This window comes from Microtus oregoni, unplaced genomic scaffold (assembly GCF_018167655.1).
Source record: "Microtus oregoni isolate MIOR12 unplaced genomic scaffold, Mior012 000121F_ref0000216, whole genome shotgun sequence".
Classification (NCBI taxonomy): domain Eukaryota; kingdom Metazoa; phylum Chordata; class Mammalia; order Rodentia; family Cricetidae; genus Microtus; species Microtus oregoni.
The window spans coordinates 1,901,362-1,973,450 of record NW_024544753.1 but is presented as its reverse complement, the minus strand read 5'-3'; the positions used below and the strand labels follow the sequence as shown (position 1 = coordinate 1,973,450).

General features: G+C 40.6%; 1 protein-coding gene across 1 annotated transcript; it reads left to right on the top strand.

The window, feature by feature from the left end:
* Nucleotides 1–28,839: 28,839 nt before the first annotated feature.
* On the top strand, nt 28,840–58,399 carry LOC121444396 (Krueppel-like factor 8). Its single transcript, XM_041646211.1, has 6 exons — nt 28,840–28,875; nt 37,236–37,309; nt 48,121–48,686; nt 50,460–50,591; nt 51,957–52,096; nt 58,218–58,399. The coding sequence occupies exons 2-6, from the start codon at nt 37,238–37,240 to the stop codon at nt 58,397–58,399; spliced, it is 1,092 nt and encodes a 363-aa protein (XP_041502145.1). The 5' UTR covers nt 28,840–28,875; nt 37,236–37,237.
* Nucleotides 58,400–72,089: the final 13,690 nt, after the last annotated feature.

Below are 72,089 nucleotides of genomic sequence, written 5' to 3'. Positions count from 1 at the left end.
ACAAAGAGATAGTGTGATCATGAAGAAATGAATTAGTAGGAAATAGTTGTCCAAATGATATCTCATATGGTTCTTTCAGTACAATGTCTAAGGACTGGTGAATCTAGGGAACGTGGGGCAGTGGGGGAGGGGGTAAAGCAGGAGAAGAGAAGGGAGGGGAAACTGTGGTGATATATAAAATGAAAAAAAAACTTTTATTTTAAAAAAATCATACTAAACCGGGCAGTAGTGGTACAATCCTTTAATCCCTGCACTCGGGATGCAGAGGCAGGTGGATCTCTGTGAGTTTGAAACCAGCCTGGTCTACAGAGCTAGTTCCAGGATAGGCTCGAAAGCTACACAGACAATCGCTGTCTCTAAGAACCAAAAAAAAAAAAATCATCTTGATCATTTCAACCCTGGTCATACTTTTCTGATGGGCGAGGAAGTATAGGTGGACAGAATGAATCACTTTTTTTATGTGCATTGGTGTTGGGTCCCCTGTAACTGGAGTTAAGTGAGCTACCATGTGGCTACTAGGAAATAAACCCGAAAAAGAACTCTTAACTGCTGAGCCATCTCTCCAGGCCCCACTTTTTTTTTTCTGCCAGTGCCAATTGAAGATCTGGTCCTCAGGGATCATTTGTGCTTGGGAGGAGCCTCTCTGACTCCTCTAATCTCTCTGTTGTCAGTTAATCCATCTGTGTGAGGCCGTGCCTGACCGGTGTTTCATTTGGATGTGTGGAGGAATTTTTCTCCTTGTTGACTCTCTTCTTTACAGACAGGATGCTGATTAGCGGCCATTCAGTGATATCTCCTCTGAGCAAGGAAACAGGTAACTTCCCACAATTATAGGACACTTTGAGACATGCCCCATAGTTCTGTGGGACACAGTTGATCTTGAAGGCCTGGGGAGGGGAGCGATCTCCCCTTCAATGTGCCTGACCACATTGTCATAGGCTTCCAAGTATGGTTATTGAACACCTGGAGGGTCAGTTGCACCACTTTCTGTAAAGTTCAGGTGAAGCCTGAACAGAAATTAAACATGTTAAAAATAAACTTTCATTAGATTCACATAAGGTAATCCATTGTGTAGGGGTTTTGTTTGTTTGTTTTCTAGCAATATCTGTATGATCTAGTGGGTAAAAGAAAAGTTGGACATAGGGGACTTTAGAGGACATTTCCTCCTATTTGTAGAACAGCTTTAGCTATTGGATGATATTAGAATTTAGTGTTGCCACTGGGGGCCACTTTCATTATTCCCAGAAGAGCGTTTAAGCCATGCTTGGGTCAAGAAAAAGACTAAGGCCCTCTTTCTAAGTACCTCAGGGTCTAACCTGCTCCAGTTGTGCAGGAGGCAAGTCTGTGGGGGAACTTGAAGGACTCTTGGAGGATTTTGTCCCCATCTGTAAAGTGCAAACAAGATTGGGAGAGACTGATGGAGGTTCAATTAAGCCTCCGCCAGTCTCTCAACCCAGCATCCAGAGAGAGAGGAGAGTGACCGGCCAGATTCTGACACCCCAGGACCACTTCCCAGTGTCCTTCTTACCCAGGACTGCAGTTCTGGTCCCTGTCGGTTTTCACTGACAACCCAGATATCATTGTTAGATTATTTTAGTTTTCTCCTAACCTCATTGAAGGTCAGATCAAGGTTGGAAAGCCCTGTCCTGTAAGAGACACACACTAGCTCCCTCCAAGCCTCGTCCTTGGGACAGATCAAGGTAGGGCTCTCACTAGCTCTTCTGTAACCTTATCCTTGGGACAGATCAAGGTTAGGGTGCCAGGGCTTCTGAGAGAGAGATTGAGGTTCCCTCTCCCAGGACTTAAATAGTGGCCTGTTTTCTGTGATATAGATTTACATACCTTTAACTCCTGCAGAGGAACCCCAGAGCATTTCAAGTAGTTGCCTGAACAATACAAAAGGGATTTTTTGCTCTGCCATAGGGTCTTCCAGACCTCATGTCCATTTTCTTTCTTTAAAGCTGTAAATTCATATTATTATTGTTATTATTATTATTAATAACTTAATCCAGATAGGAAGCAAACATGATAAGTGATTTTCTTTTTATTTAAAGAGTATCATCTAAATTAGAAGAGGTTTCTCACAATCCACTATATGTAAATTGTGTTTAAGTCCCTGTAATCTGGAGGAGAGTAAACAGAAAACAACAGAATAGCAACAAAGCTAAAAACTCAGAAGGTCACCTTATTCGCTTGTTTCTTTTCTTAACCTGTTATTTAACTGAAAGGCTCACATTTAATATAAAACAAAACTGAACATTAAAATAAAGTAAAACAAACCATCTTGGAGGCCTGGTTTTGCCTCTTTAGTCTGATTTAAAAGAGAGAGAGAGAGAGAGAGAGAGAGAGAGAGAGAGAGAGAGAGAGAGAGAGGGAGAGGGAGGGGGGCAATGGTAATCAGGCAGCTCAGTAGGACTGTCTTGTAAGTTATTTTGTGGGGGTGTTCAAGACAAGGTTTCTCTGTAGCTTTGCAGCCTGTCCTGGATTTAGCTCTTGTAGACCAGGCTGGCCTCGAACTCACAGAGATTTGCCTGCCTCTGCCTCCCGTGTGCTGGAATTAAAGGTGTGTGCCACCACCACCACCACCCAGCTTTGTCTTGGAAGTTTTATGGGTGCCCCATGTTTGGTCTATGGTAGATTGTCACATTAGCTAAGATTGTGGTGAAGTTGCATGGCATTTGTCTTTTTAAAAATAGAACATTAGCAAAGATGGCAGCCAAGTCACATGGCTGCTTCCATCTTGATGTTGTCAGCAAAGCCACATAGTTGTTTTCTGCTCAAGATGAGCCCAGGTCCCTGATAAGGTGAACTCATAATCTCCCACAGGGGTGGGATCCGCACATCTCACAGATTAAATGTGGACTTTTACACCCTTTTCTTTAGAAAGATCCTTTAGTTAGGTGAGGGTGGATGTAGGAGATGTACTATGTACTCAGCAAGTAGGCCCTCAAAAGCAAAAACAGAGGAAGGAATTCCACAGTCTCAGCTCAGGGTAGCTACCATCAGTGGGAGAGCTCTCAGCTAGCTTCTAGAGGGAGAGGGAAGACATTTAACCACCATCTAATTTTAGTTCGAAATAGTAGTGGGTTTCTCTCTCTGTGTTTGTCTCTGTCTGTCTCTGTCTCTCTGTCTCTGTCTGTCTCTCTCTCTCTGTCTCTCTCTCTCTCTGTCTCTCTCTCTGTCTCTCTGTCTCTCTCTCTCTCTCTCTCTCTCTCTCTCTCTCTCTCTCTCTGTGTTGGAGAAGAGAAAAGTAAGGGTAGGAGACACAGGCGCTTTGCAAAATCCAAAGGTCTGTTTGTCTCCAGGTTAAGCGGAACCTTCCAAATCTCTCTCCAAATCTCTCCCTCAGGCATCCAGATGGCCCTGGGCAGAGTGAGACTGTATTGCTCTGGAGCCAGGGCTTAGGTTAGCAGGGTAGTGTTAGTGTCTGTTCACAGGTCCCTCCCTAGTCGCCAAACAGTTTAACAGACTTCCTAGGGCACACAGACATCGAGTTAGAAGGTCGAAGGGGACCTTCCTGGTTAAAGAAAAGAAAATCACCAGTCTCTATCCGGGCTGGGGGAAGGGTGCTACAGCTAATGGGACAGACACAGCTTCCTGTCCTTGAAAGGCTTGGCCTTTCTTACTCACCTTGAAGAAGTCCTGAGACAGGTCCCCAAAGTTATACAGACCAAGGGCCTTGGTTGGGTTTGTTTTCTCTGCCTTTTAAAGAATTAAGAAACAAAACAAAACAAAACAAAACAAGAAGAGTCTCAAGCAAGGCAGGTGGTAGTGGAGGATCTGGAACACTGAAAACGGGCGCAGGTAGAGTCAGCAGTTTGAAGAAAGGCATTTAATTGAGGGCGAGAAAGCATACACAAACCGCAGACACAGGGAAAAAGACCTTCTGCAGAGCAGAGGGGCACCTCAAGAAGGGGAGAAAAACCCCAAGTCTTTTCTAGAAATTTCTCTGATGCTCTATCTGTTATCAGAAAGCAGATCAAGGGCATCTCCTTCAGAATGTGACCCTCATTCCCTTTGTTGCTGTTTCCCTGGGTTAATGGAATAAGGGATTTGAAAAGCCTCCCTGCTCGCCTTTAAAACACTGATCAAATGTTGTTGCTTTTCTCCTTGAAACATCTTTCAGTAGGTTTCTACTTCATACATCTCAATTAAAGCTAGGTCTCTATGCCTGCTAAGGTTTTGGGAGCTCTGACTCCATGACCTCAGTGCTGTTCTTCCATCCCTGTGTTCTTTGTACTTTAGCCACATTTTGTTCTTCCTGTTTATCTTGGAAAACTTTAGACATACTTTCCCCTCAAGCATTACCTGTTCCATGTCCTTAAAAAGGTTCCTGCAACTCTTCCTGCGGATTGCCCCATTCTTTCCTTCAAATGTTTGGTCAAATGTAAATTCCCTTAAATGGTGCTTTCTTCATTGCAGTAATTTCCTGTTTGAAGAAGTTTTACTGGTGAAGTTTTGGGGTCTCTTATGTATCCTAGCATATTATCTGTAGATAGTGATAACTTGATTTCACCTTTTCTTGTTTGTATCCCTTTAATTTCTCTCTTGTTCTTACTGCTTCAGCACTATATTGAAATGCGTGGGGATGGTGGAACAGGCCTGACTCATTTAATAGTATTGCTTCCAGTTTCTCCACACTTAGAGTGAGGAGTTTTCTTTATCTTTTTCTTTTTTTAATTTATTTTTTTCCATTCAAAAATATACACTTCCTCCCCTCCTCCCATTCCCCTCCTGCTCCCCCACTCACCCTCCTTCCTCCCTCTCCCTCCTCAAGAGAGGGCAGGGAACCCTGCCCTGTGAGAAGTCCCCCCCCCCAGGCCTAGGAAGCTTTGCATCCAAATAGACTAGGGTCCCAAAAAGCCAGTACAAGCAGTAGAAACAAGTCCCCAGTGCCTTTATCAATGGCTTCTCAGTCAGCCCCCATTGTCAGCCACATTCAGAGAGTCCAGTTTGATCATATGCTCATTCAGTCCCAGTCCAGGTGGATTTGGTGAGCTCCCATTAGATCAGGCACGCTGTCTCAGTGGGTGGACCAACCCCTCACGGTCCAGATTTCCTTGCTCCTGCTCTTCAACTGGACCTTGGGAGTTCAGTCCTTGCTCTGATGAGGGTCTCTGTCTCTATCTTCATCCATCGCCAGATGAAGATTCTATGGTGATATTCAAGATAATCATCAGTGTGACAGTGGGGCAAGGACCGTTCAGGCATCCTCTACTCTGCTGCCCAAGGACCTAGCTGGGGACATCTCCGTGGACACCTGGGATCCCCTCTAGAGCCAAGTCTCTTGCCAACCCTAAAGTGTCTCCCTTAATGTAGATATCTTCTTCCCTGGTCCTATATCTTCCCTTCCTCCATCTCCACCCTCCCACTCCCCCAAGCACTCGTTCCCTTTTCCCTTCAAGAGAGGAGTTTTCTAACATAATTTTGTATAGTTTTTTTTTTCAAAATAGTCCCTTATAATATTCTGAAAATCAGACGAGCAGCATCAGTAGACCCTTGGGCCAACAAACGAAAGGAAAGAAAGAGGAGACCCAAATTAATGGAATCAGAAACAATCAGGAAAACATTACAGCAGACATCAAAGAATTCAGAATACAAAGGCATTTTGAATCTCTTGCATGGGACCTGGATTCAGTTTCTAGCATCTACATCCATAACTCCACTTCCAGTGGATCTGCTGCCTTCTTCTGACTTCCATGTGAGCCCAGCACACATGAGGTATACATGTGCACATACAGGCAAAACAGTCATATGCATAAAATAGTCTTAAAAGCCTGCATATGAAAAATCCATACCAATATCATACCTAAAGGGAAAAAACTGACATTTCTGCTAAAATCAGAAACAAAAGTTCCATTTTCACTTTTATGCAAGTATAGTACTTGAAATTTTAGACAAATCATCAAATTATTCCTGATGTAGGTAACTTACAAAATCCTATGTCTCAATACAAAGACTCAAAGCACTCAGAATTGGGGTCTGAAAAAATGGTGAAGAGCACTGGTTGCACCCATGTGATGGCTTACAGCTGTCTGTAACTCCAGTTCTGAGGTTCTGACACCCTCTAAAGGGATACTGTATGCACACGGTGCTCATACACAGTTAAAACACAAAACACACAACATAATAAAAGTTTTTAAAAACTTTTTAAAAAACCTCTTAGAACTAATAAATTCATGAGAAATTTCTGTATACATAACTCGTATGCAAAATTGAACTACAGGACAAAGAAATAAAAAACAATTTATATATATATATGTATAAAATACTTTGAAATAAACAACTAAGGAGATAAGAAGACCTCTATACTGACAATTATAAACTATTGAGGAAAGGCAAAGAAGAGACTAGAAAACAGAAAGACTTTGCATGTTGTGAGTCCACAGAAGTAATGTGTATTTTTGAAGCCTGTCCTGGAACTAGCTCTTGTAGAACAGGCTGACCTCAAAACCACTGAGATCTGCCTGCCTCTGCCTCGCAAGTGCTGGGATTAAAGGCGTGTGCCACCACTGCCCAGCTGAATTAACATTGTTAAAATGACTATCCTATCAAAAGTGATTCAGTAGATACAATGTACTACCAATTAAAATACTTGGCATTTTTAATAGTGCTGTAAGGATATCCTAAAGTGCCCATGGATCCCCAAATACCCTAATAGCCAACCTAACCACCAGCAAAAAATGATCTTGATGGAGACAATACAATATATGGTTTCAGAATACATTTTAAAGACATACTATCAAAGGAAGTATGGTATTAGTCTAAAAATGGATTAATGGATGAATGGAATAGAATAGAGGACCCAGAAAAATACTCACACATTTACATCAACTGATTTTTGATAAAGGTGCCAAAACATACATTTCAGAAAGATAGCTTCTACAACATATGGTTCTGATAAAGCTGGCTATTTGCATGTACAACTCAAAATGGATCAAAGACATTAATTTAAAATGCAAAATACTGAAACAAGTGGAGATAAACATAGCAGCAATACTTCAAGATATTGACACAGGCTATACTTTGCTGAACAAGAGTTTATTGGCTGAAGAAATAAGAACAAGTGTTGGCAAATGGTGCTTCTGTACAGGAAAAGAAACAGCAGAGCAAAATTATAGTCTACAGCACGAGAGGAAAATCTTATAAACTATTTATCTGCTAGAAGAATAAGGATAAAATGCATAAGAAACCCGAAATGTTAACCAAAGAATAAATAATTGAATCAATATCCAGGTAATGAACTGAACAGGAATTTTTAATACTAATGGGCAATAACTACATGAGAAAATGTTGAAACTTGTTAGCCATTAGGGGACTGCAAATCAGAACTACGTTAATATTCCATTTCCTCAATAGGTGTGGGTATGATGAAATAAGAAAACTGTAGCAAGAAAAAAAGTCAGAGATAGTGCTGAAAATGCAGGGGCAGAGGGCTATGAGCCTTACACGATCTTGGTGGTAATTTAGATTAATGTAGCCACTATAGAATACACTGTGAAGACCCTTAAAAATCTAAAACTGGAACGTCCATAAGATTCAACTCTTACAAATAACATTTAGAGTAACAGAAGTCAGCTGGCTTGCTGATCATGGTCATTGTCCCACTGTTAAAAATCACCCCCAAAGAAGAATGACTGTTTCCGTCCCCCAGTAGCTATCAACTGCCAGTACCTCTTTGGCTTGGAGTGTGGCCCCTTGTGAGTCCCTCCCCCTCTCTATGGTGGAATTTTAGCTGGTATGATCTTGAATAGGTCCTGGGCAGGTAACCAGAGCTGCTGTGGTTTCCTAAGCAACAGTATTGTTCAGAAGACAGCATCTCAGCAACCTCCAACATTCCTTTTTTTCTAGATTACTTACATTCTCTCTGCCACCTCTCTTTTCGTGTTCCCCTCTGCCTCGTCTTTGTGATGTTCCCCAAGACAGGGCAGTGAGAGAAGGGAGTTGATAAAGATGTCCTACTTAACACAGAGTGCTCACACTCACTCTTCGCATAGTTTTCATCAGTTTTCGTCTCTACCTTGACCCAGGTCTGTGGGTATAAATGAATGGCCCCATACCCATGAACACATAGGAAGCACTAACTGGGCTTAGTGGGTTATTTAAAAGAGAGAAGGATGGGAAGTTAGTAGGTATGGTTTTTGTTAAGCTGGAAGAACACAACATAAGATCTATTCTCAAATAATGAGATGAGATTTAGATGGGGAGGAGAAAGGAAGGTTGGGCAGAGGAGGAAGTGGGGGAAGAATAACTAACACTAAGAATGTTTGAAATGGCCATATGGAAACCTTCTCAGGACTTTAGGTAGAATATCCTACACAGGAAATAATGCTCTTCCCACAAGCTATAGGTTGCCAAACAAAAGATCCCAGCTCCTGGTGTGGGGCATGTCCCCTTGAGCAGTTAGGGCAGCCCAAGAGACCCCCAAAATATTAAAAAAACTGTTGCCATTGTTCCTGGTTGCCCACCAGAACTTAATGGTAAGACCCCATTGCTGAACATACCACACATTTTAGTCACAGGAGTTGGAGAAATCAAACATACCTGGAAGCTTCTACCTTGCTGGCTGGAAGGTTCTTGTCAGAGTACAGAGGGTAAGTGCCTGTATACTGCCTAGCTGTAAGTGGGATTGCATTTGGACAGGACTGCTACACTCATGAACTCACAGCAACTGTGGTTATCACACAAGACCTATGGAAGATCAAGCCAGTCAACAATCGGCATGGATTGGGCTCCAAGCCCCACCCCTAGAGCTGTTGACTGGTATGGCTTCTCAGAGAGAAACAGTCCATTTTCATTAAGGATTTGGCCCCGTAAGGTTGATCATGTTCCAGTGGATACCCCTACACCTGTGAGATCATGGAGAGCACAAATTGGTTTTAGTAGAATATTAAAAAAAATGAGGACACATAGTTGGATGGGTACTAAGGAGGTAGATTTGGGAGGAGTTGGGGGAGAGAAGTTTATATGATTAAAATATAATATATGAAATTCTCAAAGAATTAATGAAAACTTTTCAAAAAAGAGCATGAAGTTGTAAGGGCACAGGCGGAAGGATGTGGGTGGAGTTGGTGGAGTGAGTTAGGAGGTGACTGCAATACAAATACTTTGTATGCATGTATAAAATTCACAAAGAATAAACCAAAAATATAATTTTTTAAGGAAATGACCTATACCCAGCAAATTTTAAGTATACAATATGGCATTGTGTAGGCAGTATGTTATATTAGCTATCCAGAACTTACCTGGCAATAACAGAAATGCTTTATTTTTCAACTAATACTTAAACATAAAGAGCTGTACATCTTTTTGAGTAATATATAAGGTTTGATACATTTATGTGTTGCATGATGTTTAAATCAGGCTAATCATGTTTATTTCAAAGACATGATAATTTTTTTTAGGGTGTAAACTTTCAAAATTCTCTTTTCTGGCCTTTGAAAAGTGCAGTTTATCCTCATTATCTCCAGTCACCTCCCTGTAGCTTTTTGCTTCTCTCCAACTTTTAATTGATTATCCAGTGTCAGCTTTCTTCCGTTCCTGAACACTAGGCTCCCTGAGTTCTTGTAGCTGCCATTCTACCCTTCTGTAATAACTTCCACATATGAGTGAGCCCAAGTGCTGCTTCCATTTCTATGCTTGACACTTCTCAGCAGGATAGCCACTTCCACCCTTCTTACTACAAGTTACAAATTCCACCCTCTTCTAAAACCGTATTGTGTATGTGGACCACAGTTTCTGAGCCATCCTTCAGTTGTCCCCATTAGGTTATTTCCATTTCTTGGCTGTTCTGTACAGTGCAGTAAAGAACAAGGAGTGTAGACCCACTAGTTTCATTTCCTTTCTATATATTGCCATATTTTAATTTTGAGAGAAATACCAATTCTGTTTTCTATAATGGCTGCACTAACTTATATTTCCACCCACAACATGTTCCCTTGTAGCCACATCATCATCAACATTTGTTATATTTAGTCTTTTGTGTACTTGTTTTTGTGTGTGTGCATGTGTGCACATGTGCACTGTGTTCATGAATGTGAACTCCAGAGTTCAATACCAGATGTCTTTCTTGATTGCACCCTACTTTAATTTTTGAGACAAAACCTCTCACTGCACCTGAAGTTGATTGATTTAGCTAGGCTGGTTGGCCAAAGAGCTGCAGAGATAATTAATTAGTTAATTGTGTGTGTCTGTGTGTCACAACATGCATGTGGAAGTTAGAGGACCTTTGTGGAACTCAGTGGGTGCTAAGGATTGAATTGGGGTCTTTGTACCTTCTCACCTTCTGGCCTCTCATGGCTTTGAATTGTGGTTACCTAAGGATGGAGTATGTTGACCATTTTTTTTTATTCTATTCTGTAGTTTTATTCTATTCTGTAGTTCTATTCTGTACTGAGTGTTTGCTGTCATGGTGTAGACTTCCTTTCAATCAGCCTACTCTGTCCCATTGGTCTGTGTGTGTGTCAGCACTTTTGATTAATACAGTTTCGAGGTATATTTTAAAGTCAGGTAGCATAGTACCTCCTCCTCTGTTCATCTTAGTCAAAATAGCTTTGTCTGAAGATATTTGGAGGTTCAATATGCATTTTAGAATGTCTTTTAGCTTTTTGAAATATGGTAATTAGAATTTTGATGGGAATTGCATTGAATTGTACATTGCTTTGCAATATGAATGTTTATCAATATTGTTTCTTCCAGTCAATTACAGCAGAATATCTTGCAATGTCTTGGAGAGCTATTTAATCTTTCATCAATATTTTATAATTTTGTTATAGAGTTTTTTGATCTCTTCAATTAAATTTATTCCTAGCTAGTATATTATTTTAGTTATTGATTTGTTTTATGGAATTTCTTTTTATAGTATGAAATACTACTGCTATTTGTATATTAAATTCCCTCTCTCCACTTCTGTATTATTTTAAGACATTTTATTCATTATTATTGTTGTTGGGGTGCCTCACTTGCTATGACATATGTGTGGAATTCAGAAGACAACTTTGTAGAGTTGATTCTCCCCTTGGATCCTAGAAGATCATAGTCTTGATTGCTGTGTTTGTGTGAGAAGGGGCTTTACCTAGTATCTGGCTGGCTCTCTCTCACTAATTCTAATAGGTTAGTAGTGTTTTCTTGATCTGTAAGATCCCATCATATATAAACACTGGCAGTTTTCCTTCTTTTCTAACCTGACGTCCTTTATTTCTTTCTCTTCCCTACTCATTCTACCTAGAGTGCCTAACGCCATGGTCGATGAAGTGGTAAAAGCATATGCACTTGTCTTGCTTGGTTCAGGTGTATCAGAAAGTTTCCCTCCACTCCTCACTCGGCAAATGTTAGGCCTTCCTAAAAGTGGCCTTTATTATGCTCAGCCGTGTTTGCATTCTGATCATGAAGGAATGCTGAGCTTCATCAAATGCTTTTTTCTGTTTGAATTGAGGTGACTATGTTTTTTTTTAATCCTTCCGTTTGTTGGTAATGATGCATCACATATATTTACTCATGTATATTCTACCACCATCCCATTCCTGTGATCATAGGGAATAATCATTTTGTGTGTTGATTTCATTTACAAGTATTTTGTTGAAGATTTGTTTTTTTTTGTTGTTGTTGAAGATTTGAGTGTTCATGTTCATCAAGAATAACTTAAGAAATTTGCATATCACTGCATTGCTTAACCCTCATCAGAGAACCTTCTTCTTGCAGTAGATGGGAATTAACACAGAGACCCACAACTAGATAATCTGAAGAGAGTGAGAGACTTTGGAACACTCAGCCCTAAGTGGATGTCTGTATGACACCACACTCTTCTTTTCTAGATTCAAAGTTCTGTGTGGACGAGGAGGTGGCACTATTGCCACAGGTGCTAGAGAACTCTGGGAAACACTGTCTTCCAGACACAGCAGGACCGATGCACATCTGAGCTCACAGAGCCTGTAAGAGCATGCCCAAGATGTGCACAAATTCAAGCCAGACAAAAATCCCAGTATAGACAAGAGGAAGTGAGCACAAAGTCCTGCTCCTAACCAAGAAACTATTTCCAATTACTACCTGTTGAGAGAGAGAAAATTGGTTTTCTCCACTGGAGTGATAATTGAATATATCAACCACACTCCAGGACAGACCTCATGCTCAGTAGCAGTTGACCAACACAAAGCAGACTGCATGTTTTTTGTTTTTTTGTGTGTGTATGTGCTTTTGTCTTTGTTGTTTTGGTTTGGTGTTTGCTGTCTTCTTGGTTTTGTTTTGTTTTAAGTGACAGAGAGAGAATGTGAAGCTTGGTGGGTAGGGAGCTGTGAAAGATCTGGAAGGACTTGGAAGAAGAGAAAGAATATGATCAAATATATCATATGAAAATATTTTTAAATATCCCACAGTACTCAGGAGGCAGAGGCACAGAGATCTCTGAGTTTGAGGCCAGCCTGGTGTTCAGAGGAATGTCCAGGTCTATACAGAGAAACCCTATCTCAGAAAAAAGGAAATAATAAAACTGTGAAAAAGAAGATTATAATATTTCTTATATTTGTATCTGATTTTGGTAGAAAGCTAGTATTAACCTTGTAGAATATGTTTGGACAAATTCTTTTATTTAAGGGGAATCTCTTTAAGGAAAATTTATATTATTTCATCCATAAATGTTTGCTAAAACTTACTAATGTCACTCTCTGGTTTTGAGCTTCTCTGAAATGGGAACCTTTTTATTACTGATAAACTTTTATTACCTGTCACTAGCTTGTTTATGTTTTCTAGTTTCCTCTAATGTAGTTTTGGTAATGTTTATGTTTTTGTGATATTTTTCCATTTCTAAGTTACCAAAATTTGGACATATAGTAGTTCATAATAATTTCTAATAAGACTTTTTGCAACCCTTATTCTTTGTTGTATTCTCTTATATTGAGTCTTTCCTCTTTTCCTCCAGTTTAAGGATTGTCAAGTTTTTTTAATAATTTATTTTTATTTGCATTGGTGTTTTGCCTGTGTATATGTCTGAATAAAAGTGTCACAGAGAGTTGTGAGTTGCCATGTGGGTGCTGGGACTGAACCTGGCTCCTCTGGAAGAATAGCCAGTGCTCTTAGCTGCTGAGTCATCTCTCCAGCCCTGTTAAATTTTATTTTATTTTGTTTTTTCTTAAGCAGTTCTTTGTTTCTTTGGTCTAAAAACAGACATGGGTTTGATTATTTTATCTATCTTTTTCTTCAAAAACCTGCTCTTTTTAAAATTCTGTCTCCATTGGTTTTTCAAAAGAAAGTTATTTTATACATACTTGTATACTTTTTAAATCTTTTCATGTTATTCATTTTTGGGTTTGCTATTATGGGATCTGAAAATGGTTGGTATGATATCAATTTTAAAAAATACTTGTTGGTACATGTTTTGTGTGCTATCACATGATCTATCACAGAGCATGTTCCATGTGCTGATGAGGCAAATATGGATTTCCTAGTGGTGGAATGGACTATATTTTTTCACTTTTTAAAAAGAGAAGGTATTGCTATGTGTTCTGGGCTAGCCTGTATGGCATAGGGATCATAATCTTCTTGCCTCCGCCTTCCAAGTGCTCAGATTACAGGTATTTATCACTGTTTCTGGCTTTGGGATGTTCCTTAGATGTTTACTATCTCCATTTAGTGAAGGGGAAATTTAATTTTTAGAGGTTGTATTTTTTATTATTACCATGGGGGGTTTAAGGAGGAATGCATCATGGCATTTATATGGAGGTCAGAGGAGAACTTTGTGTTTTTTTTTCTCCCATGTTGTGGGTCCTCGGGTTTGAACTCAGGTTGCCAGGCTGGCTTGTCAAATTCCGTTACCTGATGAATGATCTCACCAGCCCCAAGTGTGTAATTTAACTCTTGTTTCTTCATTGATTTTCTGTCTAAATGCTTTTCCCACTGATGAGCATGGGTGTTAAAGTCCTGAGCTACTTTATGTTACACTCTGTCTTCATTTAGCTTTATTAATACTTGTTTTATACTGTTATTTGTTCGTATACTTGGATATTATATATTATTCATAGCTGTTGTTTGCTCCTTCTGAATTGACATCTCTATTATTAGGTTGGTTTCTCTTCTGACTGCATTTGATTTCTAATGCCATTTTGTCCCCCAGTAGTTGGCTCCTCCTAATCTCTCTTGGTTTCCATTCACACTGACTATCTCATCCCATTCCTTTTTTCTGGATCTTTTCATGTTCTTAGATGCAAAGTGAATGAAGTGGATTTTTTTTCTTTTCTTTTCTTTTCTTTCTTTCTTTCTTTTTTCTTTTTCTTTCTTTCTTTCTTTTTTTTTGTAAAGCCAAAGAAGACTTTGTTAAGAAAACGTTTTTTGTTTGTATTTTTCTTTTTGAAACAAGGTCTCAGTATGTAGTTCTGGCTAGCCAAGAACTCACTGTATAGAACAGGAAGATCTTGAACTTGCAGAGCTCCATCTGCCTCTGCCTCCTAATTGCTAGGAAGAAAGGCATGTGTCTCATGCCCAACAAAAAAGTTTTTAATATAAGCTTAAATATAAGCTGAGAAGGAGACGTGGAGGGAATGTGAGTTAAGGAAACAATGAGGTTTCTTCAGTGACTGTGGATTTGGCAAAGTTGCACTTAACTGTCTTGATACTAGCTGTATACACAGTTTTCATAGGTTTTGGAGTTATATCACTCAAATTACGTAGAAGATTAAGTGAAAACATTTTGGTATGCCCATATATACCTGAAGATCTTTTCTTTGGTAAATAACATGATTTATGAGCTATAATATATAAGCCAAATGACAGATAAGATAAAAATATAGATTAAAATGGATTTAAAGTATTATGATAGGTCACAGAGAGATCAGGACATGGTTTGACTATAAATAAGATTCATTATTGTATTTTTGAGATTTTCTTGATTCTCAGCCAACAGGGTTGAAGGAATTCTTTTCTCTGGCCATGTCCCCTTGATTTTTACTGCCATTCTGTTTTGTCCCCAGTTTCTCCCTCTAAGACTTTGCCTAACAGTAAGAGTTGATAATGATCAAAGTCCCATTGTTCAAGTTTCTTACTTCTGAAAATGGATAGAGACAGGACCTGCCTATCCACAGTTTTAAAGTCTTTGTCTTATCTGAGGGAGATAGACGAGTTGGAGTTTGGAGCTCTGAGAATCACCGTTTAACTGAAAAAGTGAATTTCTTTTCAGTAGGTTTGTGTGTGTGTGTGTGTGTGTGTGTGTGTGTGTGTGTGTGTGTGTAGGCAGAGTTTTCTCTGTAGCTTTGGAGTCTGTTGTGGAACTTACTCTGTAGACCAGGCTGGCCTTGAACTCACAGAGATCCGCCTGCAAGGCCCAGCTTTTTTTTTTTTTTGAGTAGTTTTTAACTTGTTTCAGTTACAATGTCTTTTATTTGCAACTCTGATCTATTTCCCTTGCAGGCAACCATTGCCTTGATTCAACAACTATGAAATTTGTCTTCCAGTTTTTTTGTACTGCCTTTCTCCTCTTATACTCTTCCTTAGTGATTAAGTGACTTACCCTACGCTATGATTTGAATCTGTTATTTTTTTATTCTAAGTTTTGACCCTGTAGTTACTAGGAGGTTCAGAATCATCTTTAATTATAAAAAGTTAATTTCCGTTAGTCTTGTTCTAGTAGTTTGCAGATATTCTTGTTCCTGTGTGTCTGTGGGGAGTTCTGTGTGTCTGTGGGGAATCCTGTGACTGTGGGGATTCCTGTGTGTCTGTGGGGATTCCTGTGTATCGGTGGGGAGTCCTGTGTGTCTGTGGGGAGTCCTGTGTGTCTGTGGGGAGTCCTGTGTCTGTGGGGATTCCTGTGTCTGTGGGGAGTCCTGTGTCTGTGGGGAGTCCTGTGTGTCTGTGGGGAGTTCTGTGTGTCTGTGGGGATTCCTGTGTCTGTGGGGAGTCCTGTGTGTCTGTGGGGAGTCCTGTGTGTCTGTGGGGAGTTCTGTGTGTCTGTGGGGAGTCCTGTGTGTCTGTGGGGAGTCCTGTGTGTCTGTGGGGAGTTCTGTGTGTCTGTGGGGATTCCTGTGTCTGTGGGGAGTCCTGTGTGTCTGTGGGGAGTCCTGTGAGTCTGTGGGGAGTCCTGTGTGTCTGTGGGGAGTCCTGTGTCTGTGGGGATTCCTGTGTCTGTGGGGAGTCCTATGTTTGTGGGGGAATGCTGTGTCTGTGGGGGAGTCCTGTGGAGAGTGCCGTGTCTGTCGGGCATCCTGGTCTGTCGGGAGTCCTGTGTCTGTGGGGAGTCCTGGGTCGTGAGGAGTACTTTCTGAAGGATCTTGTTCATATCCCACCTTGCTCTGTATTCTCTAATTCATACAGCATATACCATGTATGAAACTTTCTTGTTGGATAGATTCTTGAGAGGAAGTTTTTATTGATGTTTCTTACCTAGCTCTGCTAGACTACGTGTCTAAAACTGATAATTTATACCTGTCTCCACCATGTCAGCCCCCAAATACTGACATGGAAACTTATTATAAATTATAAAAACTCGGCTGATAGCTTAGGTTTGTTTTTAACTAACTCTAATAACCTAACCCACTTTTATTAATTTATGTACTGCCATGTGACTATTTGCTTCTTACTTAATTAATCTCCAACATGTCATGCTTCCTCCATGTCTCCTCACAGATCTGCCTTTTTCTTCCCAGTGTTCTCTCTGCACCAAAAAATCCTGCCTAGCTATTGGCCGTTTAGCTTTTTATTAAACCAGTCACAGTGACATATCTTCGTACAGTGTAAAGGAATATTCCACAACTATCATGGCCGTCAGATATGTGCTGCACATTTGGGGAACATAACTCATTGAAAAGTTTATACTCTTTTATGTTTTGTCTTGGTTGCACACTTAAGGACAAGGGACCATATCTTGGTATTGATTTCATATGTGCTATGCATTTTATATCGGATTTCCCCTTGAATTTCTGTGATATGTGTTAAGATAATCCATTGTTTATCTTTTTATTATCAGATCCTAAATTCTAAGGTAATTGTTTCAGTTCCATATAATCAAAATTGTACCATTCAGTACTCTGCCATGCCGTTCTCATTTTCTCCTTTAAAAGGCTCAAGACCCATGAGTTGAAGTGGATGATTTTGTGGGTAAGGATTTACTATGACCTGCAGTAGACAACTGGCACTTGCTTCTAAAATTTTAGTGAATTTTCTGAACAGATGAAAATATGGCCTTGGGTAAGAAAATAACAATGGAAATATAAATAGATATTGTTTTCAGCAGAATGTTGGAAAAAGGAGATAGTACAAGGAGTAACAAGAAATGAGTTCCACACTGAAGAAGGGTTAAGTGATCGATAGTACCAAGATTCTAGGCCCCTGGTGACATGTGAGGTCACTTGTTGCAGATCAGTACAGTGCAGATATGATTGGAAGAATCCCAGCAACTCATTGATTCAGAGATGAGACTGCCGAGCAACCATTCCAGTACTGGACATAGTGAGAGGCAGAAGCAAACTCCGTCATATACCAAAGCAGAAAGAAAAATCTGTGCCATGGCTATATCTGCGCTAGTGGCAAGTGGAGAAGAACTCGGCGGTTGAAGGAATCTGATTTAGAACTCTAGGGATCTGGCGTGCTAGACGCTTTGCTACTACTGCAAGTTAGTGAGTGGTTTGGCCAGAGTGGTTGGCGTCTAAGACACACTAAGTTGTAAGGGAAAAGTTACTGTTGTAATTTAAAAACGTTTGGTGACAAAACTCTTCAGTAAATTGGCTGTTTGCAAAATGCAAGGCTACAGTGTATCTATAAAGTCAGTGTCTCCTCTTAGTCCTTCTTCCTTGTTGTAAGTGCATTCCCAGTCTATCTGAAGAACATATGTGAAGATCAAGAGAACCCACTAGTTTAGTGATAGAGAAGTTAAAACGTACAGCATAAAAGTTGACCTCACTTGTTTAGCACATAATTATAATTGCTGGCCGGGCGGTGGTGACGCACACCTTTAATCCCAGCACTCAGGAGGCAGAGGCAGGCGGATCTCTGGGAGTTCGAGACCAGCCTGGTCTACAGAGCTAGTTCCAGGACAGGTACCAAAGCTACAGAGAAACCCTGTCTCGAAAAACAAAAAAAAAAAATATAATTGCTGTTTTGCTTCTTAGGAACCAGTCCTAGGAAAGTTGAAAGTAAAAGGTTTCTTTATTTGTACTGTAAATGTTAGGTTAGCCTGTTCCAGTTGGTCGCTCTGGGAAAAGGGTTTGAAGATTTGATTACGCTTTCACCCTGAGACAGTAAAATGTGGGATTATCAAATGAAGGTCACACTCTACGAAGAAGCAGACAGAGCCGTAGCCACCAAGGAACAAAATACCCAAGCAACACAGATAGTAGCAAATATTAGCACCTAGAATTACAATCTTCCCCAACCTAGATGCCTAGATGCCAGCATAAAAGCCACAGTTAATAACAGCCAGGGCAATATGTCTCCAGTAGAGCCCAGTCCTACCACAGCAGGCCCTGAGTATTGCAACATAGCTGAAGCCCAAGAAAGACCTTAAAACAGCCTTTATGCATGTGATAGAGATTCTTAAAGAAGAAATAAATAAATCCCTCAAAGAAATCTATGAAAATGTTAGCAAACAGTGCAAGGAAATGAAAAACAATTCAAGACCCAAAAGTGTAAATAGAATAAAACAATTCAAGACCCAAAAGTGTATCTATCACTTTGCACAAAAACAAACATAAAATTGATCAAAGAGCTAAACTTAAAATTGTAAACTCTCTAGAAGAAAATATAAGTAGTCATCTATGTGATATATAGATAAAGGAAAGAACTTTTTTAATAGGACTGCATTCGCCCAAGTATTAAGGCCAACGCTTGATAGTGGTACTTCATAAAACCGAAAAGCTTCTGCATAGCTAAAGAGTCAGTCAAGTACAGAGGAAACCCACAGCATGGGAGTGAATCTTTGAAAAGTTATACATCTCACAGAGTATTAATATCTAGACTTTGTAAAGAATTCAAGAAACAAATTGTCAAAACAAACAAACAAACAAAGAAACCCAAATGACCTATTAAAAAAAATGGGCCTGGGACCTGAACGGTGAGCTCTGAAAAGAAGGAAAAACTGACTAAGAGTGTTTTAAAAAGTGTTTATGGTCTTTAGATGTTATGGTCTGAATAGAAATGGCCCCCATAGCCTCAAATCTTTGAATGCCTCGTCATTAAGGAGTGGTACTACTTGAGAGAGATTAAGAGGTGTGGCCCTGTTAGAGGAAGCTTGTCCAAGGGGGAGTGGGTGGTCTTTAAGTTTTCAGAAACCCAAGCTAGTCCCGGTAGGTGGTTCTCTTTCTTCCTGCTGCCTGCAGATCCAGATGTAGAACTCCCAACTTCTCCAGCACCAAGACGTCTGCTTGTATGCTGCCGTGTGTCCCACTATGACCATGGACTAAACCTCAGAGACTAAGCAAGTCCCAATTAAGTTATTCCATTTTATGAGTTGCTGTGATCTTGCTGTCTCTTCACAGCAGCAGAACGGTGACTAAGACACTAGCTATTAAGGAAGTGAAAATTGAAATACCTCTGAGATTTCATCTTGTTCCAGTCACAAAGGCAAAGATCAGCAACGGAAAAAGCAGACAGTACACGCTGGAGGGAATGTGGAGAAAGGGGAACCTTCCGTCACTGTTGGTAGGATTGCAGTCTGTCTGTCCGCTCTGGAAATCAGCATAGAACATTACCAAAAAGAGATATCCTACCCCTTGGCAATGCCCAAAAGGTTTGACATCATCCTCCACAGATACTTGCTGAAAAGTTCCTGTACCCCAATAAGCCTCTCTGCTGACACAATAATCCGAATCAAAACAAATCAAACTAAATTAGAAAAAAGCCTAGGTTTAATGGAAACAAATGCTCCTGGATGGTTTTCCAGCCCCCCCCCCCCAGAAGAGGAGATGGGAAAGGAAGACCGATTTGTTCTGGGAGGGGATTTAAATACCCTGTGGGAGTGGTTTTGAGTATCTCTGGGGAGGGATCATTCTTTGGGGGGCTTTCTCAGGGGTGGAATCTGGACTGAGGATCAATTTCCCGGGGAGGGGGCTTGGGATGGAACTTGCACCTGAACGTTCCAAGCATCTTTGAATATGGATGCCAAGAGCTGAGGTGAAGCTTCTCTCCAAACACTTGCTCAACCATGTTTATGCCTGTAGCTAGGGAATGGAAATAACCTCTATGTCCTCCAGCAACGATAAATGTGGTACATATTCACTATGAAATACCATTCAGCTGTAATGAAAGATGAAATCATGAACTTTGCAGGTAAAAAGATTGTATTGAAGGGACTAACCCAGACCCAGAAAGACAAACATCACACCCTATCATATGAGGGTCCTAGTTCCAAATCTTCAGATGTGTGGACATATGCTGGAATAATTGCTGAAATCAGGAAAAGAAAAATCGATGTTGCTGGAGTGGGGACTTTGGGGGGAGCAATAGAGAGGGGAAAAGCAAGATCCAAGTGATTTAATGATGGAAATGAGCAAAAGAGGAAGGAGGGTCTAATTAGGGAGAATAGAGAGAAATAAATACAGAAGGAAGGAGGAGGGTTAAAAATCAGAAAGGATGTCTGAGGAAGTCATATGGAATCATACTACCTAAAAATTACACATGCACATAAACATACCATACAGTTCTAACTATATACTTTAAATGAAATTTTCCCATCTGGTTTGACAGTGTTCCCCCAAGAGTCAAAAACCATTTAACATAAACCTCAACAGCAGACTTTCTTTTCAGGGTCATTCAAGAGACTCCCCAAACATTATGTACTATTCCATTTTCCTTGCTTGAGCCATAGAGGTGGAAGGTAAGCCCCTATTGCTGAAAACACCATCTACTTAAGACAGAGTCCAGGAGCCTCTAAACTGGAGCAGACCCAAAAGGCCTGTTCCTGAGGACTAGTTTTTGTGATACCAGAAGGTGCCATTCAGTATTCTAAAGGAAGGAAGCAACTAACAGCCCTACCAAACTATAACACTGATGAGCCACATCATAGCCCTAAGGGTGCAGTAGTGGTATTCATCCCAGTGGCGGGCACTAACAAAAGGGAAATTGTGCCTGCTGCAAGTGAAGTCATGGATTTTGGAGGAGAAGCCACAACTGCCACTTTACAAAGCCAGTACAATCCCTAGCTGAATTACAGTCTAAGGATTTGTCCTTTTATCCTGTTTTAGTTACTTTTCTACTGCCATGCTAAGACACCATGGCCTAGGCAACTTACAGAAGAAAACATTTAGTGGGGCCTTACAGTTTCAGAGGATGTGTCTATGGGACTTAAGAGCATAGCAGTAGGCGGACAGGCGTGGCATTGGAGCAGTAACTGAGAGCCTACATTTGATACACAAGCATAAGACCGAGAGAGCTAGCTGGGAATGGTGTGGGCTTCTGAAACTTCAAAGCCCATCCCCAGGAGCCCACCTCCTCCAGGCCACACTTTTATTCCTTCCCAAATTCTAGGGACTAAGCATTCAAATAGAAGAGGCTAAGGGGTCATTCTCTTTCAAACTATCACATTCCAGTCTCTGACCCCCATAGGCTTGTGGCCATATCATAATGCAAAATGCATTTAGAACAACTTCAAAGGTTCCCATAGTCTTTTACCGTCTCAACACAAGTTTAAAAAAAATCCAAAGTCAAAGTCTCTAAGCAATCTTTTAATTGTAACCTCCTATAAAATAAAAAAAGCAAATTGTGTGCCTTCAACTTACAATGGCACCACATATACATTACCATTCCAAAAGGGAGAGAATGGGAGTAGAGTCAGGAAATACTGGACCAAAGCCTAACTAAAACCCAGCAGGGCAAACTCCAAATCCTGTAACTCTTATGTCTGCTACCAAAGGACTTGGATGGTTCTTCTCTTCAAGTTTTGCTGACTGCTACACACTTCCCTCTTGGGGCTGCTTCCATTTTGCATATGCTGCTCTCCTTTGCATATATCCCAGGTTTCTGGAAAGGACTTGGATGGTTCTTCTCTTCAAGTTTTGCTGACTGCTACACACTTCCCTCTTGGGGCTGCTTCCATTTTGCATATGCTGCTCTCCTTTGCATATATCCCAGGTTTCTGGCATCTCCAGCATCCCGGATTCTCAACACAATCCAGGCTTTACTTCTGTAATGGCCTTACCTGACCTCAGAATTGCCAGGGAGGCTTTCCTTAATCTTAGAGGAAGATTCCAAAATGTTTATATTCTCATAGCCTTCATGACTCTTAAGCCAAAATCAGGTGGCTCATGCTGCAAGTTCTGCTGCCTGCTTGGGCTGGACTCTGGCCGCCTCTTTGAACCACATTTGCACAACCTTTGATTCCTTGCTTGGTTGGAACAGATAATTCCTCGGCCTTTTGTTTTCCCAGATTGCTGGATTAGCTGGGTGGGGTCTCACCCTGAGAGCACCACTCCCTTTCTTCCATTTCTCTCTCTATTTCAGCACAAACCCCGGCTTCAGCATTAAATTTCCTAGTGTTCTTTTTCTCCTCAAACTGCACATTTTTTCAATTTCTTTTTAGAAACCTGCATAAGGATGTGAGCTCTCAGTTACTGTTCCAGGGCTCATATATTTGACGGTTTAGTCCCCACTTGGTAGAACTATTTGGGAAGGATTAGGAAGTATGCCCTTGTTGGAGGAGATGTGTCCTGGTGGGTGAGCTTTTGAGGTTTCAAAACTTCACGTCACTTCCAGTTAGCTTTCTGCCCCTTGCTTGAGGATCAGCTGTAAGTCCTCAGCTACTGTCCAGTACCACGCCTACTGCCTGATGCCATGATCCCAGCCATGATGTTAAGGACTCGAAGCTGTGCTCGGAAACTGTAAGGCCCGATAAACTCTTCCTTCTGTGAGTTGCTTTGGTCATGGTGTCTGCTTAGCAATAGAAAAATAAATCAGGATATCACTCAGATAAGTGTAGTCTTAACCCCTCAGTCAAAGAAACTTCTCTTTATAATAGATGAGGACCAGTACAGAAAACTACAACCAATCAAAATGTGGAGGTGTGGAGCTGCGTCCCAAATGAACCAACTACAGTTGAACTGCTACACCTAAGGCTCAGGGATTATTGCAGAAAATGGGGCAGAACGATTTTTTAAGTAAATTATATCTTTATTCAGTTCCAACTTCATTATACAAAAAATAATCCAATACGTAGGAAGAGAGAGTAATTCAGACACGAAATAAATTGACAGCCTGTGTGCCACTTTCTTTTTTTTTATTTTTTTGCCACTTTCTTTTTTATTATTTTATTTTATTACTTTTAAAAAAATACCAGTTCAAATTCCCACTCCCTCCCTTCCTCCCACTCCCTCTACTTCCTCCCACCCCACCCCCACCAATCCTAAGAGAGGGCAAGGCAAGGAGGGGGCACAATGATTTTAAGAGAGAGGAACGGGGTGCTTGCTGTGAGTTTGCGTCTCTTCCAAATGTCAGAAGTTATGCCCATAAAGTCTCACCAGCGTGACTATTTAAACATGAACTGAACAAGGGCAACAGCAGTAGACATGTTAAAGTGGATAGGTAAAAGTCCATGAGGTGCCAAGCCAATAGGCAATGCTTGAGGGTGGAAGAAATCATCTTCCCCAGAGAAGAGCACACCAATTGGATATCTCATACCAATTGCCAGCCCTGAAAACATACATATAAGAACATTATACAGATTGAGTAGGTTGTACTTATACATTTAGGAACACACACACACACACACACACACACACACACACGTACATATATGTATATTACAGCAATTAATGAAAAATTAGGCCATGCAATTAAAATGGAGCAAGAAGGGGTATATAGGAAGACTCGGAGAAAGGAAAGGGAAGGGAGAAAGGATGTTATTATATTATAATTGCAAAAGATAAAAGAAACAACTTTTTTATTTGTTTTGGTTTCTGAGACAGCTTTTCTCTGTGTAGCCTTGGCTGTCCTGGAACTTGCTCATGTATCACTACGTCTTACTGTAAAATGTGCATCTCAGTGAAGTAGCAGGAAGCAAATGGAGCATATGGTATATAGTGTGCTAATATGGTAGTCATTACTTTTAGCTGCTTCCGTAGAGAGAATGTTTTACAGTTAATAATGGAAATAATTTTTTTGCTATGAATAGCAGCAAAGCTGTGTGTATGGTGACTGTTTCTGAGTCTCATAGAGCAGTAAGTAGCCCAGTAGCAGAATGCAGGTTCCCGTGGCTCCACGGTACTTCATGTGGGCTCTGGGACAGAAACACCAGCATCTCCTGGAAACTTGTGAGACATGAGAAGTTTGGGGTTCCTTGCAGTAATCCACTATATCTGAGTGAGGCTGGATCTTAGCAAGACATTCAGATGAGTATCTGTGCTGAAGTGTGATGTCCGTAATCTGCTGGAGGCTTAAGATGTGTCATAAAATCTTAGTTTTGCATGAGAAACTTATTTTTCACAAAGATGCTGTTTACATAGCTTTTTTAAAAAAATTTTTATTGAGAAAAAAAAAGTTTCCGCCTCCTCCCAGCTTCCCATTTCCCTTCTCCCTCCTCCCGCCCCTCTCTCTCTCCCTCCACTCCTTTTGTCCTCCCTCTCCAGTCCAAAGAGCAGTCAGGGTTCCCTGCCCTGTGGAAAGTCCAAGGTCCTCCCCCCTCTGTCCTCTATTTTACCTAATTTGTTCATATTTTATGCACAAATCATTATAATTCAGTCATATTTTTTAAAAAATAAAAATAATCAATTTTATTCTTTTTTAGAAAAATAAAATATTAAAGCAAAACATCACGTTAAAGTTGTACAAGGCAAACCAGTAGGAGGAAAAGAGTCCAAGACAAGGCACAAGAATCAGAGACTCATTTGTTTATATAATCAAGAGTCCCAAAAAAGTATGAAACTGAGCCGGGCAGTGGTGGCACACACCTTCAATCCCAGCACCGGGGAGCAGAGGCAGGCAGATCTCTGTAGCCAGCCTGGTCTACAGCGTGAGTTCCAGGACAGCCAGGGCTACACAGAGAAACCCTGTCTTGAAAAACCGGGAAAAAAATTACTAAACTGAAAGCTATAATATACATACAGAGGGCCTGGTGCAGACCTGCCTTGACCCTGTGCCTGCTCTCTCAGTCTCTCTGAGTTCATATGAGCTTTGCTGAGCTGATTTAGAGAGCCTTCTTCTCCTGGTGGCCTCCATCCCCTGTGCCTTTTGCGCTCTTTTCACAGCCTCCTATTCCAAAGGTACCCTGAGCTCTGAGGAAAGGGATTTGATGAAAATTTCTCATTTAGAGATGTGTGTTCCAAGGTCATGCTCTCTTTCTCTAATGTTGGGCTGTGGGTTTCTGTATTTGTCTCCCATTTGCTAAAAAGGAAACTTCTCTGATGGTGACTGTGCAAAGCACTGATCTAAGAGTATAGCAAAATATCATTAGGAGTCATTTTAGTGATACTCTTTTAGAGCAGTAGTGCTTGGTTTACCCCAGGTCTCTGGGCTATCTAGTCTCTGGTTTTAGTTACCCAAGCAGTGTCGGGTATGGGTTCCATCTCATGGAGTGAGCCTTAAGTCAAAACAGACATTGGTTGGTTACTCCCATAGGCTTTATTATTTGTAACCCTAAGTTTTAGGAATTATTTTTATTATTTTAAGTGTGTGTGTGTGTATGTCTGTCTGTCTGTCTGTCTGTCCGTCTGTCTGTGTCTATGTCTGTGTGTGAATATAAGTACTCATAGAGGCCAGAGGTGTCAGATCTCCTTGAGCCGGAATTACAGTTACTTGTGGATTCTGGAAGCCAAACTCAGTCCCTCTGCAAGAGCTGTATGTGCTCTTAAGCACAGAGCCGTTACATCCTTGAATCTAAAACCGTCTGACATTACTGAGGATAGTCTTGGACTAATGAAAAATATTTTTTTAGCAACACTTCCCAGATTTTATACATTAAGAACATAAGAATTCAAGGGATAAAATGCCCCCTTTAAAAAAGAATACGTACAGTTGTACATTGTATTGCATGACTTTCACTTAGCATGTCTTACCTTGTAAGCAGGATAGGGCTGTGGCAGCAGTGGAAATACAGTGTATAGAAAGAGGCATTTATAAAAGCTCCTACTACAGGGACATTCTTTCACGTAGCAAGTACATATATGTGCTGTTTAATCCTTGTTCCTTGGTTTCTACACAGGAAGGTGATAGTGATAGCACAGAGTTCAGCATAGCTACTGCTTGATAACTATTATTGATAATAATACCCAGCACATACATTACAGACAGAGTAACATCTGATGCCTAACCTCCAGGACATTATGGTGCAGTAATAAGGAGAAGCCGTTATAACAAACCTAGAGGTGCAGCAGGAAATGGTCAGTTCTTCCTGAGCGAATTAAATAAGGAGAGGGGATGACCTTTAGTCAATCCTTTTAAAAACGTAAGACAGAGTTTAAAGGGCCACTTCAGATAGAGAAGGTAAAGTGTTTTATGCCCCCAAGATTGGAAAAAGCCTGGGATTATCAGAGATTTCGAATCTGGGTAAGATCTAGTAGAACAGCAAAACCGCTGCTGCTTAAGATAAAGGCAGCCTCTGGATCATCACAGCAAGTGGAAGGATTCCGAGGTGTTGCCTTGAATGTTCAGGTGGTCGCTGAACTACCAGTGGGAGAAGAGATTGTTTGGGGAGCGAAGGAAAACGAGATGTTAAAAACGCATCTGAACAGAAGAGCAGTTAAGAGAATGGACCTACCTGCGGGGCACATACTGAGCTGTGACCCCCAGTTTCCTTATTCTTTTTCATAAGAAGCTGGGTGTGACAGTGCATGCCTGTAAACTCAGAACTAATGAAGCTGAGGCAGGAGACTGGTGAGTTTGAGGTCAGCCTAGGCTATAACATTAACCTGAGCTCCATTGTAAGACTACCTGTCTCAAACAAATAACACCAAAAATGAGCTGGGGATACAGCTGAGTGGTAGAGTGCTTGCTTAGAATACACCAGGCCCCGAATTCAATCCCCAGTACTCTCTGACGGGGCATAAAAATATAATGCTACCTACTTTCCAGGGTTGTTACCAGGAATAAAGGAAAATGGATGACTATAATGGTACCTGGCCCAGTGAACTGCCCATATGAGGTGCTGAAAACGTGGAACCTATTATTATTCCTTTTGCTTGGCTGCTCCTTCCCTTCTTCTCCTTTGTTCCTTCTCTCTCTTTTCCTTCCCCTTTGAAAGAACTGTGCTAGGGAAGAGACACTGGAAGGAGGCTGTGGTTATCTGTGACTTCATGAGTTTCCATTAAAATGAGCTAGAGAAGGACTTTAAGGCAAGGGCAAAAAATGCTGGAAATGTGGCTTCTAGTCTATGGATTCAGTTCTTCAGGGATGTTAGCCAATGCTTGGCGGAGAGGCGGTCTCAGGGGGTTGAGAACTCTATTCTTAGAGAGCTGGTAGCTGGGAGACTCAGAAAGCCTCTCTGAACTCTCCATGCCAGGGCCACAAGGTGTTAGGAATTCATCTTCAACTCATTTCTCCCACCTTCTCCTTCACTCTCACCTTCTCTTATCTATTGCTAGAAAATGCACTCAGCTCCAATCTCCTTTCCTCTTAAGCGTCCTCCCTAAAAAGACACTGTGACCCCTCTTGTCCTTGCTAGTGTCACGCGTTGCCATGGAGAACTGGGAGGGTAAAAATCCTCTTACAGTTACCATCTTTCTGACACTCCCTATTCTGCATCCTTTTCTTCCTGGAGATCCCTTACTCCTAGTCACCACACCCTCTCATCCTCCCCTAGAGAGCTTAAATCCTGGTGGATAGGTGAGCATGTAGGGTGTCTGAAAACCCGTCAGGGACTGAGTATTCACTGAAACTGATTTCAGTTGTACCTGCTGCTGCAGGAGGCCAACAGACGCGGCCGCCAGGGGCGAGGCCAGCTCCTAGCTCCTAGGTCTCGCCCCACCCCGTCTCCTGTCCCTCCGCCTTCTCTGCCCCACCCATCTCCACCCCCTCCTACTCCACTCCCCTCTAGCGGCCAATTGTCCCTTTTAAGGAACTCCACCCTAGGTGGAGTCCTCATGGTAGTCACACCTCTCTTCTGGGCCTAGTCTGCCAGAGAAAGAGCTAAACACTCCACCTACTCAGGTTGCCCAGCGAGCGCGCCAAGCTCTGACCCCACGGGCGTGGTGTACCAGTGGGGCGGCCAGGTACCACCGGAAGTCTCTCTGGCGCGGTCCGGCGGGAGTGCCTCCCACTCGCGTGGGAGCTCCTGCCCTGGGCTGGTGTTTTCCTATATGTTTCGACCATTTGCCGGCGCCTTTTCCTCCTTTCTTTTTAGGAAGGCGCCGGGTGTGCAGAGCTAACCGCTGCGTGGGGAGAGGGGTCCTCTGGCGCTGTCTGCTTGTGGGTCTTCACTGACTCCTTCTCCGTCTCAACTTTGCGTTCAAGTCGTGATCTGAGGTTTGGGTGCTTGGTCGGGACCCCGCCCCAGCTTTCTCGGGGAGGGCGTGAGGAGTTCTGAGGTGGGTGGAGAATGGGCTTGGCCGGAACTGAATCGGTTGAGGTAAAAGGGGAACGCAGGAGCTTTAGCGCTGGCCACTTCGCCCCGGAGAAGCCGCTGTATTTTTAGCACAGGGAAGGCTGCAGTGGGAGGATTCTTTTTAGGAAGTCTGCTCTGCCGCCCCGATTCGGGGCTTGGATGCTTGAAAGCTTTGTTTCCCTTGTTCTGAGGGTGGCCCAGCTGGGTCTGAATCGACTCCCTCCCTTTTTCGTTTCTCCCATCCTTTCCCAGCCCGGAGAAAACAGAGAGGTGGGGGACCAGGGAAGAGGAGGCTAAAGCGCGTTGCCAGGCGCGCTGTCAGACATGGGCGGGTGCGAGGGTAACAGCTGTCTTGAGATCAGCTCAGGAGTAAGAGTCTCTGGGAGGACTGCTTGAGCTCCGGACACTTCAGGAGTCCTCAGCTAGAGACAAGGGCGGTAAGTGACTCGGGAAAGAACCCACTCTCCTGTCCTCAGTCTAGGTTCTAACTCTCCCCCTCCCGCCGCCACCGATACCACCACCGATGCCGCCGCCGCCGCCAACCGCACACACCCACTTGGCTTTGGATTTTAGCAGTGAAGTGGGATGGGGGGCGTGTGAGCGGAAGGGGTAAGAACATTATGTGGAATCAAATTAAACTCAAGGGAAAATGATTTCCCTTAAGGATTGTGAAGAGAGACTAAGAGGAGGGGGTACTTCGGGGGGCCTTGTGGAAGAATTGAAAGGGAACAAGAATGGATAGGTTTGTCTAGTTCAGTCTCTCCTGTCTCGGTGCTCTCAATTCTTTTTAAGTGGTTTGTTTTAACCCCATATATCTAAAGTCTCAGCTAGAGAGAAGAGGATTTGGAAGACCAGTGATCCCACTTACTGATCCCACTTACGTCACTCCTCCCTTCCCCCAAGCAGTAGCAGGTAGAGATGCTTCTCGAAAGCTGGAGGAGGGGCAGCGAAGAGTTAAGTTGGGAGCCTGGTCTCTTGGTACTAATGGCAAGACCCCCTTCAAGGAACCTCTGAGGAGGAGCTGGTTAGGGTGTGCCAGCTCTTTTTCGGGGGGCTGAGCTTGGTTGCAGTAGGAAGCCAAAGCATAGCCCAGTCTAGGCTCCTTAAGATGTGGCCAAGAGGTTAGTTCCTGTAGGTGGATGATCAGCCAGCATTGCTGTGATTACTGGAGCGAAAGGATTTGCTTAGCTACAAGGTGAAGCTTTTTTGTACTTTTTTGGCCTTAAGAATTTTGAAGAAACTAAATCACATCCTAACAGGTGGCCAAGAGAACAATACCTTATTTTCTCTAATATTACTGTCAGTGCGAAAAAAATATATAAAGTATTTATATGCCACTTAGTGTAATAGTGACAGAGAAAAGAGAGAATAATATTTAAATTTGGATTGTAAGCTGAAGATTGTTGATTTGGGGTAATAAAAAGATCTACTTTGAAAGCCTACTACCACCACTAACTGGTTGCATGAGCACGAACCTTGCTTTTCTCCTCTGTAGGATGCATATTGGAAATTCTCACTCAGGAGATATACATGACATACGCTGCTAGTACTTGCTCTGATTTCCACTTTCCTTTTCTATTCTTCGTGGTTTTCCCGCTGGAGTACTGCTAGCCGAATTATTACTTTGCCGTCCTTAAAACACATTTCAGTCGAAGGGAACGAAGACCTGTGCAGTTTGAGTAGTTTGCACAAAGACAGGCTGGAATATATGTCTTATTTGTGATTTAACATTGTTCTCACTGGATTTTATCAGCTGCAAGAAAAAAGGCCACTAATCTGCCTATCTTCTGATTCTTTGGTCAGTTTAACCATATGATGTAACCAACAGGACCTTTGGACAGCAAACCAGTGATTCAGAAATGATTTCATCCTCTTCTTCAAAGTTTGGGGGTAACCCTTATAAGAGAGACATTAATCCTTGCTAACTGCTGGTGAGACAGTCTAGGCACAGCGTGTCTTCAGGTTAGTTTTAGAGGGCAACTAGGCAGAAATACAGGGTGGTAGAATTCTACCTTCCGAAGTGTAAGTGACATGTTCAGTCTGTTCTCCAGACCCGTTGGACTTCACGTCATCAGAATGCTAGAGAACCCTCTTGCTTTCGGATCTCAGAGGAAAGAAAATTGGTGGGAAAAATGATGGCCACAACTACCCTTATTTTTCTGGTATATGCATTTCAGAGATGAGGCTCTTAGTAGGTCTGCTATTTGTTTTTGTTTTTTTTTTTATTGCCAAGGTACCAAGACTAGATATTATTAGTCTTTCCAGAATGTTCTGTTTCCATGTGAGGAGGTAGAGATTGGGCACTCACGCTATTGTACTCTGGCAGGGGCTTATTAATGTTTGATACATTTAGATGTTTTATTTATTTTCTTATTTATATTTTTATTATGTTTATTTATGTGCTTTTTTATGTGTCTAAATGAGTAAATTGCTGCTTGTGTGAAGGAACCAGAATTACTGGTGATGGTGAGCTGCCCAGCATGGTTGTGGGGAACCAAACCTGGGTCCTCTAGAAGAGCAGGAAGCACTCTTCAGATGTAGCGGTCCCTCCAGCTCAGGACATTTATGTTTACCTTAGGTTTGAGTCACTTCTACTTTATGAGCTCACTTAAATTGTTAAGTGAAGGAAAAAGAGTTTGGGGATACGTAATTCATTTACAAATTGACATACTGGATGTTGGAAACTGGAGAAAAATGGTATTTTGTTTGTTTGTTTCTTAGTATTTTGGGACATTGAAACCAGTATCTGGTATATCATTGGAATTTTTTTTTCAAAAGCAACAGGGTCTTACTTTGTAACCAGACTGGCCTGGCTCGCAATCCTCCCGCCTCAACCTCCTGAGTGCTGGGATGAAAGGTGTGCGCCACCACCGCTCCGCGCACTGAGGCATTTTTAAAGCTCATTTTGTTTTAAAGTTCTGCTGCATTTTGGTTCTTTGTATTCAGAACTAAGTCCCCAGTTCTGTTGAGACTCCATGACACTCACTGTGCCTTCATGGTACTTACCCAATCACCTTTTCCTTGGAACAATTTGGTACATAGTTTGTAGATTATCATCTAAAGTCTTACTCTTTTTTTTTTTTTTTTAGTTTTGTGAGACAAGGTTTCTCTGTACAACAGTCCCGGCTGTCCTGCAATTGACTCTGCAGACCAGGCTGGCCTCACAGAGATCCACTGCTTCTGTCCTGTGCTGGGATTAAAAGCAGTCACCACCGCCAGCACCGCCTCGGGGAGCCTAAGGTCTTACTGCCATATATTTTGTAAGTGAAGGGAAAACTGATGGGTGTGATTGACCTAAATGATCATCCAGTGTGGTTACAATTTAACTGCTAAGTAGAGTCTGAATAGATGGGAGTTGGCTCTTGGACTGAGGACGGTGTGAGACCACGTTTGGTTTTCTTTCTGACTTACGGACTCTTTTTTTATTTCTTTAGATTTTATAAGTAGAAGTCGGGTTTCTGTTCTTTTTATTAACCCCAATTTAACTTCATCATCTAGTCTCTTATTTCTAAAATGATACGGCCCTTTTTAGTTGTAAGTAATGTATTTAAGTGACTGGTCTCACCAACTTTGCTGTTTTGAGTGCTTTACTTTAATGTTGTTAATGTTGTGTGCCTAAAGGGGACAAATATAAATTATTGAGCAGGAAGTTACTTATAAATGTCCAGAACATACTAGATATATAATACGCTAAAAGATGTTATCTGTATATTTAGGTTCTTTTAAGCCTAACGTGGATTTTGTTTTTTGTTTGTTTGTGGTGCTGGAAATTGAATTTAAGGGTCGTGCATATATAAGTGTTCTGCCACCGAACTGCGTCCCTAGTCTGTGAGAGTTTGAAGGTTCAATAATGTAACGCTAGATAATGTTAAGATACTGCAAACCTGCTAGGTGGTTGTGGTTGTGCACTCCTTTAATCCCTGCTCTCGGGAGGCAGGCCGATCTCATAGTTTGGGGCCAGCGTGGTCTACAGAGTGAGTTCCAGGACATTCAGGGCTACACAGAGAAACCCTGTCTTGAAAAACCAGCGCCCCCTCCCTCCCAAAAGCAGCTTATTTCAAACCGCTGAAATTTTGGTATTTTGTTGTAACCACTACCTTCTAAAATAGGGCCTATTTTCACCACTAGAGTTAGCCGCTGCTCATTCAGGACTTTCCCTTTCCTTGTTCTACAACTTGCCATTAACATTACCTTGGTGAAGTTATTTAAACTATGCATTTGAATGTTCTCCTGTTTTTTTTTTTTTTTTTTTTTTTTTTTTTTTTTTTTTTGGTTTTTCGAGACAGGGTTTCTCTGTGGCTTTGGAGCCTGTCCCCCTGTGAATTGGAGATCACTGTAGAGACTACTTGTGGTTGAATGGCAGTGAGGAACATATTGCTCACAGTGAAATGCTTGTGAAAATTCATTTTGTCAAAATGCTTTAAGAATATGTGAAAGCATAAAGTATAAACAGAAAATGTATTTGTGCTTCTCATGTCTTTGGAACAAAATAGAAGCTTTTTCTTCCTTCTTAGTTTCCTTATCTACCTAGTTAGCTAACTGTTTTGTTGCCTGTCTTTGTTCCCCAACATCTTTTCTGTTATCCTAAAAATTGCCGCAACCTTAATTTAGACCAAATGCTTAATATATCCAAATACAGCTCATACAAATGTTTTGTTTTCTCTAAAATTGTTGTAACTTCTCATTTAACAGATTGTTTATTTTTTCTTAACAGATGTATTTTAAATAGGTAACATTTCATATGGTTCAAGACCCATATAGGTTTATAAAAATGCCTCGTTGTTCTATGTCGCTGTAGAATTTTTTACTCTATGAGTAAGCCATGATTTATTTAACCACTCTTCTATTGATCAGCATTTGGGATATTTCCAGATGTCTGTAGCGATTCTTTAATAAGAAGGAAAACTCAGTAAGTAGTATATATAGTGTTGTTATAACAAAATACCACTAACTGGGTGCTTTAAACAACAGAAATTCTGTTTTTCTAGTTCTAGAGGCTAGGATCAAGAGATCAAGGTTTCAGCATAGGCTGATGTGTCATGAGGGCCGCTTTCCTAACTCCCAGATGGCTGCATTCTTTGCTGTGTACTCAACCAATGTCTTCCTTTGTTTAAGTGAAGAGACAGCACTCTCCTGTGTTTCTTCTTAAGGGATTAATCTTCTGTGATTAGAGCACTACCTGTATGACCTCATTTACTTTTAATTATTTCCATAAAGGCCATATCTCTAATAGCTCAGGAGTGAGGGCTTTCACACATGAATGGGGGGGGGGGGCATGAAGGCACTTTGCCTAATTTCATACTCTTAAAAATTGGCTGATTGCCAACATTTTGAAGTTGGATTTCATTTAAAATCTAGATTCCATTTTCTCATAAGTAATTAGATGATAGAATAAGGTAAGATTTTATATATTTCAGAGCATTGAGTCGTTGCTGCTGTGGCCTTTTATTCTTTTTCTCAATTGATACTTAAGTGCTGTGTGCCACTTGTGATTGCTGCACATTTTGTCTTATGATTAGTCCCACAATTAGTGGGTACCTTTACTCTCTTTGTCAATAATAGACCTTATTGTGACGGAATGAAAGGACCTCCATTCTTGTTTTCTACTTTACGTAACTATTCCAAAGTCCATGGTTGTCATATTTTTTTCATTTAAAAAATTTTGTTCTTTGAGAATTTTATACATGTATATAATGAAATATGTACATATCCACCTCTCATTTCCCTCTTTCCAACTTTCCTCCGAATGCCATCCCAACTTCATTTTCTCCTCCTCTTTTTTTAAAAAAAAAAAAACACTAAGTCTACTCAGTGCTCCTGATATGTGCATGGATGTGGAGCCATCTACTGGAGGGAGCCGATGCTACCTACTAATGGCCACACCCCCAAAGAATGTTTCTCTGACTCAGCAACAATAGCATCTTAGTTAGAGGCCAAGCCTTGTGGGTTTCTCCATTCCTGCTGAACTTTTGTAGTTCTTGTGTAGGTAACCATAGCTGCTGTGAGTTCATGAGTGTAATAGCCATGCCATCTCTAGAAGAAAACATTCAAGTATTTTTAGGTAGAAAAAGAACTTTTGTATTGAGCTGGTTTCAAATCCCAGCGCAATCATTTCCATCTTACATGGCTTTAGCATTGCTTAATCGCTTTGATCCTGTATTTCCTTTCGTGTGTATGGCGTTAACAGTAGTGTCACTTTTATTGTTGTGTAAGAGAAAATGGGGCTTAAAAATCGTCATCTGAGGTACCTAGTCCAACCACCACAGTGGATACTCAGAAGCAACCCCTTTCCAGCACTGCCCTGACTCTCTATTTTCTTACAAGACATATAATAAAGTGAAGTGCAAAATATATATGTGCTACGGTTCTTTATTTTTCTAGTAATAAAAATATAGGTGATACTTTAAAAAAATGGAATCTCAAAATTCTAAAACATGCTCCCCCCCCTTTATTTTTCTGTGTAAACCAGGCTAGTCTCAAACTCAGAGATCCACCTGCCCCTGGCTTCCTGAGTACTGGAATTAAAGGTGTGTACCATCACTGCCTAGCTCTCTTGTACATTTATTTACTTAAGAAACCTACAATAATCTATGTGCTAGTGCTGTTATTATCATAAGGAACTCAGAATTCTTGCCCAATTTGTTGTTGATGCAAAACTGATTATTACAAAATTTTGAGCTGGTGGTGTTTATAATCCAAGTACTTCAGAAACCAAGGCGGGGGAGGGGGTTGTTCTGAGTTCCAGGCTAGCATGGATTACAACATAGTGAGACCCCCATCTCAATGAAAAGAAAGGAAAAGAAGAAGGCAAATGCAGTAGGGAGAGGGTGGTTTGCATATTTGGAGCCAAGATATAACAACATAAAAAGTAAACATTGAACTTAAAATCAGTTATTTCATCTATTGATTATCAGGAAATTAGGAAATCATTTCTAGCTGAAAAGCAGTAATAATACGCAAGGAACCTCCTTGGGAAATATAAAAGAAAACTTCTGAGCCACTATCAAAATTTAGACAATTTTGACAGTTAAAATTGTTGTCTCCAATTTCATTTGAAAATTCAGAGGCTATACTAGGCATAATACTACCAATTTGGACTCTAGGTGAGTCAAGCATATGGGCACAAAGCAAATGCAGCAGAGATATTGATCTGAGCCTATGAATCACATTTTCTGACATGAAAAAGGTGTTTTTCTCTGTAAAATGCGATTTGTCCGTCTAGAACTACAGGATTTCACATTATCGTTTGCAGAGCCGTAATGCTTCAATAGAGCCTCCCAGGGTTAAATCAGTGGGGGAAGTGTATACTAAGGAATAAGAACAATTAGGACCAGAGCTTGGAAAACTTTGACTTCTAACAGAATTGAAGCTCTTGTCACACACCCCTGGATGTAGTCTAAGGACCAAGGACATTGTCTGCAACTATAATAGATGCTCAACAAATTTCTGAAGGCTTATCATAATGCTGACAAAAAAAGGAGCAAGGGGTCAGGGCTGGTATTTTAGGCTTGTAATCCCAGCTTTCACCAGGGTAAGGCAGGAGCATTTGCTTGTGTTTGAAACCAGGCTGAGCCACACAGTGAGTTCCAGGCCATCTTAGGCTACAGTATAAAACCCTGCCTTACTCTCACAGAAAGAAAAAGGGAGTAAAGAATGGAGGGAGGGGAGGGCTTCTTAGTAAAAACAAGAGTTGGGAAATGTAGGAAAGCGTGAACTAAAGCTGCAGAGGCTGCGTATGAAACACACTGGAGTGGTAACGGTAACTTGAAGGGAGAGGTGCTGGGAGGACTAGCTAAGTGGTTTCCAGTTCCTAACTTGAGGTGCTGGGAGGACTAGCTAAGTGGTTTCCAGTTCCTAACTTGAGAAAGAGGTGTGGAGGTAGAAGAAGGGTTATGTCAGATAATGCTCTTGTAACCCAAAGGGGGCACTCGTAACTAGAAGCATTTGATTGACTGCTGCCAGGAAAGCCTGGACAAGTGTTGCAGAATTATTTCCTTTGCATTCATAGCATCCTTGGCTAGTTGTTATTTCTAGCTAGGACTAATTGCAAGGCATCTATTGTCTGGTCTCCTTTGTTTGGTTCCTCTGGGTTAAGATAGGACAGGGTGGAGGAGGCACAAGTATGATCTGAAATTGACTGGCTAATTTGTAGGTAAGCTGTAGATTTTGCTTTGTTTCCTTGGCCCCTGTTTTCCTCTCTGGTGAAACTGAACTGTAGATAAAGCAAACAAAAGCTATTCCAGAGGAAAATGTAGGTGCTTTTTATAAGATGACTGATGGTTCAAGGTATTGAAATGAAGCTATCAACAACATCTCTTCGTAAGAGGGACAGCTATGTATAGTATAGAGGAAGAGGAAAACTGCTTTTAGCTATGCTTGACTTACAGATTTAAAATGCATAGACAAAAATGGTTTGTTGGTTTGTCTTTGTACATATATTACTCACATAAATAGTTGTTAAAAGTCCTTAGTGAAAACAAAGACAGGACCAGGATCGGAAATATTTTGGAACTATAGAAGTATGCTGATAATCACTGAAACAGGACAGGTTGGAGAGGTTTGTAGAAATAGGTTCACTTACATGAAGGAAGGGAAGTACTTATAGTATGTAGGCAGCCAGTGTCTTTTCCTTGAGTAGATTAACTTAGAATGTTCTAATAACTTTTTAGCATAAGTTTCGTCTGAAAAACTGTTTGTAGAGAATGGATGGGTGAAACCAAGTGTACATGTCACACTCTATGCATATAATGGGGTCAGCATTGTTCTGAAAGCTGTTTGCCCTTTGTGTCTTTTCTAGATATGGATCACCTCATGAACAGCTTGGAGGTCCAACTTAATTCAGAAAGAGGATCAATGCAGGCATTCAGACAGGTGAGTTTTGGGGAGTTGAATATCTCTTAAGCTTTGCAGAATTGAAGCCCCATTTTTAAATGACATGTATGGAAAATGAGAAGGGATAAAAGAAGGTAGCTTTGTCCAGAATTAATTGAATGTCTGGGTGTGGATTTCTGTGTGGCCTCGAAGAAACAGCTTTGTATTGTCCTTGTATTCTTTGGCGAAGAACAATGATAATTTATTTAGCACTGTCCCAGATTTCAGATACGGTGAAAATTGTGTGCTTTCCTTCATTTCCTTTCTTCAGTAGCCAAGTTGAACAGAGTATATGAGGGTTTTCGAAGGAAGCATCCTGTTGACTCTACTTCCCTGCTGTTTTCCTTGAGCACCCTGGCCAATACTTTTGCTGTGTGTGTGTGTGTGTGTGTGTGTGTGTGTGTGTGTGTGTAGAAAAAAAGATAGAAGCACGCACACACACACACACACACACACACACGGATATTATATATAGATATAATTTTTAAAAAATTGGCTCCTGTGATTATAGAGGTATTGCAAGTCCAAAACCTAATGGACTGGATCAACAGACTACAGAGTTAGAAAAAGCTGCAGTTTGAGTCTCCAAACACTGTTGGCAGAATCCTTGTACCCAACATGGTGGTACAAGTCTGTAATCCCTCTACTCAGAAGGTTGAACCAGGAAGAGTATGAGTTCTAGCCCAAGGAGATCCTGTCTAAAAAGAAAAAAAAGCAATTCTTTCTTTCACTGTGAAAATCGATGTCAGTGTCCTGGTTTGCTTCTGTTGTTATGATAAACACCATGACCGAAAAAGCAGCCTGGGGAGGACAGGCTTTATTTATTATAGTTCATAATCAAGGAAATCAAGGCACAAATTTAAAGGTAGGAATCTAGAGACAGGAACTGAAGCAGAGACCACTGAGAAACAGGGCTTGTTTCCCTCTCCTGCTTGGCTTGTAACCAGGCTTTATTTGCCCAGTGATGGCTCCTCCCAAACCAAACATTAAAAAATTACCCCACTAAGAGTCTAATCTGATGGAGAAAATTTCTCAGTTGAAAATCCATCTTTCTATGTATGTCTATGACACTTAGTCTTTGTTTTATTTTTTTTAAGATTTATTTACTGTGTATACAGTGTTCTGCCTGCGCACCAGCAGAGGGCACCAGATTTCATTATAGATGTTTGTGAGTCACCATATGGTTGCTGGGAATTGAACTCAGGACCTCTGGAAGAGCAGCCAGTGCTCTTAACCTCTGAGCCATCTCTACAGCTTAGTCATTGATTTATTTAGGGCTTTAATAATTTATTAAAGCCTCTTCACTTTATGGAAGTGGTTTATTACAGGTCCAGTGATTTAAATATTTGTCCTATTGGGGAAAAAAAGAGGCTAGTTGTGATATTCCACATCTTTAATCCTCTATTCAGGAGCTCGAGGTAATCAGATCTCTGAGTTCAAGGCCAGCCTGGTCTACATATCAAGTTTCAGGCCAACAGTGATTGCATAGTGAGACTCTGTCTCCAACCAAACAAACAGAAACATGTAGAAAACTGTTTAACCAACCATCTGACACTGCTATCCAACTAAGTTTTCATACAATATTAACAATCACTGGTCTTGATGTTTGCGTTTTACAGCAAAGAAAACTGGTCTTGAATGATGTGAAGAAGTATTTATTTTTTGAGATGGGTTCTATTATTCCATAGGCCTGACTGGACAGGAGCTTGCTGTGTAACTCTGGGCATCCGCACACTCATAGCAATCCTCTTGTCAGGCTCTTCAGTTCTGGGCTTTCAGGCAAGGTATGGTGCCTAGATGTTCAGGGTTGAGTCATAAGACTGCATAAGTGAGCCCCAAATACAATCAGAATTACCTTGAAAAATCTGTTAAAATTGCATGGAAATTGAATATCCAAATCTCTCTATATAATATTCATCTGATTCTTTCCATCTTTTTAACCTGTCAATAGTGATGGGTTGCTAGTCCTTATTTAGTCCCAGGTGAAATCTCTGGGTTACATTTAGGAGTCATATCTGCCATATATATGCTGTGTGTGTGTGTGTGTGTGTGTGTGTGTGTGTGTGTGTGTATACATATATCATTTTCTTGAGGTCAGTCCTCAATATATAGGTCTTGTTGGCCTGGTACTCAGTATATAAACCAGGCTAGCCTTGAACTCAGGGTAATCCTCCTGCTTCCTTCTTGTCAAGTTTTATTTAGAATTGGAGGTGTGTACCACCAGGGCCAGCTAATGAGTCCTATTTTTAAGCAGTGAATGATTGGTCCATGGCGTATAATTGGATTTAAGTTACGTATGCATTTGGATGAGGGTCCTCTGTAGTGTTTTAATGATGTTAAATTGAATTGAATATCTTGTTTATCTTTGTAACTGCTGCCATTTAGAAACTATCAGTACATCAAAAACTTCCTAATTGTGCAAAACATCGCTGGAGCTTGGTCATAGTGGTACTAAGAGAAAGCTTTCTGACTCAGGAGACACCTGCTTCTCTCCATTTTCTGTATTTCTATATATTCATACCATGCAGAGCGGCACTTGACTGCCACCCATCTTTTGTTTCTAGTTTTTGGTTACTTTCTTGAAGTGGAATCTCTTGGTTGAAACTTGTGAGTGCCTTGTTATAACCTACATGTCTCTTTCCATGTATGTCCTTTGACTGTTAGCATATTACAACTTTTTAAAAAATATTTATTTATTTATTATGTATACAATATTCTGTCTGCGTGTATTCCTGGAGGCCAGACGAGGGTACCAGATCCCATTACAGATGGTTGTGAGCCACCATGTGGTTGCTGGGAATTGAACTCAGGACCTTTTGAAGAGCAGGCAATGCTCTTAACCTCTGAGCCATCTCTCCAGCCCCCATTCTACAACTTTTTTACAGTCTTTCTTACACACATACACACACACACACACACACACACACACACACACACACATACACGTGCTCTCTTTCTCTCTCTCGATCTGCATCAAGACACTTTGTCCCTTAATAGCTGGAAATAATCACACTCTCCTGTTAAACTTCATCAGAACTGCCACACACCCCCAAATGAACAGTTTTTCTATATCTAGTGGAGATATATATGTATTTCTGAGAGGTTTCCAGTGACATATTTTCTTAATTTTTTTTTGCCCACCAGGACTGTGCCTAAATGAGTCTGTCCAATCCTCATCACATTTAGGAGTCCAAATTTCAATTCTATCTCTTCTATAAAATTTCCCCTGACAATCGAATGCCCATGGATCTCTAGTGCACTCATAGTCCCAGAATGCTAATTGATTTCTAGCAGTTATTCACATAGTTCCGTTCACTTCTTGTCCTATATTGTCAGCTGTAGCATGGAAATATCTCACATCTTACTGTTGATGATTTTCATTTCTTGCTTCCCCTTTCTCTCTTTTTAAGATTTATTTTTTAGTGGCATGTAAATGTGTGTCTGTATGTGGCCGTGTGCATATGGATGCAGGAGCTCTGGAGGCCAGGGGCATCGGATTCCCTTGGAGCCTGAGTGACAGGTGGTCGTGGGCTGCTCACTGTGTATAAACAAATCTATTCTCTCAGAATCCTAGAAGCATAAGTCTGCCACTGCCCTGGACTATCAAATTGTCATATCAGTTGACATAGTGACAACATAGTTTCTTACCTTTTCACACACCTGGAAGATACAGGCGTTCCTTGGTTTGTGGCCCTATCACTCTGGTATCTGTCTACCTTTGTGTTCATATCACCTTATTTTGTGGCCCCCTAGGTAATCCAGAGCGGTTGCTTTAACATCCATAATTCTATCTGTAGTTATTCTTTTCCCAACTAGGTGATGTTCCTTGATTCTGGGCACTAGGATGTGGATAAATATTTTTTGGTGACCATCTATCAACTTGGTATAAAATGTTACAACAAGCATCTAGTTGTTAAAGTAATTTTGATGATATATCATTAAAAGTAATTATACATTAAAAAGAAATGATTTCCTCTCTTTCTTTTTCTTTTTTAAATTTCAAATGAGCTACTAATATTTCTATGCTGTGTAATAAGCAAATACTTAGAACTCATATATACACAAATACGTATATGTGCACATGCATATCCTGTGGTTTTATCTCTTTGTTTTTGGGGACGGTCTCTTGTCATGTATTCTAGGCTGACCTGAAACTGAACATCCTCCAGCCTCAGTCCCCTGAGTTCTGAGATTTCAGGTGTTTGCATTTTTGATCTTGGTTTCCCCTTTTGTTATATAATGTGTTAATTATCACATTCATTAGGTTGTATAAAGAGAAATTGTCCAGTAGTGCCTTATTTCCTAATGCTACTGTGATGGCGAAGACAGAAGATTCAACATTCCTCTAGGTTTAGATTAAATTTAGCGTTTTAATAATATTCATCTCCATCCATTTTTCTCTAATACTGAAACACATCATGGCATTATTGGAGAAGGGCTGGAATTTCAGAGGGTTAAACTGGCTTTTCGACCAAACTAATGAATGTGCATAATATATGTGTACGCACACACAAGTGCACCAAGGCATGAAAATGATTAGTCGAAACCCAGAGCAAAGCTAGAAGAGACCTGTGTACAAAAACAGCTTTTATCTTTCGCTTGGGGAGGAGCCTGGGTTTTATCTTGTTACCATGACAACACTCCTTCCTCTCCTTTCTACTTACTGCGCTGCCTGCAGTATTTTGTTCTTTCATTTTCTTTCTTGTCTTGCCTTCCTACTTTAAAGCTCCACATCAGAGCTATTTCAGATAAATGAGAAGTAACAGTTTGGTTTGCCTCACTTGATTTCCCCTGCTCTCCTGAAGCCAAGGCTGTCTTCATCAGATGTTTAAGAGCTTAAATATTTATAAAAGTGACCACTTTCTTTTCTGGATTTTTTTGTAGAATTGCGTTTCTCCATGATCTTTGGTAATTTGTCAATAACGAATTTAAGAAAAATGCCAAATTAAACATTCTTTTTTTTAAAGCCTGATTAGGATACTAGGCATATGAGGAGGAGTGTGGGAAGTAAAACATCTTTAAAAGCCACTCCCAAGTTTTTGGACTTTTCCATGCACAGCCGCCTTCATAGACTCTGAAGCCCTGGAAGGCTGTAGCTTCAAGCTTTGAAATAGCAGCTTCAGAAAGTAGCCATTCCCTTTCTTTGAGAAGTGGTTAATTTTTAACTGGAGAATACTCAAAACCTGAAACTGCCCCCACATTATTGAAGGAGGAAAAAGATGAGTTCAGGAGAAAAATCTCATGGTCAAGCTTTACATCAGTTTCCATATGAGCTCTCAAACAATTAGTTATTCTGTTCGTTGAAGAATAGAATAGGGAGCCAATCCTTAGGCAACCACCAGAATGCTAGGGCTGTAACCTCATTCCTTACATGATTCTTCTTTAGAATCTGCAGGTATAACATGCTGTGTAGTGTGAGAAAAGAAAAGAATGAGGTAGTACGTGTTTGTTATTGTTTGTTTTTTTCCTTTTTTTTTTTTTACCATAGTGGATTGTTTTATATGAAATATAGGATAAATCATACCACACATGAGGATACTCTATTTTGATCATATTTAAAAGGTACACACAAACAAAAGCATTGTTTCTACTAGTAGATAAATATGGCTGTCTTTAAATCACAAACGTAATTGATGGCTGCTTCCAAGTGCAGAGGACATTTTCTTAAGGAGCTTACTTGTAGAAGCGTTGACACCCAGGAAATACTTGTTATAGGCTGGATTCATTTTGCTATAACAAGTAATATGTGAAATCAGTCTGTCCAGATGGAAAATGTAATGATATTCATTAATGAAGTTATTAAAACACTAGGATCTAAATAACCACCTTCTAACATTTGCTTCAGAGCTATGTGATGACAGCAAGAGAGAGCAATGATTTAAGCACCATTGCAGACAGTTTGAGTGAAAAATTGAGAATCCACAAAGCAGGCTTGGTCTGCAGAAGCTCAACCCAGGAGAGAGAGTTTGAACAGGGCCTGTGCCGTTATCTCTCATCAAAGCAAGAAGCATAAATGTGTTTCTACACTTTCTTTGTTCAGTTTCCATTTAGGGTGTTCTTGAATAATGTTTTCAGTAACCTGAGTAGCTGCAGATCAAGTACCAGCTTTGTGCAAGCCCTTGTGCTGATAGTAGTATCGCGGGTAGCACTCTTTGTCCTAGCAATGGCCTTGGCAAAAGAGGAAATTTACAAATAGTCTCCACTTTATATGTAAGACTCAGAGGTTTGACTTCCTTAGAATTCTAGGCCTAAAGCACGGACCCTAGAAAACACATTAAAAATTGTAACTAAGTACTTCTTTGTTGTGTCTATCTATATATCAGCACCAGTGATCTTATTAGAGAAAATATTGTATATAGGGCTGAGGAGATGCCTCAGTGGTGAACAGTGTATGCAGCTCTTGCAGAGGATCTGAGTTCAGCTGTCAGCATCCATATTAGGTTGCTCACATTCACATGGAACTCCAGGTCGAGGGAGTTCAGTTTCTTTGTGCATCTTCATATCCTTTCTTCCATCACTTCATACGCATTTCAAGCAACCTGTAAGTCACGTGTGGATTAACCTTCTTTGTGAAAGGGGCTCAAAGAAATCCCATTAGCAGAAGCAGGTGTGGCGTCAGGTGGAGACCAGAGTGATAACGTTATCAAGATCTGCTTCACTGGGGCTAAGGAGATGGATCAGTGGTTAAGAGCACTTGGTGCCCATGCAGAGGACCTGGGGTTCAGTTCCTAGCGCCTGATCTCCACAGAAACCTAGCTGCAATGTGCACATACCCACATGTGTGCACATACACATACAGACATAATTAAAGATAAAAATAAATTTTAAGAAGAAAAAAAGAAAATATTGCATCTAACAACTTTTTTAAAAATATTTATTTATTATGTATACAATGTTCTGTCTGTATGCCTACAGGCCAGAAGAGGGCGCCAGACCTCATTACAGATGGTTGTGAGCCACCATGTGGTTGCTGGGAATTGAACTCAGGACCTTTGGAAGAGCAGGCACTGCTCTTAACCACTGAGCCATCTCTCCAGCCCTGCATCTAACAACTTTTATCGTAGCTCTTTTCTCAGTATCATCAGAAGCCATCGTAAAAAAAACAAATGTGGGGCTGGAGAGATGGCTCAGTGGTTAAGAGCATTGCCTGCTCTTCCAAAGGTCCTGAGTTCAATTCCCAGCAACCACATGGTGGCTCACAACCATCTGTAATGGGGTCTGGTGCCCTCTTCTGGCCTGCAGACATACACACAGACAGAATATTGTATACATAATAAATAAATAAATATTTAAAAAATTGTGGAAATACGTGACCTTCCTGCTTTGCTTAAAGAATCTTTTTGTAAAGATTTATGTATGTATTGTAATGTTCTGTCTGCATGCATGCCTACAGGCCAGAAGAGGGCACCATATCTCATTACAAATGGTTGTGAGCCACCATGTGGTTGCTGGGACTTGAACTCTCGACTTCTGGAAGAGCAGCCAGTGGGTCTTAACTGCTGAGCCATCTCTCCAGCCTTACAGATTGTTTTGATTCTACTTTTGATACCACTGAATGAAGCTACTCTGGCAGAGACAAGTAGGAATGTAGAAAAACATGGTTGCTTAAATTGATTTGGGAGATCCAGAGATCAGTAAAGATGTTTACTAAAATAATTCTTTTTCAAAAATTTGTTTTTATGTATATGTGTGCATGCCTGTTTGTGTATATACATGTGCCCACGGTGCCAGATGCGGGGCACTGGATCCCTTGGAACTGTAGTTATACAGACAGTTGTGAGCCACCACGTGGGTGCTGGGAACTGAAATTCAGGTCCTCTGCATGGGCACCAAGTGCTCTTAACCACTGATCCATCTCCTTAGCCCCAGTGAAGCAGATCTTGATAACGTTATCACTCTGGTCTCCACCTGACGCCACACCTGCTCCTGCTAATGGGATTTTTTCTGAGCCCCTTTCACAAAGGGGGTTAATCCACATGTGAGTTACAGGTTGCTTGAGATGCTTATGAAGTGATGGAAGAAAGGATATGAAGATGCATAATGTAAAATAAAAAAGATTAGCACCAGGCCCAAATTGAGTTGGGGGCTTCCAAGTCAGCAAAGAGAAGAGATGCAGATGGAAGTCTGGTTAAGTTCTGATGGTTGAATTTAGATTCTTTTTCTGTGCCCACACTCATTCCCTTAAGACTTTTGGGGGGTGGTCCTTAAGTGAAGTCACAGCAAGAGGACGCTACCTCTCTATATTTCTTCCTTTCAGAATTCAGCTCCTTATTTTCTCTCATCAATTTTTAAAAAATAGTTACTACTGTAGTACCGTTATCATACCTTACAATTATAATTAATAAAGCTCACTCATACTGCGTGTATCCAGTTAGCAGTCGAGTTTCTCCAAGTTTCCTTTCTTTAAATGCAGTATTATTCGTCTCTCACTGCTCTCCGGTCATTGGCAGAAATTTAATAGCTTTGCTCATGTCACTGTACTCTTCTGCTACCCAGCCTTTCCTCGAATCCCCTTTTCCCTTCTTTCCAAATCAAACTGTAGACTAGCTCAGTAAGCATTTTGAACATCTCTAATAGTTTAAAACTTCCATAACTCAAATGTGTTTTCAGAAAGTAGAGCCGTGCTCTGATTATTGGCTGAAGTGGCCCTATCATCTCCAAGGCCATAGTCTTGATTTATATTGCTTGGCTGTTGTTTACACAGTACCCAACATCCTTGACATCTGATTTGATCAAGTTTTTAGAGATATTTTAATTAGATTGGGACTTTTCTGTTTATATTACATGTTCAGTGACCATTTATTAGTATTTTTGATTGTATTTTAACTAATCAATTAAAAACAAAGTTCATACACTTTAATGTAGTGCCGTGTCATGTTTGGATATCTGTATACATTGAATAATGTGCAGCTTATGCTAAACACAGCCATTTCCTCAGACATTTGTTGTTTTATAATAAAAATTGTCAAACTCTTTTCTGTTTTTAAGTTTTTATTTTTATAAATGTGAGCCTGCATGAGTACATGTGCGTGTAGTGTTTTTAGAGGCAGAAGAGGATGTGGGGTCCCCCTGAAACTGAAATCACAGGTGGCCTGTGAGCTACCATGTGGGTGCTGGGAACTGAAACTCCGTCCTCTGCAAGAGCAGTAAGCATGTTTAATCGCTGAGCCGTCTCTCTAGCCCAATGTCATATGTAGCCACACAGGAGGCTGTGGGATAGGATTCCAGGGTTCTTTGCTTATTAAACCATAGCTTGGTTCGTATTGATCATTCTTTGCCCATCTTCCTTCCATTGTCCCTAAGCTCTGGTAGTCAATTTTTCTGTTCCCAATTTGTGCAAATTGAGTTTATTTAAAGCTTCCACACATGAATAGGATCATGTGATACTTGTGTTTCTGTGCCTCCATTGTTTTCCTTAAAATAAAGATCTCCAGTTCCATCCATGTTGAACTGATAACAGGATCTTATTCCTTTTGAGGATGAATACTATTCTATTGAGTGTATTTATCATGTTTTCTTTATCCTCTTATCAATTGCTAGACAGAGTTCATCCATGTCCTAGCTATTGGAAAAACAGCTGCAGTGACTGTGCGGGTGCAAATGTCTTTGCCTGGGTTTCTGCATTTCTGTCTCTCTCTATCTCTATCTCTGTGTGTCTGCGTGCATGGATGCGTGTGCATGTGTGTATGCATGCAGGCCAAGTCACTGTGTATCTCAGGCTGGCCTCAGACTCACAGTCCTCTCACCTCAGACTCTCCTGCCTCAACTTCCCAATTGATGGGATTATAGATAGATGTGCATTTAATTTTTAATTATTCCACATTTTAAAACTTACAAAATTTAACATTGCATGTAAATTCAACTAATTACCCTGTATCATATTCCCGGTGCCTGTTATCTACTAACACACCATTGCTAATAGAAGTGCTCTTCTTACCTCTTTTCTCTCCTTGGGAAAGCCTATTAATTCTCTGACTCACCTAAACTGTCACCTTCTCCGTAAAGCCTTCCCTGTCTAGATAGAACAGATTACCCCCCACCCCCAAGCAAATCTTTTCCGTGTTGGAAGTGGAACCTATGACTTTGATTTTGCTAGGCAAATCATGTACCACTGTGCTACATCTACTTCCTTGTTTCTCTGAAGCATCTTGTTTATATGTCACATTACTTATTTCAGTATGACTTGCAAGGTACTCATTCTAACATTCTAGTTAGTATATACTTAGCTGTGCCTTATTCATAAGTAAGTTAAGAATAGCATTGCTGTGTCTTACTCGTAACTGCTATCATTGGACTTAGAACATTACCTTTGCAGGACCATTGTGTAAATGGTTTCTGCTCTTTTTTTCAAGAGCTATTTTCTAAATGAACACCCTTTTATTGGATTTTTTGAGTTAAAATTGAATTTCATTTTAGCTCTATGATTGTGAATTTTTTTTTGAGACAGGGTTTCTCTGTGTAGCCCTGGCTGTCCTGGAATTAGTTATTGTAGACCAGGCTGGCCCTGAACTCACAGAGATCTGCCTGCCTCTGCCTCCCAAATGCTGGGATTACAGGCGTTTGCCACCACTACTCGGCCAAGAAAATTTAATTAAAGGATTTTTATCAATTGTACGATACAGTAGTGTCAATACTTAACACTGGTGCATAGTACCATTTTCTTTCCTTTTTATTCTGTAGTGTATTACAGTCTCATTTCTTTCAATATGATGTATCTTTTCCATGAGTGTAGAGATTTCTTTCTTTCATTGTTCCTGTGTCTCTGTAGAATACTAACAGTGGCTGTCTCACCTCATATTCATTTATTTTAGGTCACTGGCCCTGTTCAGATCAGAGATCCCTCTGTGACAGCACACAGAAGTAATATGACTTCTTCCCCACTCCTGGATGCCAGCCCAATGGAGCACCCAGCCCTGTTTAATGATATCAAGATCGAGCCTCCAGAAGAGCTCCTGGCTAGTGATTTCAACCTGCCCCAGGTGGAACCAGTTGACCTCTCCTTTCACAAGCCGAAGGCTCCTCTCCAGCCTGCTAGCATACTGCAAGCTCCAATACGGCCTCCCAAGCCACCATCTGCAGCCCAGGCCATGGCGATGCCCACTTCATCTGACACAGGCCCTTCACCGGCCATTCCTACCGTTCTCACTCCAGGCTCTATCCTGGCGTCCTCTCAGGGGACGGCGGGCCAGCCGATTTTACATGTGATTCACACCATCCCCTCAGTCAGTTTGCCAAATAAGATGGGTGGACTAAAAACAATCCCACTGGTGGTGCAGTCTTTGCCTATGGTCTATACCAGTCTGCCTGCAGACGGGAGTCCTGCAGCTATTACTGTCCCACTCATTGGAGGGGACGGCAAAAATGCTGGGTCAGGTGAGTGCAGGGTTTACAGCTTCTTGTAGTCAGGGAACTTGCTTTCTCAGTCATTCTGTTTTGTCTCTTTTCACCTCTTCCACTTGGGAGGGACACTGTTTCAAAGGAGATTTTTTTAAATTATCATTTTTTAAAAAGTGGTTCTAAAATAATTTCTATATAATGCTTAAGAATGTATAATGAGCCATGTGTCTTGGCACATATCTGTAATGTCAGTACTTGAGAGGCTGGGGTAGGAGAGTCCCAGACTAACCTTGGACTGCAAGCTCCAGGCCACACTGTGGCAAGGAACTTGTGACAAGGAGACCTTGTCACAAAAGAACCTATAATTGATCTCCGTTAGATAGAACATGTTTCTCAAACAAAGATGCATATTTTTGAGTGAAATAGCACGTCTCTTCCTAGAATCTTTATGTTTTTTTGATAATTAATAATTTAAATCACTATATTTACAAATAGTGCTATTTTAAAAGAAAATGCAAAATTTGAACTCTGAGTTAAATTACAAACTAAATTAAAAAACTGCACTCAGTAAGACCTTGTTCATCCTGGGCCTTCCCAGATTACTGCGCTATTTGCTATCTGTGCCTTTAGGAACGCTTTGTTAGAAAACTCACTATTCCTCCCAGGGCCGTAACTCAGCCGAGCTCAGTGGTGGCTAACCACACCGTCCCTGTTCTCTATAGAAAAGTCTCGGCAATATAGCCACGTTTCTTGGGAAGCCCTTTATTTGACGTCTGTGACCTTCTTTTTAAGATTTTATTGCTTTGAAGATTTTATTTGATTTCAAGAGTATGAGGCCATTTTTCCTACATGAAGACTTTATGATGTGACTCTGTACCTCTCCAGGGACACCCAGCACAGGGCTCCCTAGTACTTAACTACAGATCGTTTGTTGAACAAATAAGATTGAAAATTTGCTTGGAAGAGTTTCATATGCTATCATCTATCTATTTATTTATGCTTTGTGGTACTACTAGTACTCTTCTACTGAACTAAACCCCCCAGCCTTCTTTTTGATTAAAAAAAAACAAAACAAACCTTTTTTTGAGATAACAGTTTCACGAATTTGAGTAAAACCAGTCTGAGTAGACTGGTTTAACATATATTAACCTAGCAGTTGTTGAATTGTGATTCTTCTACATCAGCTTATTGAGTAGCTGGTGTTACAGGTCTGTTTCACCAGGCCTGTCTTATTTAACTTTTGAAGTGAGCTCAGAATTCAGAACGTATAAATTAAACCCCGTCTTTCATTGTCCTCAACAAAAGTTCCTTTTCCAGAATTATGTTGATTTTGTTCATAATCAGAAACGATAAAAGAAAATCTGTTGCTTCTAACATGGTCTGAAATATTTGCCATCACCATGTGTGTAATATTACAATCAGCTTTGAGTGTTGTGATTGTTGGGATAATCCTAGGAATTCTCTCACGACAGTCAGGGAACTCTTCAGAGACTTCAGTGTCTCAAAAATACATGGAACCCATCTTTCCTACAAACCCGGGAAACGGGAGCTGGAGGTAGAGGGATGGATACATCATACTTAGATCGTGTCCTGGAGAAATTCACATTCTGGTGATGGGAGGACAGTCATTGCTACCCTTCCTTCAGAGACACCTCTGTCCTTTCTTATGCTAAAAAATTGTTTAGTAGTTACTGCCTTCCTCCTCTTTCTTTTTTTCCAAGATTTTTCTATCTCCTACTTCTTAATGTGGGAATCCTGAAAATAATTGTCATGGTGAAAATAACTGTAGCGGTGCACACATCCTGATCTATAGTACTCCCTTTCTTTTTTTAATCAAAGTTGACCCCACCTCCATGTCTCCACTGGAGTTCCCAAGTGATGGTGATGAGAGTGCAATTGAGAGCGGATCTTCAGCCTTACACAGTCTGCAGGGATTGCAGCAAGAGTGAGTATTTAAAGTATGCACGCGTGTGTATGTGTGCACACACACACGCACGCATGTATAGAGTTAGAATGCCTTACACAGTCAGCAGGGATTGCAGCAAGAATGAGTATTTAAAGTGTGCACGCGTGTGTATGTGTGTGCACGCGTGTGTATGTGTGCACACACACGCGCACGCATGTATAGAGTTAGAATTAACAGAACACAGCAGTAAAAGATTGAGGAAAACGAAGTATAAGCTAACTGCTTTCCCCAAGAACTATATAAGTGTGTGTACTTTTGTAGTGTTTTTCTCTAATAGCCTGGCTTTCTAATCTTGAAAGGAATTGGAAGCAATTAGCTTGCATTAAGCAACCATGATTTTTTTTTATTTTTTGTTTTAAATGTTCTATTCATTTTAATTACCAACCACAGTTCTCCCTCCTTCTCCTCTTCCTGCTCCCCCCCCACCTTTCCCACAACCCACCTACCATTCACTCCTCAGACAGGGTAAGGTCTCCCATGTGGAGTTAGCAGAGCCTGGCACATTAAGTTGAGGCAGGACCAAGCCCCTCCCCACTGCATCAAGACTGAGCAAGGCATCATTCCACCATAGGGAATGGGTTCCAGAGATAGATCCTGGTCCCACTTCCATGGGCCCCTCAAACAGACCAAGCTACATAACTGTCACTTCCATGTAGAAGGTCTAGTTTGGTCCTATACAGGCTCCCCCACTGTTGGTCTAGGGTGTGTGAGCCCCCACAAGCTCAGGTCAGCTGTCTCTGTAGATTTCCCATTCATGATCTTGACCTCCCTTGCTCATGTAATCTCCCCTCCCTCTCTTCCACTGGACTCCAGGAACTTGGCTTGGTGCTTGGTTGTGGATCTCTGCATCTGCTTCCATCAGTTACTGGATGAAGGCTCTATGATGACAATTAAGGTTGTCATCAATCTGATTACAGGAAAAGGCCAGCTCAGGCATCCTGTCCACTATTGCTAGGAGTCTTAGCTGGGGTCATCCTTGAGGATTTCTGGGAATTTCCCTAGCACCAGTTTCTCCCTAACCCCATAATGGCTTCCTCTATCAAGCTATCTCTTTCATGAGCAAACATGTTATATGAAAAATACATTTTGTTAAGCATGATAATGGCACATGTTGAAGTGAAATGTTCACACTGTTTGACATCGTAGCCACTCAAAGAAAAATTACCACCTCCAGTGCTTTCTCAGTGAGTTGCATTTCCTAAGCAGACTGGCCTAGTTGAAAGAATTGCTTACATTCTTCCAGCTATTTCTTCTCTTAGGGAGCTAGCATTGAATTTGCATAAATGATAAAATGGTCTGAAATCCCACCACTGTAATTAGTCTAATCTTTCTTCCTTTATTTAGACCAGCAACGATGGCCCAAATGCAGGGAGAAGACTCTCTCGACTTAAAGAGAAGACGGATTCACCAGTGTGACTTTGCTGGATGCAGCAAAGTGTACACCAAAAGCTCTCACCTGAAAGCTCACCGCAGAATTCATACAGGTCTGTCCCTCACCCCACCCCACCCCCCACTGTTCCAGCTCCAGCACACACCTGCATACATAGAGGAGACTAGAGGGAGAGAGAAAAACTACAAGGAAGAGAAGATCACTTATGGGTTTTCATCTTATTGTTCTTATCCTAACACCAAGAACAGTCTAGCGAAACAGAAAGCCTGGTACCGTCCAAATGAATGTGCTGCTGTGCCTAGTTTTGCAGTGCCATGCAGTCAATAGGTCCAAGGCATCATGCATGGTATAAGCACTCTACTAACTTAGCTACATCACCAGCCCCGTTGAGCTTCTTTTGGTTTTCTTTTGTTGTTCACTTTTTTTTTGAAATGGGATATCATGTAGCCACCCCTGGCCTCAAACTTGCTATGTAACTGAGACTGACCTTGAATTTCTAATACTTTTGCCTTCATCTCCCAAGTGCTGGAATTCTAAGTATCCAATACCAAACCCATCATATTTTTGAGTTTTGCTTAAGGATTCTCCATACTGTTTTCTATGTACTGGTTTACTTTTCTACCATCAGTATACCAGGAATCTTTCTTTCCATATTATTCTTACCATAGTGTGCTGTATTGGTTTATTTATTATGCTAGCTATTCTGACTAGGCTAGGGTAGCATACGGGTTCCTTTTATGTGTCTGCGATGACTGAAAACCAAGCATATTTTCATGTATTTACTGGAACATTTGTACTTCTTTTCAGTAGTGAGTGTCCACATCATTTTCCCATTTAGTGAGTGAATTACTCATTTGCTATTATATTGAGTTCTTTGCGTATTTTGGATACTAATCTTCTCTCTTATGCGTAGCTAGCAGAGATTTTTCTCTCACGTTATTGGTTGTGTCTTTTGCTGATTATTTCTTTATTCTGCAGATGCATTTTAATTTTTCACCCCATCTTGAGTTTATTTACTGAGCTCTTTGAAGTATTGAAGTATTTTACATGTTTCCTCTAAATTTCAAAATTATGGTCTGACATTAGTTTCTATGCCATTGTGAGTTTAGTTTTGTTTAGTGAGAAATAGGGAGATATTTTCAATGCTTCCCATGTGGGTATCTAGTTTTCTTAGCACCAGTTATTGTCACAGATGATCTTTCCCAATATGTGTGCATTAGATGCTTCTCATCATTGTAACTAAATATTTAAGCAAGTCAACTTTTTTTCTTTTGGTTTTTCAAGACAGGGTTTCCCAGTAGCTATGGAGCCTGTCCTAGAACTCATTCTGTAGACCAGACTGGCCTCAAACTCACAGAGATCCAAGTGTCTCTGCCTCCCAAGTGCTGGAATTAGAGGTGTGGCTGAGCAAATCAACTTTAAAGAGAAAATTATATTTTTGTTTCTAGTTTTAGTGTGTGGTCACCTGCCTCTTGCTTCCAGTGAAGCAGAACATTGTGGAGAAAACATGTCAGGGAAGAGAGCGGCTCACCACATGGTGGTGTACAAGAGACACAGATGAACAAAGAAGGGCCATGAACAAGATATGCTTTCTGAGTATATATATCTTCATGCTCCCATCCTCTATGCAGGCGCTGTCTTGTGTTTTCCATCACTTATGAATAATGTAAAGTTTTAAGAGCGTCAATGGATTAAGCATTGATTATAACCCTCATAATCCAGTCACTTCTAGCATTACCAACTAGGGACAAGTCATCAACACATAGCCCCACATAACCTCTTGGGGTTATTTTGTACCAAAACATAATTTTTTTCTTTTGTCAAGAATTTAATGTCTGTAGACATGTGGGTTTATTTCTAGGGTCTTTATTCTATTCCATTGGTTTATGTGTCTGATTTTTTTTTTACCAGCACTGGTTTTTTGTTGTTGTTGTTACTATTGCTCTGTAGTGTATTTTATAATACCTTCAGCATTAATATCATAAACATTTTGTTTAAGATTGCTTTGGCTATTTAGGTCTTTTGTACATCCATATCAATTTCAAGTGAGCCAGGAAGTGATAGTACACACCTTTAATCCCAGCACTCAGGAGGCAGAGAGTTCGAGGCCAGCCTGGTCTACAGAGTGAGTTCCAGGACAGCAGAACTATTACACAGAGAAATCCTGTCTTAAAAAACAAAAAGAAAGGAAGAAAGGAAGGAAAGAAGGAAGGAAGGAAGGTAAAGAAAATAAAATTAAAAGACTGCAGTGCACATACATTTTCAACATCATTTTATTATATAGCTTGTAAGAACCAGAGTCATGGCAGTGCTAGAAAAGGGTTTAGGAAGCCATTCCGGTTCACTGTTTACAGCATAGAGCTAATGAAGTGACAATAAAGGGACGCAGAACAGTCATAACGGTATCTACTCAGTATCGGGTTCTGCTTTTATTTTTGCTTCCTTTTGAGTATCACCTATATTTTTATTCTAGAAAAATAAAACTCAGGTTGTCAGGCTTGGCAGCAAGCACCTTTACCAAGTGAAGAAGCCCATCTCAGTGTTCTCTCTCTCTCTCTCTCTCTCTCCCTCTCTCTCTCTCATTTTGTTTTATTGCTGTGCATAAAATTTCAAGCACTGTATTTAAAGGGAGTATGGATTATAGACATCTTTGCCTTGTTTTTTTATTGTACAAGAAATGCTTCCGGTTTGTCCTCATTCTATATTATCCTGGCTATCGACTTGCTGATAGTCTTTATAATGTTGGGGTGTGATCCTCCTATTCTTAATTTCCTCAAGGCTTATATTATGACTATATGTTGAACTGTATCAGAGTCCTGTCCTGCATTTTTGGAGATTATCATGGCATATTTATCTTTGATCTTATCTATGTACTATGTTACATTTATCGATTTGTGTATGTTGATCCATCCTGGCACACCAGAATTTAATCAAGTTAACTATGGCTTATTTTTGATATGCTGTTTAATTGAGTTGAAAATAATTTATTGATGATTTTTGTGTCTGTGTTCATCAAGACTGTTGTCCTGTACCTTGTTTGCTTTCTTTTTTTTTTATGTGTCCTCATCAAGTTTTGGTGTCTAGATGACACTGACCTTAACTTGAACAAAAGCTTCATTAACCATAATAAAAGGCAAAGATCTTGAAATAGAAAAAGGGACTTGTTCCTGAACTATTTTGAATCTGAGTGTTCTAGCAGTGAGCTCAGATTGCCACACGGTGGCACTACCTCAACACGTTGGTTATTATTCATCTGGGTGTAGTGAAAATAGGATCTCCTAGGAGAAATCCTTGAGCAGTTACAATAAAGTCTATACATAGCAAAACTGTTGTGGAGTGTGGAGATGGGCTACTACTATGTTGAATAAAAGTAAAAAAAAACCCTCATTTGCACTTCCTACATTCTCTGAGATCCTGTTGTTCTTTCTAGATGTTAATAATCTTACATAACCTACCAGTTTCTTCTTTTGTTCGGTGAAAGAGATAGACAGGGTAGCACTGCCTAGCCTAGAACTCACTATATAGACCAGGCTGGCTTTGAACTCAGAGGTCTCCCTGTGCAGTCTTGTGGTTCTGAAATAAAAGGTGTGTACCACTACACCCAGATTGTCTTTAGTCTTTAATGCTTTCAGCTGTGTGCCATTCTTCTTAAAGGCTAATGCAGCAATTTCTGAATACTGAAATGATCAGTAACTAACATCTTTAGTCAACCAAATAGTTTCCTGGTAATGCTCCAAACCTGTGAGAGAGACCAGATTTAATTCTGTCGCCCATTATCTACTAAGTAATTAGTGAACACTCGAGAGGGTTAGTAGGCGGCAAGCAGTAAGTCAAAAGAGAAGATGCAAATCTGATTGCCACCAGACTTTAAAACAGCACAAAGCAAATGCCTCAGAAATTTTATAATGGGGAAAAGAGGGATAGAAGAGCAAAGACTGTTAGAATCCTAATACATTCTGTGTCTGCATTATTTATTGTCTTTTATTATAAAATAATGCTCATTCTAGTAGATGAGAAACAAAGAAGCGTATAAAGGAAAAAAACAAATACTATGATTTGTGATCTGCGTTTATCCACAGTTAATGTGTATTTGTTCACATAGCATACTTTCCTTAATTAAAATAAAGTTTTGGCTGGGTGGTAGTGATGTACACCTTTAATCCCAGCACTCAGGGGGCAGAGGCAGGAGGATCTCTCTGAGTTTGAGACCAACCTCTTCTACAGTATGAATTCCAGGACAGCCAGGGCTACACAGAGAAACCATATTTTGAAAAAAAATTAGATTTATTTATGTTTATTGTACGTGTATGGGTGTTTCCCCTGTATGCCTGTGTACCACATGTGTGCCCGGTGCCACAGAGGCTAGAAAGAGGCATAGAGGCATCAGATCCTCTGGAACTGGAGTTACTGATGGTAGTGAGTTACCATATGGGTGCAGAGAATTGAGCCTAGATCCTTTGTAAGATCAGCCACTGCTCAGAACCACTGAGCCATCTCTCCAGCCCCAACTAATTAACTTCTGCAATGCCTTCTCACTTAGGAACACAGACTAGCCTCAAATTCTTGGACCTCCTACCTCAATTTCTTTAGTACTAGGATTGCAGATGTTCACTACCAGTCCTGGCTTATTTTTTGTTATAATATATATGATGTCTATCATATATGTTATATATGTCTACATCCTGATTTTAAAGTATTCAAACAGTACAAAAAGTTGTAAAAAAAAAAAGTCTCCTGCCATCCTTCATCTTCACTTTTCCCATTGTTGATACTTTTCCTATAATTTCTGTTTCAATGTGTCGATGTTTCCTTTACCCTGAGTGTATAAGTGTGTGGTATATGACCCATGCATATAATGGGATTGTGCTTTGGTAGTTCTTCCTGTACTACTTTTTTCCATTTTTTTTCCTCTCCTGGTCATACATGTCCCATATATAATCCAGTTTTAACCGTAAGATTCAGAGCATGGAGCTTGATAGCTCTCCCCATTCCTCTCCATGGAGGAGTTTATGACCGGACAGAGGAGCAAGCAAGCTTCATCTGAGTGCTCTTACCATTGAATCACGTGCTCTTGTTGTCGATGGATTTATTTCAGATCAGCCATTAGGAAGTATCCGATGAAAGACTATAGCTAGACTCAAGTAGTCGAGTAGAAAGTGGCAGCCACCTGGATTTGTGTTACAGTTTGCATGTCAAATTCCGCCTACAGGCTCCTGTGTTTGAAAACTTGGCCCCCAGCTGCTTGTGTGTGCTATTTGGGGGAGGTTGTGGAATTTTGGCAGTTGGGGCTTGGCTGTAGAAAGTGAATCTCTGGGAGGCAGGCTTACAGCCCAGCCCGACTTTCCTCTTTCTGCTTCCTGATCTGCAGAGATGTGAGTACACACTGAACCGAGCACCTGACATGATGGAGCCTCCTGCCACCATGTCTACTTTGCCTTAAAGAACTGCATGCCTGCAAACCATGACCCAGAATAAATCCTTTCTTCCATAGCTTGCTTCTTGCCAGGCATTTGGTCACAGCTAGGGGAATACAGTTTGTACTAGCAATCTAATTTTTTTCTTTTTACTTCTTTCTGAGAGAGTATCTCACTATGTATCCTTGCATAGCCTGGAACTCACTATGTAGACTAGCCTGGCCTCAAACTTGTAATCTTGTTCCTCCTGCCTCTCCCTCTTGAGTGCTAGGAGTGCCGGCAGGCTTTCCTATGTCTAGCCTCCACTGCCTACCTTTTAAAATGTTTTGAACAACCTTGTGGGATATTTCTGCTTCTGTTTAGATTTGAGAAAATGCACTTGGCCAGGGCAAAGTGACTGTGTACTGTAGGTTAGTGTGGTAGAAGCAGGATTCAAAGACTGTTTCTCTCCACTTTACTATCTCAACCTAAGTTTAGACCTTCTGCAAACAGCACTGTGTAGTTGAGTAGATTTTTAGGTATTCTCACTACAAAAGGCAGTGTGTGAAATAATGCATATGCTAATCAGCTAGATTTAACCAGTCCACAGTGTCTGCGTATTTTGAAACTTGTAGAAGACAAGCAATATGATGTTTATTTGTTAAGCTAACTAATTAAAAAGGTGAATGAGTGTACCCCTTTACTGTGATTGTCTTACTTTTGGACTCGAGCTTTGATATAAATATAACTCATGCATTCTTCTGTGTTTGTGGTAGCAAGTCATTTGCTGATTACCTTAATTTTGCCGTATTCCCCCTGCAGGAGAGAAGCCTTACAAATGCACCTGGGACAGCTGCTCCTGGAAGTTTGCTCGCTCGGATGAGCTCACTCGCCATTTCCGTAAGCACACGGGCATCAAGCCGTTCAGGTGCACAGACTGCAATCGCAGTTTTTCTCGATCTGACCACTTGTCCCTACACCGCCGGCGCCATGACACCATGTGAATATCCCAGGCCACAACAGACGTGCTGCACTGGTCTCCTGAGTGTGTGCTGAGGTCGAGACTGTGTTTGCCTCTTTTGACTACAACTTGCCCCTGTGATTGGGGTTAGAACAGCCTACTGAGCCAGGTTGATGAGACTGGAGAAACAGTAAGCTGGTCTCCATGTGGCTCTTCATAGTCCGCTTTCACCTCTCCACTGTCCAGACTTCAGTTTTGTCAACCTCTTCCTGGGTTGAATTCTAGTGTGGCGCCCATGGTTGCCCTCCCTGATCCCTTATGCTATGTTATAGACATTTTTCCTACAATAACAAACAAAACAGGAATCAAACTCAAGGCTGTGAACAAATTTCCGCTGCTCCCCTCTTTTCTCTTGTTTTAGAAAACTTTTATCCATATATATATATATATATATATATATATATATATATATATATTGTAACCAGTACCTAAAGTCACTTGGTGATGTCCTAAAATGAGGGTTTTTTTTTCAAAGTCATAGGTACAAGGGGCATAACGGTGTTGATTGGTCAGATTTACAGAGAATTGAGTTGAAATACAGAGTCTCATTCTAACCCCAAAGGTTTTGTAGATCCAGTTTTACTTGTTCTTACCAGTTTGGTTTACAGACAATACCAGCCCTCCTTTTTGAAGTCCATCAAAGAAATGAAGGGATTTTTTTTGACCTCCTCTTCCTCCTCATGCTCCTTTATAATTATTATAAAAGGTTTTATGGCACAATTACATTCTTTTTAGATTAAGTTTGGACAAATATTCAAAGCACAGAAAGACAGATCAATAGGGAGAAGTATCTTAGGAAAGGGTGTTGGGCTGTGACAGGAAAAAGCAAACCTGGGAGGACCCTGTGAGCAATTATTTGGATAAGGTGTTAGCACTGCTGTTAATCCCAAACCTCATTCAAAGGGCAGCCTGTTGCAAAGGCGCTCTTGATGGGTTACATTGTACTGTTGATTCTTTTGTTTACATGAAGCAACCATTAGTCTGATTACCTGAGAGAAATTGCACACTGAGCATGTTATACAGAGGTGAGGGGTTGCACTAAAGGAATTTTGTTTACTTCGTGCCATTTTTTTTTGGCTTTCCTTCTTCTGTTTTTTTGTGAGATAGAAAAGATTGTTTTTCTGACACTGACATATGAACTGCTATCAATCCCCAAGCCAATTTATTTTAGGCATAACAGCAGGATGCATAATATACATTTGGTTGCCCAATCAGACTGTTCCTAATATTCTCTGGGGCAGAAAACCCTCTGTTCCTGGCCCTGGACCTCAGATCTACCTCCATGTGGCATATCCCATCTCTTGGGAAACAGGGGAGGGGCTCTGTGTCAGTAGAATTGGACGCAGCCTCTTGCCTAAAGGTTGTCTTCGTACTAAACCTTTTTTTCTTGGCAGATATTCGAAAGTTCTAGCGTGAACACTTTAGGTTACTACCTCCTGTGGCTGTCCTTTCTATCTAAATCCTAGAACTCTACCATCTAGAAGGGGTCCTGTCTACTTCTATCCAGATGAGGCAAATACGGGTTCAATTCTTTCTCCAGATAGTTCCTTGAGGCCTTACAGACCTGTACACTCCTCCCAGGGATCACACTAGTAAACCAAATTAAAGAAAATAATTATGTGATTGGTTGCAATATTTGTCCAATTTTATATGTTATCCTCAAAATTTATCTATAGTTGAGGACAAAGTAGGTAGAATGTGCTTATGGCCATTGCTGTTAACGCCATGCACACAGTGGTTCTAGTCTCACATTTTGATGGTTTTGTTTTGTTTTTTATTTACCTTGTTGTTTCCAGGCCATAAATTCTCCATAAGTTAAGACCTACTTGTGTTTTTCAAGATGACATATAGGTTTTCCTATTATCATTATCTTCATATAGGATTTTTCCTGACTTGGGGTATGCAAGTTTCAAGCTGTATGTATACTAATTACTAAAGCACTAATAAATATCTAGGGTCAGTCTATTAATGGGGACCACATTGTATGACAGATTGATAAATGTATATTACTACCATGCATGGGCTTAAGCTTATAATTGAGTAGTTGGTGCAATATTATAGAACAGAGTCCGAAGGGTTACCTACCTTTTTCCCACTTTAGATCCTAAGATTTGTTTTCCAGAGTTCAGAATTGGCATGTGCCCCTTAGACTTCAGGATATTGAGACATATAGTTACAATATTAACATTGAGACATATATTTACAAATGAGCACTATCAAATTATAGTACTCATAAGGGTGATCAAATTAGGATCCTAAGTGTTGATGTTCCTAGCATCTCTGAGCCTTTATTCAAATATATTTCTGCAGAGTGATAATAGACTGTGCAAATGCTTGGTTCGTTGTCTTTAGACACGAAACAATTTAAACCCTGTTCTTGTTGCCCTTTTTTCCAAAAATGGTAAAATCTTTCTAGTTACAAACATATTCTTTAAAAATGTGTCATAATTAAGAAATTTTCACAGAGTAAAGAGATGCAAACACAGTACAGTGTAGAGTTACTGCACCAAAAGCACATGCACGTTTGCTAGATGGTAGAGCAGAAAGAAAATGAAATGCGTCTCTTTTGGTTAACATCTGAGCTTCAACTAAGTTTAACGGGCTTACAACAGCAAAGCACTGTTAGTATGACTTTTGCCTACATTGAGATATGGAAATCTCAATGGGATGATAATATTCAGGAATTTATTACAGTGGAATTCCTCCTGTAGACATTTTGGCAGCTGAATATAACTATTGATAATTGCCATTGTAAAATATAGAAAATATAAATTGGTTTGATGAATTAGTGGGGTTCCTTATGTGCAGAACACAAATGTCTATAAAAAGAATTTCTTTTTAAATAAATTTTCCATGTTGGAACTCTTAGGTTTTCATAAAAAAAATGTGAAGGTAGAGCAGAGTTCCTGTTCACTGCACATTGTACATTAGTAGGGTACACTTGTTACAGTTAGTGGAACAATACTGATACGTTAATGTTAACTGCAGTCAGTGCTGTGTTCAGACGCCCTTAGTTTTCATCTGTTGTCCTTTTCCTGTTTTAGTATCTCCTTCAGAATACTGCATTATATTAATCGTCACAGCTCCTTTAGTTGTGACAGCGTCTCCTTGCTCGCAAGGACCTTGGGAGCATGTTCTTCAGTTGGAATTTACTTGCTATTTTTCTCATGAAAAGACTAGGTTAGTGGATTTGGGCCTGAACAAGCACACAAGTGAGTTACTATTTTCATAACATCATATTTCTGTAGCTTATCATTCTTCATGTTATCTTCAGTCACATGGCTGGGATAGTATATGTGAAATTTCTCACATAGACCCCTTCTCCTATTATGCTATACTGTTTGGAAGGAAGTTACTATGTGCAGCCCACACATGTGGAAATGGTGAGTTATGAACCATGTTCTTGAGAGCAATGCATAACTTCTTTGGAATTCTTCTGCATGGGAGCTTTACCTCCTTCCCATTTATTTATTTTCATAATTATTTATGCCAACATGGACTCATTGATATTTATTTTATAGTTTATTTTATAATCCAATGCTACTTGTATTTTGTTGCCCAAATTGTAGCTTTGACTGTTAGGAGCTTAATTAATTCCTAAGTCTTTTTTACCTACCCCATCATTTGTTTTTCAGCATGTGCTTGAGGTTTAGTGTCATAAGATGTTCCAGGTTCATCTTGCTTTTGTTTTGTAGAGGGCACTTTCATAATCAGACATTTCGTCAATGAGTTCTAATTCCTTTTACTGAAGAATTGTATTAGAAACCAAGGTCTGTGCACTATATGTGTTTGCTATGTTGGGGATATTATTTCTTCAAGGCTTTTCAGCCAATAGAAATATATGCATATATATTATGCTATATATATGCACGTGTCTATAAACATTTCCATATGTGATCTTCTTTATTATCTGTATATGAATTCATACCATTGTCTATAATCCTTAGTTATCTCCATAGCCTTCCATGCTAACAGTGAGAACCATAGATCCACCTTCTGTAATTGTTGAAGTCTAGTTTATATACATATGAACAGAGACCTAAGTGTTATTCCTTATACCCATGAGAAAAAATCAACCAACTAGAACCCGGTGCTTATGGTAGTAACATTTTTAGAACTTCACAACTCCTTGAACCGGAATGGTCTACAAGATTCTTGAATTAAAGTTATCTGTATTCTCAATTCTATTCTAGCCCCTAAATGCTTTCTCATACATGAAGCAAAAACCATTGGTGATTGACCTAACCTGGAATAAGTCAAGGAAGCTTATTGATCTTCCGTTGTGTGTGAGTGGGAAGGCAACTGCATGGGCCCAGTTTAAAGAAACACTTAGCACTGTCTTTTTCTTACTAAAATGGATCTCTGACAACAGGGTGGTCCCCTGATTTGCCTCTCTTCTGTATTTTCCCAAGTTTTTAGGCAAGTCACATCACCTCTCTGTGCCTCTATTAACCCATCTAAAAATGGGGATCCACATATCTACCTCACAGGAATGTTGTGAGGCTTCTTATTAATAGATGTTTAAAAATATGATGCGTGATCTCTAAATGAGCAAGAAAGTATTATAATCATTACTATGATGCTAATTAGAGTATCCTATATTTACCCTAGGGAAAGAAGAATAGCCCTCATCAGTAAACAGAGAAATTTAAATCAATAAGAAAGATCAGTGAAAAGCGCCACTGGAAGTAATATTGTTTGTTCTGTTACCCTCACTTTCCTTACATCCTGTAACTATGGGATTGTCAACTGTTTCCAGACTTGAAGCATATTAGGACCTAAAATAATAAGAGGCAAAATACATAGTTTTGAAATGATATTTTTCTTCCTTTCTTACTCTGGTTGGACTGCATTACATATAACTTTGTCAGAAGCACAAAGACAATTTCTCAAAGCTTTTCAGTCTTTGGTCAGTTCCGTTTCATCAGTTCAGCTTTCTCTTTCTGCGTGTACTGTACATTGAACAGTAAAGCTAGGAGGGGAGTGGGGTGGGACGGTTGGGTTGGGAGTGGACGGAAGAGAATGGAAATTATGTAGGTGGTTTTCAAACACTGGGGAATACTTTCCATTTCTTTTTTTCTGGTGGTGGGTTGGGGACAAGGGAAGAGATAACTATTTTGTTAACAAATTCTCCTTCCCTTCCAGTAGATGTTTCCTAGGGTCAGTACAAATAGCCGTGTTGGATGTTACTTTTATAACTACGTTGTATACAGTGCTGTTTTCATTGTGTTCCTGAATCAAAAGGGAAGACAGTCCCTAGTGATGTTCAACCCTGGTTTTGACAGGAGGTCACAGCAGGAGAGCAGTACCAGAAACTGACTTTTGTGGTGGGGAAAGGAGCCTGCAGTGGAGGGATTTATTGGAGTTTTGTCATTATTTAAAGAAATTATAAAACAGTATATTATGTATTAGTCTCTATAACTCTTCTGTTTGTGCCTCCTTATCTTAGTGCTTTCGAGCAGCACCTATTTTCACTCTATTTTATACTTGTTCCTGTTCAGAGGTATGATGTTGAGCACTCTCTCATATCCAAGTCTGTTGTGTACCTGAAGATTCTCGAGAATTGTCTCAGTAAGCATGGCCACCCAGAGGTTACTCTGTTGTAGCTCAGTAGGCACCTCCTACTGCAGCTTCCAGGCAGGGTGTGTGCTTGAATACTAAGCAACCTTGTTCTGTCTGATTACTGTACTTTTTTAATAATAAAAATATTTTAAACCAGAAACCATGGGTTTGGTGTTCAGTTTATCTTCTCATTGTATTTCTTCAACGTGGAACAAGTAGCTTATTTTCTTTTTTGAAACTCTGCCTAAAAAAGTGTGACAGAGGGTACTATATAGTATTGTGCAGCAACAAACGAAGTCAGACGGTCTCAAACAATGGTTTTCTCTAAGTACATGAAGCCCTCCTAATTCTTGCTGTGTTATATTCAGACATACCCATGAATAAGACTTGATGAAGACTGTGTGCTGTTTTTGTATTTCCTATAGAGAATCCCCCAAGAGTTCTGAGGGTATGGAATCAAATGCTAGGTTTTCTTGTCCAGGCCTTTTGGGGGGAAGTAAATAGGTAAAGGAGGCTATTAGGACAGTTTTAAAGTCCAAAGACATCTGAACACATTGCGAGTCCTGCATAGGCTCGTAGGAAGAAGTCTCATCTGAAACTTTTGTATTGCAGAGAAGCATTAGAAGAAAAGTAGAAGGGGGGAGGGGAGATCTCCTTCTGTTAAGGAGATGGAGGCCGGAAGTTGGAGGGACAAATTAAAAGTGGCTCTTGCCAAGGCTGCTGGGATGATGGATCCTAAAAAGAACAAACAACAAGTTTACAGATTTCCCCTCAGTGTTTATTTATTTTGTGAGAAGCAAAAAATATTTTGAAAGTGTTGTTAAAAAGAGCTTGGGGCTGGAGAGCGGTTAAGAACATTGCCTGCTCTTCCAAAGGTCCTGAGTTCAATTCCCAGCAACCACATGGTGTCTCACAACCATCTGTAATGGGGTCTGGTGCCCTCTTCTGGCCTGCCGGCATACACACAGACAGAATACTGCATACAGAATAAATAAATAAATAAAATATTAAAAAATAAAATAAAAGAGAGAGGGTTGGTTGTTTGATTAAAATAAAAAGAGCTTTACAAGCTGGGTGGTGGTGGTGCACACCTTTAATCTCAGCACTCTGGAGGCAGAGGCAGGCAGATCTCTGAGTTCAGTCCAGTCTAGTCTACAAAGTGAGTTCCAGGACAGCCAGGGCTACACAGAGAAACCCTGTCTTGAAAACAAAAAAGAAAGGAAGGAAAGAAGGAAGGAAGAAGGAAAGAAAGAAAGTTGGGTGGTCATTAAGGAAGCAGGACTTGTGAGCTTTGTGTCCCTCCCCCTTCTCATCACAAGTACCTGTGGTGACCAGAGTGTACAATTATATTGTGCCTGGGGGGCTTAACATGCATAACAAAAGATTATCAGGTAATTTTCCTATATGCCAGTCCATCCTGCGTATATAGTCTCTTTATGTCGCTAGTAGTCATGCAGCCCATTTCTGAACCTCCAGCAGCTCCCACCAATACAAGCAAGTACTTTCCCCGCCTTCAGAACACTGATTCAGAGTTATTGAACCTGTGCTCCAGAAATAGAAACTTCCAAGGCCTATGATGACGATTTCCACTTTCCCAGTTCCTGTGTTTAAATTGATTGTCATTACATTCAGGAGTGGATTAGAGGTGACTCATCTCTGCCTCCTGTGCTGCCACAGACATCAGCAGCTACAGGAACCCTCTTGTTTATAACCCACCATCTCCCTGGTACTTCCAAGCTGTAAAGAGAAGTCCTTTCCATTTTTCAACCTCTTTTTTTTTAAAGTTTCAAATCTTTTTTTTTTTTGTAAGTGCCCTTTGTTACTGGCTGCCTTGTAGGAAAGGGCCAATTTAGGTGTCTAGGAGAAACGTTTTCCATCTAGATAAGTAATCAGAACTTTGGGAAAGAGTGAATGAACTTCGTATCTGTAGTTGAAGGAATAGAGCCAACCCATGTACATGTTCAGTCCTTAGACTGAAAAGAATACAGGCATTGCTCAGACTTTCCGAAGCCACCATGTACACTTGCCACATTTTTTTTCCCTTCCAAAGAAGTGGCCTCTATCCTGTTTCTATGCTCATCATATAATTCCTCTCATTTTTAAAGTTTTTTTGTTTTTTGAATTTATAATACAATCACATCATTTCCCCCTTCCCTTTCGTCCTTCCAAAGCCTCCCATATATTCCTCCTTGCTCGCTTTCGAATTCATGGCCTCATTTTTGTTAACTATTGTTACAAACATACATATTCCTAAATACATAAATACAGTCTGCTTAGTCCATATAATGTTGCATGTATATGTTTTCAGGGCTGACCATTTGGTATTGGATAGCCAATAGTGTACTGATCCCCAATAAAGATTGTTTCTCCTGCTTCCAGCCCTTCTCAGTTGCCTGTAACTCTTTTTTTCTAGGGTGGACGTAGCCCACCCTCCACATTAGCATGCCTTTCCCTTGTTCAGACTTTCTGGGTGTGGCTTCTGACATTTCCAGAAGATACAGTCTCAGCAAATGCCCTGGTATCTGGCGCTTACAGTCCCCTCCCTCCCCCTCCTCCATGTTCCTTGAGCCTTAGGTGCAGGAGTTGTATTATAGACGTGTCTGTTGGGACTGGCTTCTGCAAGTCTCCATTTGGCTTGGTTGTACATTGCAGGAAACTGTCTGTTGCAAAGAGAAATGTCCATGATGAGGGGTGAGGCTTGCATTTATCAGTGAGAATAAGGATAAATATTTAGAATATACTTAGGGAATAAGATGGTTTAGTAAAGAGACAATTGTAGGTTCTTCTCCAAGGTCCAAGACACTTCCCAAGATAGGGTAGGTTTCCGGGATCAGGCACAATTTCCCTATTTTTGAGTGGGGTTTAATCCAGTTAAAGAGCTGTTAGGTATGGCCAAGGTATGAGTGCCACTACTGATCCTTAGTGTTATGGTGCCATGCTGGCACTGTGGTTCATAGGCATCCTAGCTGAGAAGGACTGTTGGTTGCTTCCCTCCTTTGGAAACTCCCATGGCTCCTTTTCTGGTGACTGCTAGTCTTCCAGGAGGAGGCTTTCAGCTCAGTTCTAGCTCAGGGGCTCTGTCCGACTAACAATAGTCATAGCATCCCCTCTTTTGAAAAATGTCCTTGTCATCAATGAATGCAAATGCAACTATTTTCCTTTTCTTGTTTTTGAACCACACATATGTGCTTTTGTGCCTGAATTCCTTTACTTAGAATTTTGTTTGAGACCCATCCATGATCTGTGAGCTATTGCTGTGAGATATTTCATCATACACATATGATGGAATAAGTACTTATCTACTCCAAATATACTATATACTACCCCTTTTGTGGTAGGGAGTTCCCCTAACACTGTTTCAAGTTTAAATGTAACAATACTTAGAGAAACACATCTTCGGGGAAGGTTCCCTTAATGGCTTTTGATGTCCATTTGTAAGAAGTTCTATCTAGGGCAGGGAATCCTGGTGCATAGAATATTTGCTTATTTTTAAATATTTTTAATATTTTATTTTTATGTGCATTGGTGTTTTCCTTGCATGTATGTCTTTGTGAGGGCGTTAGATCCCCTGTTGTGAGGTGCCATGTGGGTGCTGGGAATTGAACCTAGGTCCCTTGGAAAAACAGCCAGTACTCTTAATCACTGAACCATCTCTCCAGCCCAGACATTTGCTTTTTTTAAGCTTACTTAGCATTGTAAAATAGTTTTCAGTTCAATTGCATCAATTTAGATTTCTACTTATAATATGTGAGGTTTTAAATCACAACTCTGATAATATGTTACACCCTGCTTTTGGTTTTTTAAGGATCAAATCCAGGGTACTATTGCTGGGAAAGAAGACCATAAGGACTACTTTATGTAGAGAGATAACATGGTACTAATATGGATATGTGATATGAGTCAGCTATAACACAGCAGACACTGGACATCTCGGGAGGGGGGGGGCTGTGAGTCACTACCAACTTGCTGACTCTGAATGTCCATGGACTCCCAAAGTAAACACCTATATAATCTGTTGGCTGAGTTCCACCTTTTGTGATGCTGTATAAGTATGTCCCTGAGGTCAGACATACTGTGCCTTTGCCCACCTGCCTGTTTCTCTACAGGCCTGTGCACTTAGCTTCATGTGGCCTGGGTGCCAGTTTGCTCACATGTATACAGCCTGTGTGTACCTGGGTGCCTGCTGGTGCCTGGCTAATGGATGTATCTTACCACCGTACTTCTCAAATCCGCACATTCTCCTCAGCCTCCTGATTTCTCATGACACTCCTCCTTTCCTGGCATTAAAGCATGCGCCTCACAACAGTAGGATTAGAAGTCATTCTCCGTTCTTCCTTTGTATTTCTTTTTCTTTTTCTGGTTTATCAAGACAGGCTTTCTCTGTGTAATAGCCTTAGCTGTCCTGGAACTAGGAACTAGCTCTGTACACCAGGCGTCGAACTCACAAGATCCTTCTTGCCTCTGCCTCCCAAGTGCTGGGATTAAGCATAAGCACCACTACCTGTTTTCTTTTAAACTGATAAACTTGTCCTTAAGTTTTCTTCAAACTGTGTTTAGTTATTTTTTTTTATTCATGACACTAAGAGCCTACAAAAGGGATCCTGTGTTCCTGGTAACAATACATGCTAGGGATGATCTAATATCTAGCAAAATGAATTTCTTGAATTGCTGTTTTGGCCAACTTCATGATATGAAAATATGCCAGTGACTTCCATTACCATTTTTAGGGATGATCTAATATCTAGCAAAATGAATTTCTTGAATTCCTGTTTTGGCCAACTTCATGATATGAAAATATGCCAGTGACTTCCATTACCATTTACTTGATCCCCATTGAGATTTTTGTCACAGTTACCTTTTGATGTCTTCTGTTAAAATATCTGTTGAAGATTGTTCCCAGATACCAGCTTCCAAGATAGAAGTACTTAGTCTCAAATTACTGGGGACGTTAGTAGGAGATCCATGTGATAGCGTCTGTATTGGCTGGGTATATAATGCACAACCTAGAATCACCTGAGAAGAGAGTCATAATTGAGGAGTTGTCAAGATCAGGTTGGTCTGTGGGCATGTCTGTGGGGGGATTGTCTTGATTGTCAACTGACCCAGCCCACTACGGACAGCACCCTTCCCTGGCTGGGTCCTGAAGTATGTTAGAATGAGGAAAGCCAGCAAGTAGACACATTCCTTTCCCCTGACCTTGACTGCAGATGTGCTATAACTTGCTGCTTCAGTTTCTGCCTTGACTTCCCATGGAAGTCTATAACCTGGAGCAGTGATGTGAATAAACTCTTGACTCTCCTGTGCTGTTTTGCTCAGAGTATTTGTCACAGGAACAGAACTGAAACTAGAACAGTTCATCTCAATGGATTCCTCTCCAAAGCATGCCTACTCAAAGGCACATGCCCTTTTTACAGTTAGCTTAGACCCAGCTTGTATTCAGTGGCTGATGCATGCAGCTGTTAAAACTGGCACCCTTTCCCCATTCAGGAACAAAACTTGCTTTTGGTTTTGTCTGAATCTTTTGCTGTGATTATATTGAAGTTCTACATTGCCTTCTATGCTGTTTTCTCAACATCCCTCTGGATTTTCATCCTCACAACATATCCCAATATATATATATTAATAACTGCACTTACATTTTTTTTCAAATTTAGATACAGATTCCACCTAAAACTAGTTTTTACATATGATGAGATGTAGGGACTATTTATCATTATTCTACATGGATAAACATTTCGCCTTAACATGGTTTGTTGAAACCTTTATCATTTTCCCACTGAAAATGTCATGGAGCTCCATTTCTGTTCTGATGATGCAGTAGTATTCATAATAGCTGTATAATAAAGGTTAGAACCTAGTGAGAAAACTCTCATCATATGTTTTTATTCTTTAAGTTATTGGTTTGGTGATTTATATTTTCAGTTCCTAGTATCAAGCTGGTTTTTCTTTGTAGGATGAAGTCACCTTGACTGCAGTTTATAATAAACACTGTTATACATCCTGTAGTTTTCCGCTTCAGTCCTCACTGATTTTTTTCTTTTTGTTTATTATTCTTTTCTTTGTTAAAGATTCTTTGTACGGTGTAATGAACACAGTTAGCAGTGGTGTATTATGCATTCCCAAACTGCTACGAATAAATTCCAAATGTTCTCATCATAAAATTATTTGAGGTGGGGCTGGAGAAATGACTCAGTGGTTAAGAGTACTGTCTGTTCTTCCAGAGAACCCGAGTTCAATTCTCAGCACCCACATGGCAGCTCACAACTGTCTGTAATTTACAGGGGACTCAACACTCATGGAAAAACACCAATGTATGATAGATAGATAGATAGATAGATAGATAGATAGATAGATAGATAGATAAAGATAGATTTGAGGTGCATATGTTAATAAACTTTAATTATTCTAAGTTACATTTGTAAATCATAATATGACTTTGTACCTTATACAAAGTCTTACTCTATTGTACAAGCTAGTCTCTAATTGCCAATCCTCTTATCTCAATATCTCTATTACTAGGATTGCATGGGTGCATCACCATGCCTGCCCCACCTTCCCCATCCTCTCTCCCTCTCTGACTGTCTCTCTTCCTCTCTCTTTTCTATGTGTGCAAAATCATTGCCTCACCGTGTAACACTGGCTGACCTCCAATACTATACTCATATGTATTGTGGTTACAGTCATGTACCACCACACCCAGCTTTTTGTAAATTGAAACATCTTCATACATATTTATGAAGTATATTATGGTAATCCAATACATGTACACAATGTACAAATCAGGTCAAGGATTAGGGAGACTGTTCTACACACAGACACACACACACAAATACAACACAGACATCAAGACAATAAGAATTTTGATCCTATTCTCTTTGGATGTATACCTTGCTCAGCCTAGATGTAATAAGGAGGGCCTTAGACCTTCCACAAAGCAAAGTGCCTTGCCCACTCTTAGGATTAGAGGGAGGTGGGGTAAGAGGGTACATGGAGGGAATAGAGGAGGGAATTTGGATTGGTAATTTTTAAAAAATCTAATAAATTAAAAAACAAAAATCCAAGAATTTTTACCTCAAACAATGCTTTCTTATGCTGCCAATTTTGTGCACTCTTTCTAGACATCTGAGCTACATTGTATATTTTATTCTATAGTTACCCTACTTGTTAGAGTATACCTTGCTCAGCCTAGATGTAATAAGGAGGGCCTTAGACCTTCCTCCACTCCAACTATGCTTTAGTACCCCACCCTGAACTTCTTTCCACATACTCTGCCTTCCTAGACTGAAACAACCACTAGTCCAGTGCAGTCTTCTATAAGATTGATTTATTAGATTTCAAAAATGATTAAGAACAAGTTGTGTCTGGATGTTTTTCACTTAGCATAAAGGGTCCCAGTTTTGTAATGATCTGTCCTGTCCCTTTAAGAGACATGTCCTGCCCACTCTGCCCTCTCCCTTCCCTCCCCTGCTCTGTCCGCTGAGGCGGGCAGATCTTCCTGCTTGCAGCCTGAGTTTCTTCCTTTTCAATCTCTCTCCCAAAGAGGCAGCTTCTGTCTCTCCTTTCTCCCCACTTCTCCTTTCCCCCCACTCTCTTTCTCTTTCTCTTTCTTTGCCTCTCTCTGCTCTTCCCCCTTCTCCCCTTTTCTTCCATAACCCACTAAATAAATACCCACTTTCTCTGCTTGGCATGCCTATCTATCTTGGTCTCTCACAACCATGTGGCTCCCTGCCTAGGCTACTTGCCTAGGACCTGCTGACCCTCATGGCCCATGGGTCACCTGGGGGCTCCCTGCCTGGGACTCACTGCCTTCGTGGCCCATTATGGTCTCATGCCCTCTGCCCACTGCTGCCACTTGGGGACATGCAGCATTTTATTTTTACCATTACATTGGTGCCTTGTGACTTGGCCAGGCTCTCTACGTTCCCTCCCACCCACCCGGTCTCTGCAACCAGGATTCTTTACAATAGCTCTGCATCCTATTTGCCTGAATGCTGACCTCTACACATGCCAGCAGCATTGGTGTTGAGTTTTCCCATTCCAGCCCCCAACCACAGCCTTCATGGCTAGGTTGAGCCCTTCAGACATTCATCTCTGGTTGCTTTCCAAAGTTA

Bases quoted from the DNA above. Each gene is read 5' to 3' on its own strand.
- LOC121444396 (XM_041646211.1), top strand. From the start codon at position 37,238: ATGGATCACCTCATGAACAGCTTGGAGGTCCAACTTAATTCAGAAAGA. The intron at 37,310-48,120 runs GTGAGTTTTGGG...CATTTATTTTAG, and splicing joins CAATGCAGGCATTCAGACAG to GTCACTGGCCCTGTTCAGAT. The intron at 48,687-50,459 runs GTGCAGGGTTTA...CCTGATCTATAG, and splicing joins AAAAATGCTGGGTCAGGTGA to TACTCCCTTTCTTTTTTTAA.